This window comes from Lotus japonicus, chromosome 3, assembly GCF_012489685.1.
Source record: "Lotus japonicus ecotype B-129 chromosome 3, LjGifu_v1.2".
NCBI lineage: Eukaryota > Viridiplantae > Streptophyta > Magnoliopsida > Fabales > Fabaceae > Lotus > Lotus japonicus.
In genome coordinates this window covers 70,621,252-70,684,213 of record NC_080043.1, presented here as the reverse complement: position 1 = coordinate 70,684,213, position 62,962 = coordinate 70,621,252, and the positions used below count along the sequence as shown (strand labels likewise).

Genomic DNA, 62,962 nt, shown 5'->3' with positions numbered 1-62,962 from the left:
CGATAAAAATCCACTTGTCAAACCCAACTCCTTTCAGGAACGAAGCACCAGATTTGGGCACGGGCTGCATAAAAAAAAATATTGAATATGGATTAGAAGACATAAATATCACAAATTCATATATAGCAAAGATAATCATAAAGAAACTTACAACTTCATTAAAAGAAAAAAACTCTGAAGTGATTTGTGTGTCAAATTCACATTCAAATAACACTTCATGAACAACATTTTGTTCAGAAACATCAACTTGCATGGGACCTTCTTGAATAGAACTCTACTCATCGTCAGACAAAATAGGAGGCTCAGAAGGAGTAGGAGGGTTATACGAAGGACTCCCATTCGGATCAACTTCACCTGAAAAGCTAAGATCATGATCCATTATAACCGAATAAAATATGATATGGGAAATCCAAACTAAAGAACGGAAGACTTTATAGAGGGGAAGAATTAAAAGACATGATGGTTGGAGTTCCATGCAAAATGAGATGTTTACACGTGTTCCACTTTTTAAACCACCTTTGAAATTAAAATCAAGGAGAAGGAGAAAAAAGCATTCATGGAAGATTCAATGAGATATGAAGCATTCGTTGAATAGACATTGATATCTGGTCATGTAAGTTGATGTAACAGGTGCAGTTGAAGACGGAAAGGTGGTAAAAAGAAGCAATGATGAAAAAAAAATCGCATTGGTCCCGTGCTGGTTCGTTGGTTCTTTCATTATACTAGTTTAAAAAATCCGCGTGCTGGTCCGGTGTTCGAGTTCATGTCTCAATTTTTTTCCTTCATTTGCTTTCTTGTTTTATGATTATTGTGTTAAATTATTAGACTTATACCTATTAAATCGAACAGATCACAAAAGTCGATAACTGTCAAAGTGGTTAATGCCACACCAATTTAGCTATGGGTCCAAGGTTCAAATCCAAACTTTAGCAGTTTTTTTTATAATTTTTTTTGATAAGCTAACTTTTGCAGTTTTTTAAGTAGGTGACTTAAGGTTGATCTTATAAAAAAAAAGTTAAATTAGGATTCGAACGCTCTTACTATATCGTTGTGTGATCCATGCACGAGGGTGAGCGAGCCGATTTGGATAGCTTGGTGTGAGCCACTATATCGCGGGAAGCGTACATCATCTAACATAACCTAAGAAGCATTGATTCGTCGTTTGGTGGGACTAATCGTGTTAGGCCAATGAACCGTAAAGCTAACCCTAATAAGTGTTACGCATGACTCGCACTATATCGTTGTGTGAGCCATGCACGAGGGTGAGCGAGCGATTTGGATAGCTTGGTGTGAGCCACTATATCGCGGGAAGCCTACATCATCTAACATAACCTAAGAAGCATTGATTCGTCGTTTGGTGGGACTAATGGTGTTAGGCCAATGAACCGTAAAGCTAACCCTAATAAGTGTTACGCATGACTCGCACTATATCGTTGTGTGAGCCATGCACGAGGATGAGCGAGCGATTTGGATAGCTTGGTGTGAGCCACTATATCGCGGGAACCCTACATCATCTAACATAACCTACGAAGCATTGATTTGTCGTTCGGTGGGACTAATGGTGTTAGGCCAATGAACCGTAACGCTAACCCTAATATGTGATACGCATGACTCGTACTATATCGTTGTGTGAGCCATGCACGAGGGTGAGCGAGCGATTTGGATAGCTTGGTGTGAGCCACTATATCGCGGGAACCCTACATCATCTGACATAACCTACGAAGCATTGATTCGTCGTTCGGTGGGACTAATGGTGTTAGGCCAATGAACCGCAATGCTAACCCTAATATGTGTTACGCATGACTCGTACTATATCGTTGTGTGAGCCATGCACGAGTGTGAGCGAGCGATTTGGATAGCTTGGTGTTTTGAATAACTTGGAACCATGAAAATAGTTTAAAGGCGTCATTCTAAAAAGAATTGAATTTGCAAAAAAAAAAAAAAAAAAAATATATATATATATATAAAATAGGTCCTATGTAGGAGTTGAACCCTTTACATGTTATAAATTTTATAAAAATTTGGCCACTGAACCAAGACAATTGTTTGAGTAGAAATTGAATTGAAAATATATATATCTAAGTAAATGGTCTTACTAGCTGTTAAACACAAATTCTCTACCATCTCCATTACGCGCCAGAAGATAGTTTCTTCCTTCCCTAGTTTATCAGCGTTTTCCTACTACAAATCATGACCCAACTAATCCCACTTTTAATAAATGTCAGGGTCAGACATAATGATTCCGGCATTGGGAAAGAAGAATTTTGCACAGTATTCAAAGGCTGCAGATTGAATCTACACACACGCCTAAAACTCTACTGGCCATTGTGAGGAATTGAAAACGCCATATAAATACCTCAGAGATCATTTTTATGGGTTTTTCACTCTTTCCTCATCCAACCATCGGGATTTCAAAGGCAGAGATTACGAAATTGAGGTTAGCCCCTTTTGGCATTTGATAGGGTTTCTGCATTTTTTTCTCACGAATTTCTCATCCAACCATCAAGGACTCTTGTTCCTGTTTTGACTCTTGTTTTGACTTATTTATTTTTTAATTAGGTTTTCAGGTTCAAATTTCCCCCAAATTTTCCTGCATATGCTTGATTTGATTTGTAGTTTATCTGATTTCATGACTAAGTAACCATATTGTGCCTTTGTTAAAGCTTTGCTCATCCTCTATTTTCGGCTTTGATACTTATTTGCCTATTTACAATGTTGCTCTCAACTGCCTTATACACTCATTGCATGCAGTTACTTGAATCAAGTTGCAGTTTATTTTTATGGAATGATGTGGCGCACACACACACACACACACACACACACACACCGTAACTTGGTTGCAAACCGTTTGGTAACTTCCCCCGTTTTGGCCTATATATAGTGATGTAGTGGTGTATATTCCCTCACGTATTCTATTAACCGAGTGTAAAGGTGCAATTTTCAACTTTTAATAACTGAGTGTTCAAGATAAATATGCATTGTTTGAATTCTGTATCATCTTCGAATTCAACATGCAATCTGTTTCTTTCTAAGATGCGTGTTTCTTGTTGTAGCATAGATATTGCCTTTTTTGTTTAGACCATAATTGCTGATGCTATTCCCTTAAATTATTTCAAACATACTTTTTGTTGGTGACATACTTTAAGTTTATTGTTAAACTGAACAAACAAACCCCTTTTGTTCAAACCCGATTTTGCTTTCTGATGTATACATTGTCTACATTATGATTTGTTTGCAGAAATTATTACTGCCATATTTCACAAGATGCCTCCAAGAGCTATCTGTCCACACATGTGCTATGATCCAGGGGACTTGTCTCTTTGGAAACTTCCTGATGCTGATTTGATCACACTTTCATCACTGGATGCAATCAACACTGCTGCCTATGGCCATATTTACCCAGAAATTGTACAGGAATTTTGGGGGACCGCAAAATTGACTGAAACTGATGGACTGTTAGGGGAGTTTTTTGACTATGCCCTTAACTACAACATGAAGACAATATCAGAAGTGCTACAGGTTCCCAGTGAAGGAGTACACTACAAAAGAGGGTGGAGGGTTGAGTCTGATGATGATGATATCAGAAGCACTGTTTTTGAAAATGGTAAACTCTCTGCCTCTGAAGCCACGAAGGCAACCAATCTGACACAGGCTGCAAAATTGATTCATGTGTTGATCACACATGTGTACTGCCCGAGGCTCAACTTCCATGACTACGTATATGACAAGGACATTTTCATAATGTACCATATGCTGAAGGGTGTCCGAATAGATCCTGTGCACTTAGTTTATGATCACCTTATAAGTGTGTATGCCAACACTGCACATGCAATTCCATACGGCTATCTCATCACACGGTCTCTGAATGCAATGATGTCTCACCCCTTTCCAGGTTGGAGCCACTTCAATCCCCTGAGAACTGAGGTTATGAACAAGGATATCTTTCTGTGGAACGGTATCACAGTTCCTGATGATGACAATGAAGATGATGAAGATGCTGGTATGGATTCAGAGGATGGGGACGAGTAGGGTTGATGCTGATCTGTTCTGTTGTTGTTTTTAGTATAATTTTAAATTCTGGTCTGTAACTTAACAAGTGTTTGGACAAATTTATGTTTCATTTTCCTCTGGTGAGGCAATAGTCAACCAGATGGAAGCTAGCATTGCATGCCCTCAACAATGGTTTTATGTTAGGTTTCAATTTATGATTCTGTTTTGTGTGCTAAATTTCTTAATCATTTTGACTATGGTTTTATGATTTTACTTTCATTATAAGTGGTGGTTGTGGTTGTTATAAATTGATTTTTGCAGATAGTGGTTGGGTACTTGGAACTTAGAAGCAAAGTTACAGTTGGCTAAATTGATTTGATGATTTTTCCTAGTTTGATTATACATACTTAAGTACTGGTTCGTTGGTTGTTCTGTTTAGTTAACCCTATATCCATCCTTGCCTGGGTTCGATTCCATGTTTCTGTTTTTTTTTTCGTTTTTATGACAAAAAAAAAGAAAAAAAGCTTTGGACATCAGGACATGAGTTGAACCCAAGACTGTATAGTGTATAGATTTGGGTTACAAGAGTTTCCATTGAACTATAATATCCTATTCTATAATATACGTTTTACTATATTTATAAATGAACCATAACATGAGCATTTATAATATACGTTTTATGCAAAAAAGGATGATGAAATAATACTATATATAACAAAATGTGTATGGAATTAAACAATATTCTACACTGGTTCAGTGGTTGGGAACAACGCACATGTTGTTAAGGGCTAAGGTTCGAATCTAGCCTCAATCCTTTTTTACATTCTTTTCATTTTTAACAGCTAGCCTTAGTTAACTTGCACAAATATTAAAACTTATAGGGTTCCAAACTTATAAAAGGAAGTTATTTAAAGGTAAAATATATATCCATAAACCAAAAATTGAAAAGAAAAAGTAAATTTTCAAGATTATTAACCTAAATTATAATAAATTTTCAACAACAATATTATCTGAACTATTTTTTTCATAGTTTATATATTGCAATCTTCTTTTAGATCCCTCAAATTTTTTCTTCAAGTTCCGCCACTGATGGTGAGGCATTTTTAATTCATTACAAGGTAGAAAAATAAAATATGATTAATATTATTAAAAAAATGTTCAGTTAGGATTTGAACCTTCTACCTTAAACTACAAACAAAATCACTTGGCCACTTAGACAACGCATGATCATTGTCTTCTTCCTCAACAGAATTCAATATAATAAATATTAATTGTTACACGGTGTTGTAACACACAATTCATCAAGCTCCTCCCCTTCGCGGCTCACAAACAATGACTGCATCTTCGTTTCCTTCCTTCAATAGAAATCCTACCTAAATAGACCCTAATAAATATGTCACCATCCAAAAAGGAAAAAGTTGCACTTTGTTCAAAGGCTGCGAATTAAATCCCACACCCACGTCTGTTCTGCAAGCCCTAGGGTTCGATGCCTAAATGACTCTCTTTCTTCTTCCTTCTTTCCAGACGCATGCACTGTAGTGGTGTCGATTATTCTCTTCAACACATTCCTAATGGGCATCACATATCCAAAGAGATATAAAATGCTGATTTTAGGGTTTCGTTTGAAACTTTTTTCCCCCAAATTTCCCTCCTACCATCAAACCTCGAACACCAATCTGAATGAGTCATGGCTCGCAAGGGAAAGAACCCTCGACGAAATCATCTCAGAAAGCGTCCATGGGGAATTGACGACAGTCAATCCGTGTCCGGTCCTTTGTTCGGTCCTAGGGTTGAAAGAGCCCTTCGAGCCAATGTGGCAAAAAGGAGAAGCCTCCGTCTTTAATAATACTATCCTCAAGGTATTTGTTATGTAATCGATAATGCGGTGCAAAAAAGGTTTATGATCTGATTAGTTTAGTTGTTCACATTTTTTGCAATACAAGTTCTGCTCAATGTTTTTTCAATTTAACATTTGAAATCCAAAATTTTTCAATCTTTTAATGTTTACAAGAAACCCACCTCACCAAAATTGTCTTTTATTTCCAGTAACCAAGAAACCGAGCTCCATACCAAACAAGTAGATGTATTATGCGATGAGTCTCCTACCATGAAAGACTGTCAAGAGAAGGATGCCAATGTGAATCAAGAAGATAAGGTCGAACAAGTTGCCTTTTTTGATTCTGTTTCTTTTGTTTATTGTTATCACGATACCATGTTTTGTTCAGTACAAAACAATAATTTTGTTTTTCTTCATGTCTTAATTCACAGTTCTCTGCTTTAGATGAAAAATTGGAAAAGGTTATTCTAGCAGTAGGCATGCTTAGCCAGGCCCTTCATAGCCCTCAACAATATACTCAGTTGGCTTCATCATCTCCGTTGCCCCTTTGTGTTACTTCACCAAACAATTGCACAGTGTTTGAAAAAATGATTGCTACTGAAACGATCCTGAAAAAGTTTATGCAACCTGATGAAGAAGCTCCGAATGACAATGAAGAACGTGTAAGGGCCAAGGCAAAGGGATTGGTGAAGAAGCTTTTTAACCGACCTGCAATGGATGAAGACAATAACTTTGTACGTGGACATCGACCTATAGTATGCACCCCTCCTGCATCACCATTCTCGGTTCCAGATGTAAGTATTAATTCATCTGAATATTGTCATGAATTGATACATTTAAATTTTGCCTGATGAAGAATCTTAAGGTCCCTGCAATGAGATGTTTCCTTTTGCATTTCTACGATATATTGTGTGCTTAGCTTACATATCTTTTATAGCTTTAATTCAACAAAACAACATTAGTTTCCCTAAACCCTAAAATGACAGTCATAATAAGTCCTCTATAACCTTTCCAAATATTTATGGAGATTAAATTAAGGAATTTTAAAAATAACTCAAATTGGCTGATTGATTATGAGGTTTCTTAAAAATTAATTTTTAATTTTCCAGTGATCAAAAACCAATATGCTCTTGAAGCACTACTGGTAGAAATAATTAAGATACTATGATGACAAAAATGAAATTAAAAGGATGAAGGGGAAAATCAATGATGATTAATGAATATAGTTTGAAGTTTTAGGCTAGTTTGCATAAGTTAAGTTCTTTCAGGTTATGTCTTAGTTGCATGACTTTGTTGTCATTTTTATTGTGAAATATAATATTACTGCTTCATGTTACTGCTATATTTTGTTAGAGTCATTTTTTTTCTAACATGAACATTGTCATTAATTGATACACTTAAATCAGTTCATTAATTTACATTGTCATTCAACATTTTTTTATTAGTGGCTGCCTACCATGTTTGGGAATACAAATGTGATGCATTTGAATCATCTTGAGGTTGCTGTTGCAAATTACATCTTCAACCCAAAACATAAAACAGGGGCTCCACTGTAAGTTTAATACTATGTGGTTTGTGGTTGTATTTAGACCAACAACATTTGCATGCCCTTAATTATAGACTTTATATTTTTTCAAGGGAAGAAGAGATTGTGAAACTTGAATGCAGGGATGCTTATGCCCTTCGAAAGGATATGTTATGTCTTCAACCAAGAGGGAAGCTTCAGGATGAGGTGAGTTATAATCTAAAGATTATAAATGGTGATAAATTAGTTTAATCTGATTATATAGTTTGTCCAGATATTGACCTTACATGCCAACATACTTACACTGAAAGAGCGAGCAATGACCTTCTACCCATCTATATGGTTCATGCCTACTGCATTTGCCATGAGTTTTTTTCATATATATGAAGAACCGATATTAGGTTTTGTTTATAGTGATTCATAACTAAAATTTGACATATTATTTGCACTGTTATCATGTCAGCAATTTGTCCAGTCCTGGACCGTAGAATCAGCTGACATGATCGAGTTTTACCAGAAGGATTTTATGGGAAAAATCAACTATGTTACCAAGGTACAATGATGTTGTATGAAATTAATTAACAAAAATATCCATTACATGTAGTCTCAATGTTTGTTTTACTCTTGTAGATATACATCCCTATGAATAACATTGGCTGCCACTGGTATTTACTTGTTGTTGACTTTGTCAACAAGAACTTGGTGCTGCTTGACTCCTGCCCAGATCCACACAGGCTTGATTTTAGAGTGTTGGACATAAAGTACATGGTTAGTAAATAACTATCAACTACATTGTATTAGATACCAACATATTGTTAATATATTTACCTCTTTATATCACTCAATCATTGTCTCAGGCTCTTTTTATCGAAAAAATGTTAATGGATCAATCATTCTATGCAATGGGAATGGCAAGGCCTAAGGTATCGGAATTTAAGATTGTTATTCCAGAAGGGCTGAGCATGCAGAAGGATAAAACGTAAGTTAGATTTCAAGTGCTCCATCTCTGATTATAAATGTTTACTTAGCTATAAAACTAACTTCTTGTTGTGCCTGTAGGAATGATTGTGGAATCTTTGTGGCTAAATGGATGTCACACCATGGATTCATTCACTACAAGATTGAGGTAAATAAGAATTTCATACTTAAATATTTTATAAATTACTTGCTTCAAATTTTTAATTATTTATCGGTATTTACGCAGGTTGATGAAGGTTCCAGGTTGAGACTAGCTCTGGACTTGACAATGAATCAATTTAACAACAAGTATGATGTCCTTACCAAAAAAGCTTTGACCTGCATGGACATATGCAAGGATGCAGCTGTGTCAACAACTTGAGATTTTTCATTACTTTCTGGGCACCTACTTTCTGTCATTTAACTGCTTGATCGTGTGTTGAATCTTGTCCTGTTTCTGTTCTTGATCATTTTCGACTTTTTATCCCGGTTATTTTGTTTGGACAACTAAATATTGTGACTGCTGGTGGTTAAATGACTATAATTTTGCTATGTAGTCTTTTTATATCTACTATTTCCTGTGAATGGTTGAACTAAATATTGCTATGCGTTATTGTCGAACCTTTCATTCATTTTAGAAAAAAAAAATTTGAGTATCAAAATGTTTTCAAAGGAATTTAGGTGTCAGGTTATATTACTATTTCAGTCACAAAAAAAACCTGTACTGTATCAAATAATTTTCCCGAAAGCATTCATCATATAGTTCGCAAAATTAATTTTTTCCTCAAAATGTTCCCTTATTTTTTCCAAACAATTCATATTTCAAGTATGAAAATACAATGTTAGCGTATAATTTTTCTATAACGTATTTCCTTATAAATTTTCCATATATTTTCCACATTAACAATTGATATATCAATTATATTGTTGCATCAATTTTAATTTTAGCGTTTTATTTTACTATCAAGTATTTCCTCATAGTTTTTCCATATATTTTTCACATTACTAATTGATAGGAAAATTTGTCAGATTAAAATTTTTGAGGAAACGCCAAAATAAAATTTTAGCGTTTGAAATTAAAATTTTAGCGTTTACTACTTTTCCTATTGAATATTTCCCCAAAATATTCCGTTTATTTCTCAAATTAACAATTGATTTATTATTAATTATGCAGTTCAAATTATAGCATAAATTAATTGACTTTTAGCATAAATTTTTTGCATAATTAAATTTTTAAAACGAAACAAGCATACATTACTTTTTTTTCTAACTAAATTAATTAATAAAAAATTAAAGCGATTATTTTATTATTTTTCCAAACATGCTTATTTTTTATTTTATGAAAATCAAAAAATATTATTCTCCTCACTAACAAAATACACACACTCACAAATTGGTCCTCTGGTATTGGGAAATCAAAAACCAAACCTAGCCCCTTTCTTCCCAAAACGCATCAGCCACCCTAATCATCACTGCATTGGAAACCATCAAGGTATTCAATTTTCTCTTAAGCACTCTGCCAAATGGCTGCTGACACGAGAATTGAAACCATACTCGAGCATCTCAATGCCTTACCCCTTGAATATATGAAGAGATTTCCACAACCACTGCAAAGGTTTTTCGACACCTGCGGAATTTCAAGGTACACACCATTTTTTTCCATTTTTTTTCTCAAATTAGAAGTTAGGGTTTTAATTTTCTTCATCTATCATCATGTCGATTGCTTTCTTTGTGGTTTCGGTTAGAATCTTGTAAGCGTTTTGTCAATTACTCAATTTAGAAATTAGGGCTTTATTTCTCGTTCTCTATCATGAAGTATAATGCTTTCTGTGTGATTTGGATTACAAACGATTATGGGTATTGTCAATTGTTCTTATACTCTATTTATAATAGATTAGGGCTATAATCTTCAAAACTGCTTCATCTTCGAGTTCAACCTGTTTAATGTTTTATGAGTTTGATGGTTTCGTTTATTTAACATTGTTATTATTAACATGTTTGAGTAGTTTGTAATGAGGAAACCTGTTTTATGTGTGTTATATTCACAAAAACCAGTATATGTATGTTTTTCAATGTTTACCCCTTTTCAGAGTTTTTTTCCCAAATAAATCATAATTGCTTCCTATTAATGCTTCTAATATATGAATATAGATGGCGGTTTTTTGTGAATTATCTACATTTTCTGATCCCTTGTAAATTCTCACATTTCTGATTCCAGGCTCAAATGGCAAATAGACCCATCTGCAAGCCATATTTTATTAACACTCATGACTTATTGGAGTGGAACATACCAGGCGCCAAACGTATTCATTCTAGTTCGCTTATGCACATAAATTATGCTGCTGCTGAGGAAACCATCTTTCCAGAGCTTGTGAGAGAATTCTGGGGCGGTGCCCGGTTCGGTGAAACAGGGACTTTGAAAGGGCAGGTTCTGGACTATGATTTGTCATTTGACATTGACAGAATCTCCGATCTTCTTCAAATCCCAACTGGAGGGGAAATATATGATAAGGACTGGAAACGTGGGAAGGACATGGATGATATTCGCCAAACTGTGTATGGCGCTCAGGAAATCTCCAATGCAAATGCCACCCGCGTCATATATCTGACCCCTGCTGCCAGCCTTGTTTTCCTTTTGGCTGTCAACGTCTTCTGTCCAAGGGTATCTCAACATAACTATATCACAGATCTGGATGTGTTCATCATTTATCACATCTTGAAGAAAATTAAGTTAGACCCTGTTAATCTCGTCCACCAACATTTAAGGCGTGTCCAAGCAAATAACTCCATGGGCATTCCTTATGGATTTCTGATAACTCTATACCTGCGGTATATGGAACCGATGCGCTTTGCTGGGTGGAACCAATTTGCTCGACAAGAAGCACGGCAGATGTCATCTGCCTTTCTTGAATGCAGAGGTGTTGGCACTGAGGAGCGCCCAGAGTCTGAAAGGGATGCAGATGATGATGATGATGATGATGATGATGATGATGATTTTGCATTGGATGCTGCTGCTGCACATGCTGAAGATGATCATGATGGTGCTGGAGATGCTGAAGATGAACATGTTAATCCAGATGATAACAGTGGGGACAATGAAAGCACATCCAGCGTTGTTAATTTATCTGACACTACTTCAACCTCTGGTAGTCCTTCTTCATGTCTCAGTACAAGGAAGAGGAAGAGAATTTTTCCTGGATCACCTTCTCAACCAAATTAAGTTTATTTCTGTTGTTATCATTATGACTATGACAATTTTATGGCTACTTATGCCATGGTTTGTAATTTTTGGGCATTGCTGACAATCTTTTTGGGCCTTTATGACAAATTTCGGTTTGATTTGCATTTTGTTAAGATTGGAAAATGTTTTAATGGCTGATTTTACATCTTTAAGTTCTTTACTTGTGAAATGCTTATCCTTATTGATATGTATGGGGTCATACAGATACAACTCACCACATGCTATTGTCCTATAAAAACAAAGCAAAGGTTAGGATTTTTTTGAAGTTTTTGGGTAGACTCGCTCACTCATAGACATAGGAAATGGGCCTGGCCCAAGTTCTTTTTTTTTTGGTTTAGTTTTCATTCCACTTCATTTCACTGCATCCAAGTTTTCTGTTTAAGATTCAAGATTAACTGTGGAGATAAGATAAATCTTTTTCCATGAAGCTTGTGAAAAATTGTACCATGTTTTCATTCATTGCTGAAGATGAATAACCTTTCCATGAAGTTTCATTTACATCTAGGGCTAACAATGATAAACATATTACTTTAGCAATGTACTTAACTTATAACCACCAAAATGTACTTAAGCACCAAAATGCTAAAATTTAGCATAATCCACACTTAGTCTAATACAAGAATTCGAAGACAATAAACATAACAATTACAACTTCAAAATAACAAGCAATAACGTAATTAGGACCACCACAAGAATTCCAAAAACTACGGTCAACAACATTTGGTCCCTGGACTTCATTCCATCCACCAGTTTTTTAATTTTGGCATCTTCATTCTCATGGTCACTATTCTCTTCTTCTTCAGCTACTGGATTAACAAAACATGTACTCGCTTGATTCCTTGGTTGTCTACTAGTTCGTTGTTGGATGCGTCGAGGAGGATCAACCCAGACAAAATAGTCACACTTCTGTAAAAATGAAGAAAGAAAAGAAAAAATATGTGATTCAAACAACTTGAATCAAGAATTCGTGTTAGCAACCAGAAACGATGATTACCATTGCAGGACAATTATAGAAACGACGTCCATAGTTAAAATCTGTCCAGGATGTCCTAAACGAAGCTAACAGACCACATTTGCATAACCTTTCATAATCAACATGACTACAAGATCCTGGGGAGCTATGTGATTGGGATGTCATGATCTTCATGTAACACCTACTAAAAATAGGATACCACACATAAGTTATAGCATGCCAATAATATGCCTTTTCAGATTAAAATTTTAGAATTTAAAAATCCAAAACACCCAATTCGATAAATTATAAACCCTAATTTCCCAATTTCGCAAATCTGGGTACAATCAGCCCCAATTTGTACGCATTCGACAAATTATGACTTATGCTTTACCAATAACGATCCAATTCAACCCTACCGTCTCTAATTTTTCATCTCAACAAATTAGGGTTCCATTAAATCCCAAATGTTCCCCAATTGACAAATTGGGGTTTCGGATAACAGTAAAATCAGCCCCAATTTGTACGCATTGGACAAATCGTGACTTATGCTTTACCAATAACGATCCAATTCAACCCTACCATTTCTAATTTGTCATCTAAAAAAATTAGGGTTCCAATAAATCCCAAATGTTCCCCAACCGACAAATTAGGGTTTCGGAAAACAGTAAAATTAGGGTTCAAATGTCTCTAAAAATGACAATCAACACCAACATAATATGGAAGCTATTACTAAACAAATTAATCGTTAATTTAGGGGAGCTAGATCCAAAATTTTCAAACGGAGACGAACGAGACATCTCACATATACTAACTAACAACACTCAAACTGTCTAACAAAGAAAACAAAAGTAATCTTACCTTAACTCAGCGAACGAATGAGGAGGAAATAAGATGAAGAAGAGAACAGAAGTGGAGGATCGAGTCAGCTCGCTAATGGTTCACAGCCATGTTCATCTTCTCCGTGCTCGCGAGTTGATTCCAGAAGCAAATTGTGAAAATGATTTTAACTGAGGCAACCTCAATTTTACTAGGGTCATGTATTAAATAGTAAAATTAAATTGGGGCTATTTCACAATTAATAAAAGTATAAGGATATATTAAAACACTATGTAAGTTCAGATTATGTGCTTAAATACTAGTGGTCAGTTAAATTCCTGTACCTACTCATGTTGAAAAATGCGGGCACCAAATATTTTTGGTTCCATTAAATGCTGGTGGTATAACATACAATCATAAATGATAAATCAATAATTGTTCAAAGCATGAGCAAGGACACCTATAAAATAAAAACCCACGCGGCAAGTCCTTGCCTCACGAGGGCCATCGTCGTTTAGTTTTCCTCCTTAAAATAAAGCAAAAGCAAGTTCCACGAGAATGAATTTAAAATTGCTTTTTTTCATTTCTAATTCCACGAGATCCACTGCTTATAATATGTTTGTACGTATCTGCTTGTTTTCTAATTAATTATTCATACATTACCTGGGAACATGAAATAAGAAATGAATGATATAATATGTGATATGAAAAAACAATGAAGAGAACATAAAAGTAGTGAAATGAGATGAAAATGAATTGTAAAATGTGGTACTTATATAGGATGAAAAAATATCACACCTCGCTTGTATTTGAGTTTTAATACTTATACTATACATTATCTTTCATCTCATTTTTACTTATTTTCCGCCGACACCAGTCAAGTCAACTACTCAAGTGTTATTATATAAAGAAAGAAACACATGCAACCCTGTTATTAATTTCCAAAATTTCAATATGGCCAATTTCACTCTCCACACAGAAACCGTTCAAGCATGGCTCCCTCTAAGCAGACTCCACATTCTTATACACTCAGTGTTCGTCATCCTTCTCCTCTACTACCGCACAACGCGTCTCATCCACGCGCCGACCGCGCCGTGGATCCTGATGACCGTTGCGGAGGCTCTCCTCGCCGTGCTTTGGCTCTTCAACCAGGCCTTCCGGTGGCGACCGGTGAGCCGCTCCGTGAAGACAGAGAAGCTGCCGCGCGACGAGAATCTCCCCGGGCTGGACATATTTGTGTGCACGATTGATCCTGAGAAGGAGCCAACGGCAGGGGTGATGGACACGGTTGTTTCCGCCGTGGCGATGGATTACCCGCCGGATAAGCTATCCGTGTATCTTTCTGATGATGGTGGTTGCGCCGTGACGGAGTATGGGATTAGAGAGGCTTGTGAGTTTGCCAAGGTGTGGGTTCCTTTTTGTAGAAAGTATGGGATCAAGTCGAGGTGTCCAAAAGTTTTCTTCTCTCCGATGGGGGAAGATGAAGAGATTCTAAGGACAGATGAGTTCAGAGCAGAGCAAGAGAAGATCAAGGTATAGATATATGATTGTGTTGTGTGTGTTTGTGTTACTAATCAGAGCTACCTAACTCACAAGTTTTTGGATCACACAGATTTTTGATAAGTTTTTACTTTGAGGAATAGTAACAATTGCTAACATTTCGTTTTTACTTTTTGTTACTCTAAACTAGTTAAGTGACGTAAAGTTGACCAGAAATACTAGTTAAGTTAGTGTGAAGTTGACCAATAGTGGGTTAGGTTATATTTCAGAGACTTCATGATCAAGTAGTCTCAAAATGAATAGTTTTTTTTGAACGATCAAAATGAATAGTTATTACCCTTTAAAATGAATAGTTATTACCCTTTTTATCTTGAAAGAATTAGATTTAAGCATTATTAAACGTAAGTAAATTGAATTTCATATTTTTATTTTCATCATAAATATAAATTGTACTCGTTAGAAATCGATTTCTGGACAAGTCAGTCTCATACTATTAACTAAGGACTATAAACTTATGCTAGAGATCATAATAAAATAAAATAAATATAATACAATATGGATCATTTAGACCACCATTGAAGTGTGTTAATAATTAAACATTCATTTCAGCCACCATGCTTTTCTAGCCGAGCAAGCATATCCATATGATTTATTTTATTGAAAATGACATAATTAATCAAGAAGACGAAATAGACAGCATAGAAATTAAATGCTAGCAATTTGCTCTAACATACTAAAATAAATACTGTAATTTTTTAAATATTCGACACATTTTTAAGAAGACAAAGACATGTGTTAGAGTTTTCAAAATGCAAATCAATCACAATAAATATGTTAGAACATGTTCGTAAAAACAGTTTTATGTGCTAACACTCCTAAACCATATTAATTGAGAAGGAATTTGTGGTTATATAATATAATAAATATAAATTTAACATTTCATTTAATATCTATTTCGATGAGCTAATATATAAAGAGTAAATTACGCTCCACTACTTTAAGGTTTTCCTATATGACATTAAACTTTAAACTTACTCAAATATTATGCTTCATTTTTTGTTAGGGAATATTGTTAAAAAAATTGTCACCTACTTGAGTGGATTGTAATATTTTAATAACTTTGGAGTTTAGTTCATATAAGGAAACCTCAAGGTAATTGAGTCTAATTTACTCTAAAAATTATATATAATATTATCATGGATTTTACAATAGTTATTATAGAAAATAAGTAAGAATTAATCAAAACATAAAAAATTTAATTAAAAACTTGATAAATATCATAAATTAATTTTTTAATAATTATTATAAATTAAATTAAAAAATAAGAAAATTAGTATCAATATTTAATTTAAATAATAAATTTTAAACTTTAGTACTTTAGTATATTTTAAAAATTAAATCATATAAAAGGAATTTAATTTAGTATTAAAATAATATGAATGATTATAATAAAAATGTAAAATATTTTACATTTGATTTCAATTTAAAAGATAAATTTTAATCTTAAAATTTAAAAAGTATTTGAAAAAAATATTTTTACTTAAAAAAATCCCACATATCATATGTAGTTTGAGAAACTCACTTTACCTACACATATTTGTGCTCTATAATTATTTGATATATGCTTATTGCATGTTTATCATAAACATTCGAGTATAAATTGATTATTTTGAGTTTACTAAAAAACTACTCCTATGAAACGTTATAAAACACTGAATATCACATTGAAATATTGATATAACTTTAAGAAAAAAAAATACAAGTCCCGAAGTAATTCCTAGAATTTAAGTAAATAATATTAACTTATATGTATGCAATGTTTATATGCACATTGGTAATTTTATTAGTACTTGGTTAGACATTTATTTTATTTTATTACATAATTTTAGGTACTATTGATATTTTTGTGCTGATCGACGTGGTGTTTTTTCCAATTTTACAGGCCCAATACGAGACTATGCAGAAAAACATCGAGAAATTTGGTTCAGACCCCAAAAATTGTCGTATTGTCACTGACAGACCCTCTAAGATCGAGGTACCACAGAATTTACTAATTCACAAGTCAAGTTTACAGTTTTCTTGTTTTGTTCTTCAAACGGGCTAAGGTCCAAAGGAAAAATGATAAGTAAAGTTATTACTTTTTTTTTACAAGAGGAAGGTGTCAAGTTATTACTTTAGATCTGAGTGAGTAGATGTGGAATATTGAATAAACTTTTTAAAAACTAATACATTACATATTTTCTTAACTAACATCATCGTTTCAATGGATCCAGGATCTTATAAAGGGAGTAACAAAGTGTGATTATATTGTATCATGAGCAATAAAGTGTGTCTCATTATTATTTGTTTCTAGATTATAAATGAGCAATCAGAAATCCCACGTGTTGTGTACGTCTCTCGTGAAAGAAGGCCATCACTTCCTCACAAGTTCAAAGGAGGAGCTCTCAACACATTGGTGTGTAAAATGCTCTATGAATTTGATTTCTAATATGTATTCATTCTCTTTTCACATTGCTTACTTCATCAATTGTGATATATGCAGCTCAGAGTGTCAGGTCTAATCAGCAATGGACCTTATGTGCTTGCAGTGGATTGTGATATGTATTGCAATGATCCATCCTCTGCCAAGCAAGCAATGTGCTTCTTCCTTGATCCAGAAACATCTAAATACATTGCATTTGTCCAATTCCCTCAAATGTTTCACAACCTTAGTAAGAAAGACATCTATGATAATCAATCTAGGACTGCTTTTAAGGTAATTAACTCAACAAATTAATTAATTTATGCTTGTTTATATGGTTGATTAGTTTAATCATATATCTGATGAGATATAGTAATTTCTGTTAGACAATGTGGCAAGGCATGGATGGACTCAGTGGTCCAGGTCTTTCTGGCAGTGGTAACTACTTGAGTAGAAGTGCATTGCTATTTGGAAGTCCAAACCAAAAAGGTACATAAAATATATGGCATCATTATAATGTTTTTATTGTTTTAAAAAAGGTAAACGCTGTGGTACCCTGAATTTTTTTTGGGTATAGTGCCCGGATTGAGTAATTTAATAGATTATTATCATATTATTCAAGGTAAATACTACATTTTTAGATTTTACTTCACTTGTCAATTGACTATATCTCATGAAATTCATTTTTTAATGAAAAATGGACGAATGGTGGAAACGAATGATGATCTTGGAGATGCGCGTAAAATGATCATGGTTAATGGATGAACAAAGCTCATAAAACACAACTCGCATATCTCATGTCCCTAAGAATGGAACACTGCATTACTATGATATAACAAAATCAAAATTTTAATCGATACATGTGTCTTTATTATTGAACCAACTCATTTTGGGTACCACACCCTAATCTGTCTTAAGGTATCACAGCAAGCACCTTTAAAAAAACACAAATCTACTCCTACAACATTCCGCTACACACCAGGTTTAGGGAGGAATCGGATCCACTTTGTAAATTTAATGTAGACTACCTTACCTAGCAACATTATCGTTGCGGCTAGGCTCGCGCTCAATTTTCTTTTTGTATATAAGTAACTATTGATAGACGTCAGTATAGTGCAGATATCCAACCGACATTCAAAGTAAGAAAAGAAGAGAAGAGAGATTAGTAATGTTGTGATGTAAGATGAATGTAATAAGAAGAGAAATATAGAGAGAGAAAATGAGTGCCTCTGAGGTGTGTGAAATACCTGCATTGTTTGGATGTCTAAGTATCAATATATAATCATAAAAAAAAGTATCAATGCATCATTATTGATATTACATAGCATTAACCTGTTGGGCTTCCCACTAGATAACTCAATTTCTAGGATTTATATTTTATCTATGATTATAGATGACTATCTGCTTGATGCTCAAAACTACTTTGGCGAGTCTCCCTTGTACATTGAATCATTGAAGGCCATCCGTGGACAACAAACTACCAAAAAGAATATCTCAAGAGACGAAAGTTTACTAGAAGCTAAAGTGGTGGCCTCTGCTTCCTACGAGACAAACACAGAATGGGGCTCAGAGGCAAGTGTTTATATATAACCATTACAACATACATAGTTCACGTTTGAATACACGATAGAAACAACGGTGATGCCAAAATTACCATAGACAATCACAAAAACTAAGGAAAATTACTTCTGTTCACTGTGATTTTTGGCTCACGGTTGTGTGTCCAAACAGGCACAAACACATTTGTATGTGTTATTCAATTGATCATAAATTAGATCCCTATGGACAGTTGATGATTTATGAAATGTAAATTTGGTTGTGACCCACAGGTTGGATTCTCATATGGCATCTTACTGGAGAGTACTATTACTGGTTACCTTTTGCACTGCAGAGGATGGAAATCAGCTTATCTTTACCCAAAAACACCATGTTTCTTAGGGTGTGCCCCCACTGACATTAAAGAAGGCATGCTTCAGTTGGTGAAGTGGTTGTCTGAGCTTTGCTTGTTTGCTGTCTCTAAGTACAGCCCTTTTACATATGGGTTTTCAAGATTGCCCATTATGCCTACCTTCACTTATTGTTTCCTGGCAGCTTCATCCCTATATGCTATTGTCTTCATCCTTTATGGCATTGTACCTCAAGTGTGCTTCTTGAAAGGAATCCCTGTGTTTCCAAAGGTACAATATTTCTTACTATTCATATCCCACAATCTATTTTTGTTACTGTCATTTTGTCAACGAAAGCCTTATCTCACTCAGTGAGGTCGGCTATATGGATCACTAGATCCATATTAAAGATACGGCTAGTTTAACGTTGGTTGCTGCTGGCCTAACACAATCTTCCTGTATAGCAGATAAAATTTTCTAATGACTTGGATTTAACATGTTTTGATTTATTTATGTTACAGGCCACAGACCCTTGGTTTGCAGTGTTTGCAGTATTGTATGTAGCCACCCAGATTCAACATTTGATTGAAGTCCTTTCTGGCAATGGCTCGGTCTCGATGTGGTGGGATGAACAAAGAATTTGGATTCTGAAGTCAGTTACTAGCGTATTTGCAATGATAGAGGGAATCAAGAAATGGTTAGGATTGAACAAGAAAAAATTCAACCTGTCAAACAAAGCGGTTGACAAGGAGAAGGTCAAGAAATATGAGCAAGGTAGGTTTGATTTCCAAGGAGCAGCTCTGTACATGTCTCCAATGGTTGTGTTGCTCCTAGTGAACATTGTTTGCTTCTTTGGCGGTTTATGGAGACTGTTTAAGGAGAAAGATTTTGCAGATATGTTTGGTCAACTTTTCCTACTCAGCTATGTGATGGCTCTCAGTTATCCCATTCTTGAGGGGATAGTAACTATGAAAATGAAGAGTGGGTAGTGAAATTCGGTAATTGTAAATTAGGCTCACTCAAGAGTCTAATACTACACAAATAAGACAAATTGGCACAACTCCATTCTTGGGTTTAGATGAAACTAATAGTTTCTTTACATTGAAGCAGTCTCTCCTCTTAATTGTTTTACTACAACATGTCTTTTTGCCCGAATTTATTTGGAAATCAAGGGTTCCTTACTATAATTGATTCGAAAGTCAAAATCAATTCGTGAAGAAGCTCACGTGAGTAGCTTGTGGGTGTTAGAACTTAGAATTGATTATGAGAAAAGAGAAGCTAATGCAAACATGTTAGTTATACAAGATTGGTTATGTTCTCATAGGATGAAAATGGCCTGTTTTCTCGACTTTTACATGATGAACTTCCAATGATTTAAGTATGGAGGGACATGCCCTGAGTGTGTTTAGTGCATGTTTGGATATACGGTAGATTTTCACATTAGAAGAAGAATTGATTATGGGAGAAGCTACTTTAGTAGCTTTAGTGAAATCAGAATTGTTCTGGAATATTGGAATGTAAATCCAATCATGCTATTAGTTTGAATGCCTTGGAGGTTTTCAATCAGAAGTGAGTTCAGTTTGTTATTAGTTTTGAATCAAAGATCAACTAGTAGTTTCTTTACATTGAATGATTGAAGCAATCTCTCCTCTTAATTGTTTTACTACAATACATCTTTTTCCCCGAATTTATTTGGAAATCAAGGGTTTCTTACTATAATTGATTCGAAAGTCAAAATCAATTCGTGAAGAAGCTTACGTGAGTAGCTTCTGGGTGTTTGAATTGATTCTGAGGAAAGAGAAGTTGATGCGAACATGCTAGTAAGATTGGTTATGTTCTCATAGGATGGTAAGGAAGATTGGTTATGTTAGCATGTGAGTCCAATCATGCTATTCTTGGAGGTTTTAAATAAGAATTCAGAAGTGAGGTCAGTTTGCTAGTGATTGTGAGTTGTGTCTGTTTCGGTTCTATGTCTGTTTGAGTCCAATCATGCTATTCTATGCTGTTATGTGATGAGTGTGTGGGTGCATATATGGTGCTGAGGGGGACCAAAAAGAGTAAACCATTCTCATAAAGGTGCTTACCTGATTCCAAGGCTTTTTGAAAAGAGTCCCTGCAGAGAAAAATTTCCGTAAGGTTGTCATTTTTACTTTGTGGTACCCAAAAGCAAATGTGCCATTGGTTTCAGTCTTCTTGCAGCAGTTTGATGATGGTTCCAAAATTATTGCTCTGTTGGAGGCAGGGCTATAATGGAACACAATGAAACAGATTTTAAAAACCATGGGCTTTGCCCCGCCATGTTACCAAAAAGGAAGTTTAAAAACCATTGTAGGAACAATGCTAAAACATAAAAGATCAAATTTAATCATTTAAAAACCATGATCAATGTTTCCCTCACTCAAACCATAAAAATGCACTTTTATTTAACTAAATCATGACACAATTACACAAAAGTTTCAAACATATAAAAAGGTCAAAGAGACTTAAATCTTGTACGTCTTTCATGCCATTTCTATGTTATGCTATGTTTAAATCATGATTCATGAAACTTCCATCTTATAAAATATTCCAGAATTGATTGAAGGGATAAAACAGAGTTCTAAATAGGTAAAACAGAAATTAAAGTGATCAATATTCGCCATAATTCAAACAAAATACATAACTATACCAAATTCTTTTGGAATGAACAACATACCACCATCCCTACCTAAAGGGCTTAAAGATAGAGGAACATTTAGCAGAAAACCATTGGATTCTAACTTTAAACTTCACTCACCTCCACAATTCTACATATAGCATGTAAAGTTTGCATATGAAGCTTGTACTACTCTTAGTTAACTAGCTTGTACAACTCTTAGTTAACTAGTTTTATCATAGTTAGCATAATAGTTCGACAGTTACGGTTAGTCAAATATATAGTTAGTAAGATGTTAGTTTTCTGTTGAGAGCTTGAGGTACTACTAACAGCTCGTGTACACAATTTCCAACTCAATGAACTCAGTTCCTTCGTTTCTGTTAATCTTCTTCTTCATATTATAGATTTCTCACACTTTTATGCTTGTCTGTCTTCTATAAAATGTTTCTGCCAAGCTAGTACTTCGCAAAGGATTATAAGCATCAAGATCATGTTATGAGGTTCTTTATAGGTCTTAATGAACACTTTGGTGTAGTTAAGTCCCAAATCCTTTTGATGAATCCACTACCTACTCCGACAAAGGTCTTTTCTATGGTTCTTCAACATGAGAGACAATGTACAGTTTTGGAAGACTCTCAGGTCAGTGTAAATTATGTTGAAGGGAAGAGAAATTTTGGATATTTTGGAAGAGGAAAGAACAATGGGGTATGTAGAAATGAGATTGTTCGGTTCTCCTTATCTCCGGTGGTCGTGTGTGGTCTTGATTGGCTTAACTTGTGCGACGGAATTTTGTTGACATGACATGAAGTGTACCTGTAGAATAGAAGATATATCAACACTCAAGTTAATGAGAGAGCAAAAAGATAATTTAGGAAATTACAACTCATACACATGCTAGACATTATATACTTATAGTAAGATGGGTCCCCAACGCTCTCCTAGGGTTTGGGTTTTTTGGGTCAAGACAAGCGCCGCCACCTAAAAAAAAAATTATGTGCAGTCCTTGTCTTTTGTCGGTTTGTCGGCGGTAGCAGTCTTTGCTGGTCCTTTTTGCTCACCTACGTGTGTAGCTCTCTTTGGTTTCTTCTCAAATTTTGGTCTTTCTTGCTCCCGCTCACGGATCACCATTTCTTTCCCTTACGGTGTTGTCGTGGACACTGGGTTTTGCCATAGACTGAGTGCTTTTTTGACCGTATTCTGTGTGATTCTTCCATCTGTTTCTTCGACAACTTGTTTCTTTGTGGGTTGCTATTTCTGCTCCGCAAGCCAGCGCCATGAAGTCGCAACCGTGGGATTTTGATTTTGACTTGGAGGGTGAGGAAGCTGTGGTACTGAAAGTAGGAAAATTAGCCAAGGTTCCGGTGGAAGATTCCAACGTGTGGCTTGTCGGCAGGGTTCTGATCAACCATTATGTGGGCATACAAACCTTCAAGGACGTTATGCTCAACCTGTGGACATCCCGTGGCTGTACCGAGATCAGAAACGCAGGGAGAAATCTTTTCACTTTCAAGTTTGCGACCCAGAAAGATAGGGATCTCATTCTTGAGTCCGGACCATGGTTTTTTGACAGGCATATGATCGCCTTGGGTGCCTATGACGGGAGGAGTTACCCTTCCTCGGTGGAGCTTTCTAAAGTTCCTTTCTGGATTCAGGTCCACCGCTTGCCGATGGAGGGACGCACTGAGGTTGTGGCTCGTTCGATCGGCGAGGGGTTTGCTGGTTTTATAGCTCGGGATCGCTCTGAGGCCAGTTTGTATGGAGGCTATATGCGAGTGAGGGCTTGGGTCAACGTGGACTCGCCGCTGCGCCGTGGACAGATGATAGCTTCGGAGGACGGCAACCCTTTTAAGGTGTTTTTTAAATACGAAAAATTGCATAATTTTTGCTACCAATGTGGCTTTTTTGACCATGTTGCTGGAAATTGTGTGCTGGAGTTGCGTGATCCACCTCCGGTTGGGAGCTGGTTGAGGGCCGAGGATGGCCGTGTTCGCCCTCGGGTGAGAAACGATAACTGCAACCATAGGAATGAGAGGGCCGAGGGTGATAGGAGGCACCATGCCACTGATGTTGGTGATGAGGAGACTAGCCAGATGAGTGCTACGGACCCTCCACCTGCTGGTCGTGATGAGAAACTTAAGGTAAAAGAGGGGCCATCAAAATCCCCTAGCCGTAAGGACAGTAGTGTGAGGGGAGACCAAGACGGCAAGCATCTTTCGCTTCATAGTCATCATTCTCGCAGGGAGGATCATGGCAATCATTCGCCGCGGAGGTTTGTTGCTCGTAAACGCCCAAGTGCTTCTTCTTCAGCCATGGGTAGTGAGAGCTCAGGGTTTTCACCCCCTTGGAAGAAGACAAATTCTGATATTGGATTGGGATTGGCGGAGACTACTGAGCAGTCCCGCCCACCTCAATGAGGATTCTATCTTGGAACTGTCGGGGGCGTGGGAACCGACCGACAGTTCGAGTTCTGCAAGAACTCATTCATTCCAAAGGTCCTGAGGTGGTGTTTTTGTCAGAAACTAAACTCTATTCTTCAGAAATGTTGAGTCACAGAGGGATTGGTGGTATCTCAAACATTTTTCCTGTTCATTGTGCCGGTCGGGGGAAATCCCGATCTGGCGGACTTTGCCTTCTCTGGAATAGAGATGTCACAATCGAGGTTGAGAACTCTTCTCTTAATCATATTTTGTTTACTATTACTCACCCTGATCATGGTTTACCAATGCAGGTTCTGTAACACCCCGATTTCGGTGGCGTCACTTTAGTAACCAACAATAAACTTAATGCGGAAAAACGTGAATAATTTTTTTTCGATAATAACTAAGACAAGACTGAATTAAATAAAACCCCAATGCGAAAGGTAATAAAACTAATATACAATATATAAACAGCCCCCGCTGTAAGTAACAACCTCGTCACGAGTAACCTCCAGTGACGGAAACAAAAGTGTAGCGCCCGGAGGCAATATGTACAGACTGAAAGTAAAGGTGAAGTGTCCGCAACACCATCCCTCAAAACTGAGAATAAGCTGGCCCATCGGCCTGAAACAAGACCTCCTAAGTCCAACCAACTCTCTGTGATTCCTGTAAAGAAACCACACAAAAAGCTATAGGTGGGAAACTACCCTGTCCCCAAAGAAAACAAATGATGTTCAGAGCTAAGACTCTACTCCTACACTAATCCCATTTCGAGGAGCTCACACCAGCACTAAAACCTACATGCTAGCATGATCGTCGTCCGAATCTGAATTCAGAACGACCTAGTCTAAGTACACCATCCATCCTCCTCTCGCTACCGCGATGCGCTCCTGTTCCAGTATCTCAACTCTAGTTCCCCCCGAAGGGTGAACCATCATGATCTAGTCCGCCGTGGACATCTGACAAAGGGCGTTTGTCCGCCAAAGCACACACAGAAGACGCGAGGGTCAACTCCAAAGAATTATGTAAATAATAACATCGATAGATACAGATAATAGAATAGCCACTTAGGCTTATAGCTAGGGATAACACCCTAGGGTTACATATTCCATAACGAACATAAATGACAATAAAAACACTTAACATGTTCCAAATAGGATTAACAAATAACAATCACATTCGACAACTAAGTCAGTATGCATGTTGCATGAAATGATATGCAGGTTAACCCAGTCAACCAATATGCAATCCGGAACGGATGGACATCAACGGATCAGCCCTAGCACCAGCCACGGTGGGACCATTTCGGCCCGCGTGCCTCTTACTCCAACATCAGCGGTAGTCAGATCAGCCGTAACCCGTAGGTCTGCCATTTCGGTCTGCTACAAGAGACGTCTACAGACGCTCTTACACGGAAATCCGGGTCTTATGACCATTTTGGAATCCGACGAGGTCCAGAGTACGTCCTGTGTTAATACCTCATTAATGTTGCATGAATGCAGGATGACTAGACAAACAACGTCTCCGAATCTCACTCGACACGTCGCCACGTGTTCTAGGTAAATTCAAGTCTCTAAAAGCTTACCCTAAGGTAAAGTCGATTCTGCGACAAAAGACACTTCTCAACAACAACACATAACCCACGATGATCTCCAAATCATCCGACTCATCTCAATCCGATGGTCGCAACTGCTCAACGAGCACAGAGTATCACACTCTCGGAAACTAACGGTTTCCCGGACTTATCCCCAGGATAGCCCAACAACATAGCTGCTCCAACAGCACAACAACAAACGCTGCTCCAACAGCACAACAACAACAGCTGCTCCAACAGCACAAGAACATCAACATCCTCAACACTTGGATCCGACGACACTTCCCGTTTTCCAAAAACTAAGATTTGACTTCCACGCCTTCCTTTCGAGTTTATTATCATTAATTAAAGATTTAGAGGTTGTTTAATGTCTTATGAGTTTTCTTTACAAAATACTATCCTTTTAGTCTTATCGCAAATCTTATAAGTTCTCGGGATCTCCAAATCCCCAAATGACTCCAGAGAATGTCTCGATCCATAAACATCATAACAAGGCCCGAATCTCATTCGTCCTATCAAGCTTTCTCCAAAACTCTCAAAATAAAATCGGCATGACCTGCCCGCTATCCTCACCATTCAGAATCTCAGTTTCCAGTGCAAAGCATATTTAAATCATCACAATCAACAACATGTCATATATCAATAAATCTCATCATAAACACTTAACACTTAGCATATAAAGCATGCACCACACATCCTAGATTACCCACATAGCACATAGCATGTAAGTCAATCTCAAAAACATTCAGTAGATGAATCATCTACATTGTCAGCCGAAGCCTCAGAAAACATTTTCCAATCACACACAATCCAGTGCATAAACAGTAAACAATGTCGAAAGCATCGACCCTAAGCATTAACTAGAGATTCAGTGAGAAGCCCTCACCTGCAGATTCTCCAGGATGAACTTCCAACTCTTCCTCACAATCAAAGCGTTGTTCCTCAGGAAATTCCTCAAAAGTTCCTTTAAAACAAAATCACAGAAATACTATCAGAATCTATCGAAAACTAAGCTATCGATACTTACTAAGGTTACTCGAAGTAATCTATACTCTAAGGTACGATAATCTAGCGCGAAAGATAAGTTTTCGGAAAAGGAAATTTTCCTCCTCCCCCTTAATAGGTTCGGCCACTTTTCACAATTAGGAGACTCGATTTTTCTTCGATCAAACTTGGTTCCTATGCTTTCATTAGCCGTAACTAAGGGTATTCTGAACTCGGAAAAATTATCGGATCAAAAACTGTCGCAGGGGTATTTTGGTCATGATTTTTAACTTAGGATTTTCAAAACTGAAATCCCAAAAAACCAAATTTGACAGGGACGTCACCAACGACGTTTATGACAACTAATCCTACTAGCACTAAGCTAAGGCGATAGTTTTTAGCCTAAAGGTTGAAGCTTTACTCCAAAAACTCCAAAAATGGGTATTTAAGACTAAAATTGATTCCGGCGGAATTCCGGCGACATAACGGAAAATCTAACCCGGCAGAAGTGATCTTGGGCACATAAGGAAGAGGTTTAGAATCAGAAATGAAATATTCAGGATAGTTTTGCAAAAACCTCAAAACTATCAGCTCAGAAAAGTCTACAGAAAAGCTATGGAAAAAGCGATCAGAGGTAAGGATTAGCGACTATACCTCGAAACCTTGAAGCAGCAACTGATTGATCGACGATCAAGCAAGTAATGAAGAAAAGCTCTTCTTCCTCTTCCTTCTATGGAGCTCGCGGCCTTGGAGAGAAAATGGAGGAGTTTTTGTAATTTTTCTCACCTTTCTTGCTATATATAGAGGTTGGCAAAATGCGGTAAAATGAAAGTTTCGCGAATCTGATTTTTTCCGGCTTCATTCTCCATGAATTCTACGATAGGTTTTTGCGGAAGAATTCCAAAACTAAAATGAGGTCTCCTTGTATTTTTGGCAACTAATGCATAGTCGGTGTAAAACTATTTTACCCGATAAGTTGCTTTTTGCATCAAATGTCGGAATGGAAAACTTCCTTCTGAAGAAAGATTGAAATCATCAAGAGAAATGGGTGTACGCGTGTAGAATCTTCATTTGAAGCTCTGAATAGAAAAAGTCTTCATTGTCGGTTGATTCTAGGGTTTTGAAATACCAGGGATTCGGTTTCGGCAAACTTCCGATGATTGGAATCGGACGTTCGTAGATCCTAGAGTTTCGCCTCGAAACGATTTTGATATATGGAAAAAGAGAAGTTCTAAAATTTCTCTGAAGATTTTTGGACTAAAATCCTACAGTGTTCCAAGGGTGGAACATAGTGTTATTTCCTAAGATTCTTGTCTTAGGTTTTTAAAGCGAATATTAGTCGTGCTATAACTTAAATCGACTTCGATACAATCCTCAGACTTTCCCTGAACTTTCTCCTTCATATATTTGTTTCATTTGGTAAACTCTAGTTCAGGCTTCCCTTCACGATACATCAACCCTAATCGTGAATAAGACTTTATTCACTTAGCATAAGCTTAAAAACTTGGGTCTTACAGGTTCTTGCGGTATATGGCTTCCCTGATGATCGGAATAAACACCGTACTTGGGGATTGATCAGACGTTTTCGGCCAGGAGATGACATCCCTTGGCTGTGTATTGGCGACTTTAATGATATTTTGTCCCCAGCTGATAAGCTTGGTGGTGATTTGCCCGATATGGGCCGCATGCAGGTGGCAACATGTGCATGCAGTGACTGTGCTTTACATGTTGTTGATTTTACAGGTAGAAGATTTACATGGACTAATAATCGACCAAAGCCTGGTACTGTAGAGGAACGATTGGATTATGCATTAGTTAATGATGCGTGGGAATCGCTTTGGCCTTCTAATAAGGTGTGTCATGTCCATAGACATTGCTCCGATCATAGCCCGATCCTTCTTATGTGCGCTGATCGCAGAAAGAGGAAACAATCTAAGAGGGAGTATATGTTCAGGTTTGAGGAATTATGGCTCCAGAAAAATGAAGAGTGCAAAGAGGTGATTGCAGAAACTTGGGGTCGATCTCTCACAGAAGTTCCTGACAGGTTATCTGATGTGAGTGGCTTGCTGGGGAGATGGGGGAAGGAACAATTTGGTGACCTACCCAGGAAAATTTCAGATGGCCAAGCTCTCTTACAAGAATTGCAACGGAAAGATCAAACCAAGGAGGTGCTTATGGCGATTAATGTGGCGGAAAGAGATCTAGATTCCTTGTTGGAACAATAGGAGGTATGGTGGAAGCAGCGGTCCAGAGCCTCTTGGCTCAAACATGGTGACAAAAACACTAGGTTTTTCCACCAGAAGGCGAATCAGAGGAGGAAACGGAATCTCATTGAGGTTCTAAAGGATGATAATGGGAGGGAGGTGGAGGATGATGCAGATATTGCTCGGGTTCTTGGTGATTATTTTGGAGGTTTGTTCACATCTTCAAATCCTGAGGGGATTGAGGAGACAACAAACCTGGTGGCTGGAAGAGTTTCAGAAACCCATTTGACAGTGTTGGGGGAGCCGTTTACTAGGGAAGAGGTGGAAGAGGCTCTCTTCCAGATGCATCCTACTAAGGCTCCGGGTTTGGATGGTTTTCCGACTTTGTTTTATCAGAAATATTGGGATATCATAGGTGATGATGTTTCAGCTTTCTGCCTTCAGGTGCTCCAGGGAGTAATCCCGCCAGGTATGATTAATCAAACTTTACTTGTTTTAATTCCTAAGATTATGAAGCCTGAGCATGCGACCCAGTTTCGCCCAATTAGTCTTTGTAATGTGCTTTTCAAGATTATTACTAAAACAATTGCAAATAGATTGAAAATTATTCTGCCTGATATTATATGTCAAACTCAAAGTGCTTTTGTGCCAGGTAGATTAATTATTGATAATGCGCTGGTCGTTTATGAGTGTTTCCATTTTATGAAAAAGAGAATTTCTGGCCGTAATGGCATGATGACTCTGAAACTTGATATGTCCAAAGCATACGACAGAGTCGAATGGTCTTTCTTGCAGGGTGTTCTTCAGAAGATGGGGTTTCCCCCCTCATGGGTTTCTTTGATTATGAGTTGTGTCACCTCTGTTAGGTTTTCCATTATGCTTAACGGAAATCCCCAGCCGAGTTTTGCTCCTTTTAGAGGCCTACGTCAGGGTGATCCTCTTTCGCCTTATCTTTTTATCCTATGTGGAGAGGTGTTCTCAGCTCTTATTGAGAAGCGTGTGGCTTCTAATGTTGCATGGCATTAAAGTGGCTAACAGAGCACCTGTGATTTCTCACCTTCTTTTTGCAGATAATAGTATCATTTTTGCACGAGCCAATACTCAGGAGGCGGAGTGTGTTCTTAACATTCTGTCCACCTATGAGCGGGCTTCTGGTCAGGTCATTAACCTGGATAAGTCTCAGCTCTCTGTGAGCCGCAATGTACCTCAGAATGGTTTTAATGAGCTAAAGCAGCTATTGAATGTGAATGCAGTTGAGAGTTTTGACAAGTATCTTGGTTTACCCACCATGATTGGTAAGTTTAAGACTAGAATTTTTAACTTTGTTAAAGACCGTGTCTGGAAGAAGCTCAAAGGGTGGAAGGAGTCCACCCTTTCCAGAGCAGGTAGAGAGGTTTTGATTAAGTCTGTGGTGCAAGCGATACCTTCTTATGTTATGTCATGTTTTATTTTACCTGACTCTCTTTGTGCAGATATTGAAAGGATGGTGTCCAGATTTTACTGGGGTGGTGATGTTGATAAGAGGGGCCTCCAATGGGCTAGCTGGAAAAAGTTAACTCGCTCAAAATTTGATGGTGGTCTAGGCTTTCGTGACTTTAAGTCTTTTAATATTGCCCTTGTGGCTAAGAACTGGTGGAGAATTTATACCCAACCTGAAACTTTGCTTGCTCAAGTTTTCAAGGGGGTGTACTTTGCGCAAGGTGATCTATTGGGGGCCAAACGTGGCTATCGTCCAAGCTATGCTTGGTCTAGTATCTTACAGTCCAGCTGGATTTTTCAGGAGGGTGGTCGGTGGAAAATTGGTGATGGTAGTCAGGTTGATATTCTTCATGATCAGTGGCTACCTCAGGGGGTACCTGTTATAGGTAGTCAAGATTTAATGGCTGAATTTGGAGTGTCCAAGGTCTCTCATTTAATTGATCATGCAGCCAAATCTTGGAAGTATGCTTTGGTGGATTTTATTTTCCACCCAGCCACTGTATCTCATATTTTAAAAATTCATTTGCCTTTGAATGGTAGTGTTGATACTCTCATGTGGCCAGAAACTGTTGATGGCAATTATTGTTCCAAATCTGGTTATATTTTTGTTCGCAAGAATTTCCTTGGTGCTTGTTCGTCAACCTATTCCCAGCCATCGCTTCCAGCTCCTTTGTGGAAGAAGTTTTGGCGTACCAGTGCCCAGCCCCGTTGCAAGGAGGTGGCGTGGCGTGTGGTTTCATCTTTACTGCCAATCCGTGCAGCGCTTCGTCGGAGAGGCATGGATGTTGACCCTTTGTGCCCGGTGTGTGCTAATGAGGAGGAGACCGTGTTTCACTTGTTCGTGTCTTGTCCTGTGGCCCAGAATTTTTGGTTTGGCTCTCCCCTATCCCTTCGTGTGCACGGATTTAGCTCCATGGAGGACTTCTTGGCGGACTTTTTCCGAGCAGCTGATGATGATGCACTCGCACTATGGCAGGCTGGAGTGTACGCTCTTTGGGAGATGCGCAACCGTGTGGTTTTCCGAGATGGTGAGATTCCTGTGCCCGTAGCAGCCATGATCCAGCGATGTTCCATGCTAGCTGCTGCGCCAGTGTCAGAGATGACGGTGGTGCCTAGACCAGCCCCGTTGTTGCAGGCAACTTGGGCCCGGCCACCTTATGGTATCTACAAGCTGAATTTTGATGCAGCTGTGGCTACCACGGGAGAGGTGGGTTTTGGTTTGATTGTGAGGAATATGTTGGGTGAGGTCCTTGCTTCTGCAGCACAATATCTTCTCCATGCAGCTTCAGCGATTCTTGGGGAGGCTTTAGTCTTTCGCTGGTCTATGCAGCTTACCATTCAGATGGAGTTTCGTCGGGTTCTTTTTGAAACAGATTGTTTGCAGCTGTTCCAGCTTTGGAAGAAACCTCCAGATGGTCGATCGTATTTATCTAGTATTGTTGGTGATTGCTTTATGTTATCTCGTTTTTTTGATTATGTTGACTTGTCTTTTGTTCGTCGTAGGGGCAATTCTGTTGCTGATTTCTTAGCTGGTACCGCTTCCAAGTATACTGATATGGTTTGGTTGGAAGAGGTACCTAGGGAGGTCATAACTTTGATTCATAAGGATGTAATGGCTTCTATGCCTGCTTTTGATTAATGAATTTCCAGTTTCCTTTCAAAAAAAAAAACTCATACACATGCTATTCAAATTTGGAAGACCTAGGCTTCGTTTGGATTGAGGGAGGGGGATGGAGTGGAGCGGAAGGGAAGGGAGGGAGGAAAGGGCCCATTGTTTGGTTTATTTAAAATTAGATGGAGTGGAGTGGAACCCAGTGGTACACATTCCATCATATACCACTACTTTCCCTCATTTTTCCTCCCCTCAAATTTGGGAGGAATGGGATGGAGCAAAATTTGTTGAAGTATTTAAAATTATAAAATTACCTCTTCACCCTCATGTTATTATCAATCTCTAGCCCCTTTTGAAAGTGCTTCCCTTAAATTGATTTTCTCTCCACTCTGTTCTATGCTCACTGATTTGTCTATTTTTTTCATATTAATGCCCGACTCATGTTCAACAAATTAGTGGAAAACAATTGATATTAAAATCATTATACCTAAATGATCTTCCAATGAATTGCAGAGTTCCAATTTCCTCTCGTGTCATCGCAATCCCTCATTTTGATAACACGTAAAATCGAACTCTATCATACCTCAATTCCTTGATTATTTATTCCAGTAATTTTTTCTCCTTAAAATCATGCTATTGAATTGGCATAAGAATAATCTATTTAGTCATAATTTGTGGCCTTGATTTTCACGCATTTATTGGTTTAATCCACTATAAGTTTCAGTTTCGTTTTTCATTTAGTAAGTTGATGATTAAATTTTCTCTTTTGTAGTTGATGATCAGTGTGAATGGCTATTAAGTTAATTTATTTACTGAAATGATTATATGAAGTATACGAAGCAGAAGCCTCTATTTATTTTTGTACACTAATTAGTATTACTATTGTTTGACCTGATATTACTCATAAAATGTAATTATTTGGTTAAAATAGTTATGGTATATGATATGAGAATTATATTTGAGAAATCATATCATGAAAAAAAAATGAATTATATATGAAAAGGATAATATAGGAAAAAAAAGTTATAATTCATTCCGTTCCGTCCATTATCCAAACAATGAAGTGGTAGCTTTGTTCCGCTCCGTCATAAAATACTCAAACAATGGAATGAAATTTTTAATCCATTCCGTTCCGCTCCATTCCGTTCCGCTCCGTTAAGTTCCATCCATCCAAACATAGCCCTAATAAACCTGAAACTAGCTCAAGAGTTGATGATTGTTTTCCATATACAAGGGCTATATTAGCCATATCCTTAGTCAATGTGAGATTTTTCAACAATCAACATATTAGAATATAGAGGTCAAACTCAACTCAAAAGCTATCTCGAGAGTTGAGGATTGTCTTCCCATATATAAAGGTTATCTTAGTCGTATCACTGTGAACTTCTCAACACATGTCAGAATATTATTTGACCATCTAACATTACAGTAATTTTAATCACCGGTAGTTTTTTTTGTACATCAGAAAGATAAATTGCACCCATCAGGGATTGATCTCTAGTCCTCCCACACCCAACCTACATGTCTCGTTGCTCTTATCACTTGAGCTATCATTCGGGGACAACCACCAGTAGTTTAAACAACCTCGTTATTTTATGTTAACATGAAAATAGAAACATTTTCCTTAAAATCGATATTTTTTGTTTGAGGGTAAAATAGGAAGGGGCCTGAAATCTACAAGCACACGCCCTGGAGAGGCAAAGTATTAGGTCCCGTTTGGGAAAACAACTTAATTAAGCGCTTATGGTCATAAACGCTTATGATATAAGTGCTTATTCAAAGTTATTTTAAAAAAAATTATTGAAATAAATTGAAAATAAGCTCAAAACAGCTTATGATAGGTCATAAACTGTTTGTATAAGCTTTCTGAAACACCGGCATAAGCGTTTATACTATCAGATAAGTTCAAATAAGTTTTTCTAAATGGGTCCTTAATTTGGTTCGCCGCTTCACCCCTATTTGGCCATTTCGATTGCAATATTACCACTCCCAAGGCAAATTCAGACTGTTTGTACTCAATTTCTTAGTAGCCGAGCCAAGTTTGAATGGCATTTGCTGTGTTGGCAGCAGAGAAGACGCCCAGATAGTAATTGCATTCATGTGAGCTTGTCTTGGAAGGAAAAAAAAATAATTAATTCTCTGTTTGGATATTAAAATTGAGCAGTTGAAATATAAAAGGATAAAATATAATAAAAAAGAAAAATAGTGAAGGATTGTTTTGTCATATAAAAAAAACTATTTTTACAATATCTTTAATATGAAAGTTCTTAACACACTCATCACTTTTAAAATTACCAAACATTTTGTAACATGAGATTTCCATCCTTGGGAGCCTTATATATGGCTAGTTTCCACTTAATAGATTTAGAATAAGCTCAGACACCAAATAAATAATTGTCTCAAAAACTTACAAGCCATGTATACCCCCACAGTTATTCAGATTTCAGACCCTGATAAATTTGTAAAATCCAAAAAAACCCTTTATAAATTTTTTTCACTCACACTTTGAAAGTCTGTCACTATAGCACTTTGAAAGTGCGATAGTCACACACTTTCAAAGTGCGAGCGCAACACAAATATTTCTTTTTTTCCCTGTTTAATTTCCGGAAGGAATTTTGGACTGTCACTTATTAGTTAAGGTAATAGGATCATTCTAAGTTCAAATATGCAGTTAGAATCTTCAAATTCCTACACCTTCTAGTAGTCTCACGATTTTTAAAAATCATCTAATATTAGTTATGTACAAATTTGCAGCAAAACACACTTTAAAAGTGCGTTTACTTCGCACGTTAATAGTGCGTTAACTACGCACTTCTAAAGTACGTTTATTTGCAGAAAAGAAAAACGACAGAAACAACTCCCTAAAGTTGGATATTTTTAAAAATGACAGAAGATGGAGGTTGTGGTGGTGGTGGTGGTGGCAGCGGCGGTGGTGGCGGCAGTGGTGGCGGCTGCGGCGATGGTGGCGGTGGGTGGTGGTGGGTGGTGTTGGGTGGTTGGGGTGGAAAAAAGAGGAAAGAGGTAAGGAGAGAGGAGAGAGAAAGAATGTGAAGAGAGTGAAGATTTTTTTATATTTTTTTTCATTAAGGGCATTTAGGACTTTTCATACATTAATGAGGGGTCAGAATAGCTGTGGAGGGTCTAAATAACAATTCCCTTATTATTATTTCTAACTTTCATTTTTAAGTTATTTTGCACTAGGATTCAACCATAAGTTTTGGAAGAGTGACTACTTTTGGTTTCCATTGATATTGTTTGCCTCTGTGTTAAATTTATTTGCTTTTCATTTCAATTGCCATTTGATTTTGATCTTGTGTAATTTGAGCCTAAAAGTGTCATTTGAAAAAGTTTCACAAGTTTCTTCTCATGATGTTAATATAAATTTCAATTAATTTGGGGTGCAAGAATAATGCTTGAGTTGAATTTTGGGATTGTGACTTGTGTGAAATGGCATGTGGCTTTAAGTTGATATGGATCATGCGTTTTTTAAGCTAACAAATTGTGATTAAAATTTTTTATAGGTCCAAAATAGTGTTTGACATGCTTCATAATAGATGGTAAGTAAGGCTGGTAAAATTTGCAAATTGAAAAAAAATGAAGGTTCCCCTATTTTTGCCTAGAAATATCTCCACAATTATATATCTCCACAATTTTTCTTCTTCTTTATCTGTATCTTTCTGTGTTGGGTTGAAGTACCCCTTGTACTTCATTTCAATATATTCATTTGGCTTACCAAAAAAAAAAAATATATATATATATATATATATATATATGGAGTCAGACATGACTAAACATGCAACTCTCACTTAACGAAACACATTTGAATATTTTTTATAAGCAAAAATTGTATTAAGAGGGAGTACAAGAGGTACTCCAAACCCATAAAACACATTTGAATGTGCTGAGAAAAATAAAGAAATGATTTGAAAGAAAACATGAAAAATATGAAAAGAAGTTGAATGTTCTTAAAAAGATAAAGATCACAATGGTATTAAAAGTAAGCATGATCATAGTTTCCTCACAAAACACTCACTATACATAGCTTAAGCACAGCTCTGCATGTGTCACAAAGCATGACCGTGCTCTAACTAAGCACAATCATGCTTCATGTCGCAGCCCACTTATTCAAAGCTCATTTAGGGATAACATGGAGCCTTTTTCCTTAATCAGAAATCATATATGATTTTTCACATAACCTACTTTAATGGAGTAGCTTATCAGTTTTAGTTAGTGGTCTAAATTTGAAAATACAAGTTCTACAGATTTTAAGAGATGCAATGGTAATAAATAATTTATTACCCCACGATTGCATACTATGTATTAATTTCACTGACTGCTCTTTTAATGTGACAAAAATAGCGCATTTGACTCTTCCTTCTGCAAATGCAACAAACATGGCAAACGTTGCTACGTGAAGTACTTACATATATTATCCACTTGTCTCCAAAGACACAACTACAGATAAAAAAATTCTAAAACTTATTTTTCCACTAAAATTATAATATATATGCTACATTTTACATTTTGGTAAGATCAGCTTAGTACTGAAGGTTAAAACCGCGATGTCCCGGTGATGGTGAAAGTTGGTCATGGTTGTGGTGGAGCCAGTGATGATGTTGGAGGCTGTGTTGGTGGCGAAAGTGGCAACAGTGGTGGTGGTAGAGATGGTGAAGACGATGGTAGTGGTAGCGGCAAGCCGGCAATAGTGGTGCCAAGGGCAGGGCTACAAAGACAATAGTGGCATTGACGACGGTGACAATGAAAATAAAAACAGAAAAACAAAGCAAACTTGTTTTCTAAATTATTAATTTTATGATAATGGAAAATGTACGTTTTCCAAAGCAGAAACAAAATGGAACATCAAAATAAAATGTATTTTCAAACCAAATAAGCCCTAACACTCTGTTTGGTAGAGAAGAGAGAGATAGAGAAGAGATAGTAGAGAAGAGAGAAGTTGAGTAGAGAGAAATAGGTGGGAAATTAAAGAGAAGAGAGAGACCTCAAACATAGTGTAAATCAAGCCTTCACCCATCTCTCTTCAATCTCTCTTCAATTTGGAGAGACCAAAAAAGTGGTGGGACCCACCACTTTTTCTCCCCTCTATCTCCCTCCTCTCACCTACCAAACACACATACTTCCCCCTAACTCTCTCTTTTCCATCTCTCTCTATCCAAACCTCCCTCTACCAAACAAAGTGTAAGATTTAAACTTGTTCAATGTCTTACCAAAATACACTCATTTTACTATTTATTATTTGTCTTATTTATAAAATTTTGAGTAAACAATAAAAGGAAACTCCCAAGCGAAAAACAATTACTATTTGAATTGAATAGGAAGTGGTACTATACATGGTGGAAGTACTGAAAAACTCAATCAAAACATAATGAGATAGAGATTTATCAAGAAGGAAACAGTACAAATGAGAGAGATTGAAGAAGGATAATAGTAAATATTTGAAATATCCTAGACATATGTTGGGTTCTTCAATAATTACTGCAAGATAGAGAACAGATGGAAACATTTATTGCTTTTCAACTACCCCAATACCATGCATCTTCTATTTAACCTTTCCATCTGTGTTTCAAAAACCATGTATTCAAACAACAAAAACAACAAGCTTTGGTTTCAGCAACCCCATATCCACATTTTGATGGCTAAAATTAGTGTATTGTCTCCATTCTTAGTGCTTTTCATGGTGCTGATGAGTAGTGCACCAGTGACTGGCCAAGATGGAAGTAGGAGGCAAATGGTGCCTGCCATGTTCATATTTGGCGACTCTCTTATTGACAATGGAAACAACAATAACATTCCTTCCTTTGCTAAAGCCAACTATCTCCCATATGGCATTGACTTCAATGGAGGCCCTACTGGTCGCTTCTCAAATGGTTACACCATGGTTGATGAAATTGGTAACACACTCTTCCCTCTTATCATTTATTTTTCTTTTTACCAGTTGCTAATAGCATTGCAACTTCACAAGAATAAAACATTCTGAAGCCAAGCTTGATTGAACTTGCAAAGTAACATTCTTAATTCTTCTTTTATGTAATGTGACTAGTTTATTAGAATTTGTAAGGCCTAAATCTACCCTAAAAGTAAGGTCAAGAGATGAGGATTGTTTTCTCACTTATAACTATAAACACTTCATTAGTCATATCACTCGCTGATAGGAAACTTAATATAGTTAGAACAACATTCAGAGTCCGCCCTTAAGTACTGATTGTCTTGACAGATTCTGAAATAAGAAAGTAAAGTTGTTAAATAGTTCATTTTTTCTTCCAAATGTTGCTTTTGGGCTCAAAAGTGTCTTGGAAGGACATGGAGCTATTTTTATCACATTCCCCATGTACTTCATATATAGGAAAGCTCACCAAGGGTGCCATCAATAAGGTAGATGTAGGTAAACTCCTGCTACACCTAACTCGTGCTACGTACACGCTACTATCTGGAGTAATTACTGAGCAAATTTATCTTTTCTGCTCCAATGGCAATATATGTATGACAGTTTGAGTAATTGGTGCATATATATGACAACAAAGGTAGAGAAATCTCTCTCATTCTTGCAGTAAATGATGGGTTAAAGAGGATATATAGGCCCTCCTGTATTTTACTACACAACCCTTACATCAGAGAAACACATAAAACTCTGCCTATCCATGTTGGGGAGACTGAACTAATAAAAAACTAATTATGATTTTTAAACCCTTAACATTACCTGTACCTCTAATATACCTCACTTTTTTTCAATCTTTCTTCCTCTTGTGTCACATCACATCTATCATATATGATGTATCACATTTCTCACTCAGTCGAACTATGGTGGTGTCTACACCCAACAAAGGTGTCCAGCAACCCTTTTTTCGATAAGAAAACATTATAATAGTAATGATAGTTAGACATCCAAACAATGTAAACACTCCACATACACCTTATTTTTCTCCATATCTCTCTTTTCTTGTCCCATCAATCATACATTGCATTCATCACTTATCTAGTTTCTCTTCTTTTCTCACTTTGGGTGTCTGTTGCCCTATGTAGATGTCTACGAAACATTTTCCTTAAATAATTGTCGCACATGATAAGTTATCCACTGTTAATCAATTTATCATTCTAGCTAAGCACCTAGTTTGTGTAGACAAAATCTACACACAACACCACTAATTAATTTAGTCTAGCTAAGCACCTAGTCTTAACTTCTCTCCAATTAATGTCATAAAGATTGTTCATGTTGAGACCAAACTTTCAATGTGGGGTCTGTTTCAGTGTCCATAAATTTATCTTAACATTATTGATTTCAATTACACATCACTTCCCATGAACTGAAACTGATATGTGAACTTATTAATGCAGCTGGACTGCTTGGACTTCCCTTAATCCCTGCATACAATGAAGCCTCAGTGAATCAAGTGTTTCATGGAGCAAATTATGCCTCAGCTGCTGCAGGAATCCTTGACGCCACTGGCAGAAACTTTGTGTGTAACATCATTTATCATTTTAAAATTAGACTTGTTCAGTTTATTATTTAATAGGAAACATTCTGTTGCTGTTCTGTATCCTGAAGAAACATCAAAAACACAATTTATCACTTGGTTTCTATGTCAAACTCAGTGATTAGTATACAAATGATGGGGTTAATCATAATTTGTTCTCTTATGAGCAGGTTGGCCGCATACCATTTAATCAGCAAATTAGGAACTTTGAGAACACATTGAATCAAATTAAGGGCAATCTTGGAGCAGAAAATGCGGCAACAGTGATTTCGCGGTGCATGTTCTTTGTTGGAATGGGCAGCAATGACTACCTAAACAACTACCTTATGCCTAATTATGCCACTAGATTTCAGTACAATGGACCACAGTATGCTGATCTCTTGACTCAAACATATAGCCAACAACTCACTGTAAGATTTCTTAGTTTCTCCTAAGTCCTACCTCACTCTAAATTGCACCTTTACCAAAATGTGCATTTTTTTGTAATATTGTGAATATGAGTTTGGTGTCCAACATTTGTCAATAATGGGGGAGATGAAATAATATAAGAGATGTGACCGACATACCCAATGTCTTAAGATTTTGGGTAAAGATGTGGTGTCTGATTCTCTTAGTATTTTGTTTTGTTCAAACCCGATCTCCCCAACAATGACATGACCTCATGTCCCAATTTTGTGTTTATGGTCATGGGTTTTAGAAAATCCTACAATTTGTCAAGATTAATTTTCAAGGTAAAGTTATTGGTTCATGATGTGCTTGTTACAGAGGCTTTACAATCTTGGAGCAAGGAAATTTGTGATTGCTGGACTTGGGCAAATGGGATGTATTCCAAGCATATTGGCTCAAAGTGCCAGTGGAGGCTGCTCTAAAGAAGTGAACTTGCTTGTGAAACCCTTCAATGAAAATGTGAAGAACATGGTGAACAATTTAAATGCTAATCTACCTGGAGCCAGATTCATATTCTTTGATTCTTCCCGTATGTTCCAGGACATCCTTCAGAATGGTAGATCTTATGGTATGAGTCAAAATACTACTTAGTCTTTATTATAGTAATAATTAAGTATTGCACGTTCCTTAAGAAATATAGTTAATGTAGTAACTTGCATTAAATTTGTGACTGATAATTTATTTTCTTTCTTGTATAGGCTTCAGTGTTGTGAATAGAGGGTGCTGTGGCATTGGAAGAAACAGAGGCCAAATTACATGTCTTCCATACCAAATGCCATGCCCTGATAGAAACCAATATGTTTTCTGGGATGCATTCCACCCAACAGCAGCAGTGAACGTTCTGATGGGAAGGATAGCATTTAGTGGGAACCCAGATTTTGTTTATCCTGTGAACATTAAGCAACTTGCTGAACTATAAGTTGAGCTCACTGAGTGAGATTCTTGCTGTGTCAATGTCACTTTCATGTTGAACTAGTTTACATTTAGTATGAGAAAGTATGTGGTAGTGGAGCAACAAATTTAGTGCAGGGAATCTATTAATAGTCAGAGACAGTTGTGGTGTACTGCTGCTACATTTACAATTACTACTGTCATATGAATTTGGTGCTGTCATTTTCTTTTCTTTTAGTATTTCTTCTAATATAATTGCACTAAGCACTTAGAAGTAGAGGTGATATTTTGTAATTAAAAGTGAAAACAGAAAATGAAAACAGATAATGTTTTCAGAAATTGACCTAAGGTACCATGAATCATGGAAAATGTAGGTAGAGCTAAAAATGAAGCACCTTTATTGCATTGTCCTTCTTACACAATAGAAATCAAATAGTTTGAACAAGAGCACCACATGCATACTACAACACAAGATCATGAATAACATGATCAATCAACAATAATAAACACCATACAAACAAACAAACAAATCAAACTAAACTTCTTTCACAGCATTGCCAATTGTTGAATATTAATGGGATAAGTGTATGATTGTGAACTGTAGGTTGCCTTGGCTAGTAAAATGTTGGCCAGCTCAGTGGGGTGAAAAGCATCCCAGAACAAGTACTTCTCACGATTTTCGCATGGTTGTTGCAGAGGAAGACAAGTAATCTGACCATTGTTTCTTCCAACCCCACAGCATCCCTTGTCTACCACTTCAAACCCTGTGTGATTATTAAAAAAGAGTCCAAAATCAGCTTTTACCAGCATGAGCTTTATCATAATTCAGTGCTGAGAAGTCTCACATTAACTAGAGATATAACTAAAATAATCCTTGTAAATGTTAAATAGCTTTTAGGGTAGAGTTAGGCCTATCCCAAATTTTATACAGCACAATTCTAACAAAAAGAGAATTAATTACCAAATGATGTTCCATTTGTTGATAAATCTTGACTGCTTTTATAAAAATCCAGATAAACAAACTTTGCTCCTGGAAGCTGCCCTCCATTGAAGTTCTGAACCATTTTCTTGAGACCTGTGTTGAAATACTGGATGACATTGTTGATTTTTTCATTGCATTTGGTGTTGTTGGCACGAGTTCGGGCTAGTTGATATGGAATGCAACCAATTTGACCAACTGCTGTAACCATCACTTTCCGAGCCCCTAGTGAGTATAATTGCTTGAAATTTTCAAGTGAACAAATCAGCAAAATTTCTATCAATAAGGACTTATTCGTTTACTTAATTGCGAAGTTTACTGGAAAAAGCTTATAGACTTACACCTAGCTGACGAGCATAATCTTGAAGGAGGACGGTTGCATAAGCACTAGCTGTATAATCTGAGCTAGTAGAATAAAAATCTGGCATGAAATAGTTATTCAAGTAATCATTGCTTCCCATCCCTGAAAAGAACATGCATTTGCTTAGGTAGCTACTAAGCGAGTCATTGTCTCCTCTGAAGTATCTCCTCAACTGTTGCACTGTGTTTCCAAAGTTAGCAACTTGTGCATTCATTGATGTATGAGCCCCCTGCATATAACAAAATCAGAGGACTTAGCCCAGGAATTATTGTGCCTCACATTGTTGTAACGGTTTTGTCTAACATGGACTAAGAAAAATCTGGTTTGTAAATTAGTTAAACAGGCTTCCTTGTAAATTGATTTTAACATGGTCCATAATAGAATGGTCGTTTAACATGTGTTTTATCAAAAGCCTTCTATAAATACATGCAATTGCATATGTATACCAGGTTATCGCCTGTTTCCTGTCTGATGCCTGCTGCACCAGATGCATAGTTGACTCCTCTTAGTAGCTCCAAACCCCTTGCTCTTGAAGATGGAGGAATATAAGTTCGGAAACCCATAAGCTGAGCTGCAATTGTCAAGATTGAAGTTGTAGTTAATAATATCCACAAAAAAGTTTCATGTTTTCCATAGGGACTAAGCATTACTGTTTTTTTGTTTTTGTTTAAAAAGCCATATACATACTCGTGCCAATTTTGTTCGGGTAAGAAACATTTACATCTTGATAAAGCTAGCTCTCCCTAAAAAGGTAAGCAAATGCATATCACATATAGATGTTGCATTTTCTTTTTACCACTTCTATTAGAATTCCTCAAAATGTATATATATTTTTAAGCTATGTTTTTTTTATAGGCAAATGTTAGTTGTTAGTAAATTAGTACAAATTATCCCTCCTCAGGGTTCGAACCATGTCTCTTCACCTGCAATTACCTTTAGATCAACAATGTGAGCTACCCACCTCACCCGACCGACTTTTAAGCTATGTAACTTGACTACCAATAAGTACCACCCCTTAGCACTCACATTCAATCCTAGTGAAGGATCATTATTTTTCAGATCTAATTGCACTTTTCACCCCTAATTTCAGACTATGTGTGATTTCAATCCCCAATAATCTTTTTAAGCAAATTTGGTCCCCTAACTATTTTTAATTGTTACAATTAAATCCCTCAATCACTATTATCCTATTTAAAACTTACAAATTCTTATATACTATTAAAAATCTTCACAGATTTAACCATTGTTTAAAAACTCACTAATCAAAATATTAAATTTCAACTAAAAAATAAAAATCATAAATTACCCCTTTTAAACCCTGATTACGCATCCTACAAAATCCTTTGAAACTTGTTGAATTTTAACTGTATCATATATTTAATACATCTAGTTCAAAAAAAAAAATTTAATACATCACGAAACCTAAAATATTTGAAAAGAAAATAAGGATTTTATGATTTTATGAATATAAAAATTAAGACAATGTCCAAGTTTGCTTAATTTTAAGAGTAAATTCACTTGACTAGTTAAAAAAAATAAAAAATAAAAACTATCGACCAAAATCACTCATTGTCCAAACTAAGCGGACTAAAAATGAAATTAAGTTTATTTATAATTTTCTAAATGATGGTTTTTATTGGCCCATGGTCTCAGTTTTCTTCACTAGCTTAAGCATGTAATAAAGAATTGAAAGAAAAAAAAACATGTAATACAGCAAGCATAGAATTAAACAATGAATATACAATTGTATTACCTAATGCATCTACATAAGTTCGACCATTGGTGAAGCGGCCAGTGGGACCAAGTGGGAAGTCAATGCCATAAGGCCTGTAATTGGCCCTAGCAAGGGTCAGAATTCCATTGTTGTTCCCATTATCAACCAATGAGTCACCAAATATGAAGAAGCATGGGACTTGTTGCCCTTGAGGTGGCCTTGGCTGCACCTGAGAGAAGCACCTGGGACTTAGGCTCAGCCAGATGGACATGAATGTCAAAACCAAGTCTCTAAATTGGTACTTCATCTTTGGAGGATTAATTGAATTTTTGGGTCACAATAAATCGTAAATGGACATGCATTCTTATACCCTGTTGGGATAATTTGGATGGTCTTATTTATGGCATTCATGTGATAAGTCTAAGCTTGTTTGGTAATTGGTTGGGCAAGTGTTGTGGTAATGGAAAAAGAAGCTTTCTGGTAAAGTGTTTATGGGTTCTTATCAATTTACATGAGACTTGCTTTATAATCGGTGGTGGAAGGCTCCATCTCGTGACCAAAAACTGGATCCCCTCCACACACTTAGGGAAATATGCTAGATAACTTTCCACTGTTGTATGGGTTAAAGTTAACAAAATATTGCAACTTGCAAGATGATATATAATTTTGGCAAGCCAATAATTAATGAACAGATATTACTATGAAATTAGAAAAAAAAAAATTGCAATAACTGTATTGAATATAAAATTGATACAATTAATAGGATCCGAGTAAATTGAATAAAATTTTGTATCCGAGTAAATTGAATAAAATTTTGTATGTATTTAAAGTTGACATTGTGCATGAGAAGAAATGTGTCTACTACAAGTTTATAGACCTTTATATATTCTTATGCCGTGCTCTCCTCGAATATAGAAAAGGAAAATATTATGTTAACCCCAAATTAATTCACACCTAAAGTAAGATAAAAAAAAATAATAATATAAAATAAGCGATATGATATTTAATTAATAGATAGGAAAAGAAAGTGAGTGAAAATGAGATAGAATGGGAAGTGAGATGTGAATTTGTAAATATTGAACACCATATAAAAACCCATTAAGTGTAGAGAACCATCTCCTCTTCTAAAAAACATTGAAAGAATGAGTAGGTAATAAGAAAACGGAGTGAAAAGTGCAAGGCAAAATGAAACGGGAATGAATGAAGTTGAGAAGTGTAATATAAATCCCTACTACAAAACAACTCAACTCTAAGATCCTTCGCAATACGCATTACATTCCATAAGTGTTAGAAAATCGAGGCAAGTCTAAGATGGGAGCATTTGGAGGATAGCCAAACTGCCAAAGGGGCTAAAACCTTTGACAATCCTCTTCAAGAAATTTGCCAAAGCATGAAAGCTCATACCCAAATCCTAGGCTTACGTACTGACTATTGGTGAATAAGCACAACCTTTGCACTACATATTCAATGTCTATAAAGCCTCTTCATAAAGACAACAAAAAGTATCAACTTAGTATGAAGCTTATGTCCCTTTAAGATTAATTTTTTTCTCAATGTCCCTATGCAATTACTACAAGACTACGAATAAACGTGGAATTAATATAAAATGCAGCGATGTTGCTGTATTGAGATAGAAATGCATTGAGTTTGTTGCCTCCAGCCTCCATCTTCTTGTCCTGGAGTTCAGATCAAGGGTCTATGGTGACAGACGAAGGGGATGTGGGAACCCGAGGTCGAATTGCTCAAATGACTCGAGGCACATGAAAATGTAGTAGGAGGCAGAGGCCTAATCATGTTCCTCTGAGAGCAATCAACACATCTTGAGGGCTCGGATTGGAGATCCCAACGCTGCCATGATGACACAATCCAAGAGTTCATGGTTGCACCAATTAAAATCGAGGAGGTTGCACTAGAGAGGAGGCCATCAAGGAGGTCGTAGTCAAAGAAGGGGTGATGGTTGTGGATAGTCGGTTGGGATGGGGCAAGGGAGAGTGGAAGCCAATTGTCCATATTAGTCCCTAGGTGCACCAGTAGACCAAAAGCTTAAAGGTAAACACTTATTACGAAAATTCAACAAATCAAGTGTGAAAGTTCTAATATGATTAATGCATTGCAGAAGTCCAGTTCAAACAAACCTCACTCAAGCTCATAACGAATTTATCAAGGGACAAGGTGGGCCCAAGTATACTAGTCAAACCTATCAACAAATTCTGTATCATGCAAAACTCCTACCGAAAAAAGAACAGTGTAAGTACTATATGTGCCCACAACTCAGCTTACCAAGTAATTAATACAAATGACAATCCTCACTAAGAAAACTTCAATTAAGATACAATTTCAAGTGACATAAACACAATTAGCCTTCATAATCTCCCTGCGCAAATTTATTCTCCGAATAGAAGACAGCTATTACTTGATTCCCGCCAAATTTGCGTCCATTCAGTCCTGCACGGGCTTTTGTAGCACCATCAACATCAACATACTCCAAAAACACCTGCAAGTACAAAAAAGTATTTTAAACAATACATAGCATGTACGAAATATTGCTACCCAAAAGCAAAACACCTTTTTAAGCAGATTATGCTTGGAGGACAAGGGGAAAAAACTTCCAGAATAAGGTCAAAAGAACAAACCTTTCCAACTCCAGGCAACTGTTCACCATCGGGTGGTGGGCGAGGGATCACCACATTCACCAAAGTACCTGCAGATTGTGTTAGAACAAATACACCGATATATCATACATGCACACAAATTTTCAAAAGCATGCAATGAAAACAAGTATGTGTGAACAAAGAGTGAAGGTTATGGAGGCTTCAGTCTGTAAGTTAGGCCTGATTCTTTATGGGAGAATGTGGGACTACAAATGGCTGTAAAACAAATAAAAAATAACACAGAAAAATTAATATGAATGTATTATAGTTTGCAGTGAAAGACAAGCAAACTAAATCAGAAATTACCAAATTTGGAGCACTCCTGTCTCATATCATCAAGAATCTCTTCATAGTCCTCATCTTCTTTGAGCTCATCAGCAGAAACAGCATGAGTTAAACACACCACCTTTGTTGCCACTAATGCTGGCTGTAACATAAGTTTCTGCAGAATTCAGAAGTGTACATCAATTAGAAAATTAAATATGTGCATGAAGATATTTGTAACACAAAACATAAGTAACAAACCCATCAGACCTGTAGAGCAATCTGCTGCTGCGCATGCATTAAAATGCTCTCTTGCTCAGGCTTAGGCTGCTGAGGGTTTGCACCTTGATTAGCTCGTCTAACTGTAAGTGTCTTATCTCCCATTTTTATTCCATTGAGAGCTGCACAGGCAATGTCCGTAACTGCAAGATCTTGGTAAACACAAAATGCATAACCTTTTGAATTCCCAGTTTCTCTATCTTTCACTAGATCAAAACCCCGAAGAGGACCAAAAGTCTCTAAAAGCTCTCTGATCTGTGTTTCAGTGAAGTAGTAAGGAAGTCCTCCCACAAAAATTCGATCAGGTCCATCAAGTCCACCGGCAGATCCAGGTGTTAAACCAACAGCACCCAGATTAAGGTTTGGGTTAGGTTGGCTTGGGCCTAGGGTAGCAGCCAGAGAAGGATTGTAATCAGTAGGTCTCCTGACCTTAACAGGTGCCCCCTGAATTAAAAATGAAAATTGGATTATGACAAATGATTTACAAAACCAAAACAGAAACCCAAGATTCAGTTAGGAAAGAAAAAAATACCTCAAAAATAATCCCATCTAAAGCCATAGCATTGCTAGCTTCTTCAACAGACCTCATCTCCACAAAAGCGAACTTTTTGTCATGGTTAATGTAAACATTGACCACCGCATCACCTGCACAAATAAAACTGAATCAAATGGAAAGCCCGTAGAGTCACCAAAATGGCAAAATTCATTTAAGATCATAATGTACCTGGACCAGCAGTGTTTCCCCCAATCTTGGCCATAACTTGACTAAAGAAAGTTGCAACTGACTGCAATGTATCAAAGTTAGAAGCAAAAAAAAACCCAAAAGTTTCAGGAAAAAAAACAAGCCAAAAAATATATATTATCCATCTTGTTTTCCACTGTGGTCAAGTCCTACCAGCATTGCTTCCTCAACCCGAGGAACTCACAAGTATCAGAAGCATGCAGTAAAAAATGCAAGCTAGATCACTTGATAAACACAAAAAACTATTTGGCAAGTACCTAATTTAGCAGATAATCTACTTATTCTAATTGAGAAACCAATCATGAAAGATCATTCTGAACTACTATATATTACCTGCTCATTGGCTGTAGGAGGAAGGCCCCCAACATACACTCGCCTAGCATGCCTTGTAGCCTGTACATTCAGAACATCAAACAAAGGCCATAATGGGAAATAATGCTAAAAGAGAAAGGAAGAAAATCTCATCACCAGAAAAATCCATTTACCTGTTGAGTCATAGCCTGAACTGGCATGACAGGAAGAGCACTAAATGGCTGCATCTATAAAAAGACAAGAGAAAACGGTGAAATTCAATAAAAAGTCATCCTGCATAACGAGTTAAGAATATTTGGAAACATATAGCAGGATTTGTACCTGACTTGTAGCCAATGGAAACATATTTGGAAACATTCCAGGAATTGCAGGATTTGCACCGGGGATCTGACCTGCAAATAAAGGTATGAGCATCTCAGAATAAATTCATTATTCAAATCTTTTGCAATACAATTATATGAGTATCAAATGACTCCTGCTACAATTGGCATCAGCTGAAGCATAATTTAACCTCATTGCATATAGTATATCAATAAGATTAAAAGAGCACTTTATTAAGAAGCTTTAGAAATAATATTTGCAAGTCTACCAAAGTAGCTAACGGTTTCCAGTTGAAGACGAACAAGACCCACCAAAAACAGGTGCATTGATTCCTCCGTGGACATAAAAGCTACAGAAGTCGGCTCACGCCCATTGTCAGCACAGTGGGGCTAGTAGCCCGACATTGCCTTCTTAGAACATATGACAAGACATAGAAACAAAACAAACAAACACCAAAAACAAGACAAAAAAACCAAAACACCTTTTAGTTCCAGAATTATATCACTAAGTAAAAAGAAAGACAAAACTACACACCATGGAAACCAGTTGTGAAAGTTATATACTGATAGTGACTGAACTTGGCTTACCAAGTTACACCATGCAATTTGATAATTTTCCATACTAGGACCAAAAAAAGAAAGAAAGCAGTTAAGGTTAAAAATGTTTGTTTTTCCAATGCAGCAAAAAAAAAAAAAGGTTAAAAATGTTTGTAATATATACATGAGTAGATGTACATGTACCTGTAACAGCAGAAGCACCAGCCAACATTGCAGAAGCAGGGGGGGCCATATCAAAACCACTAGTCCTTTTGCTGTAAGTAAATATGTTTAGAAACAGAGAGAACATAGTTGATAGAAATATTTTAAATGAAGATGGTTACAATAATTGAAAAGAATACAAGTGAATACTCTTATATAGTCTTTACAACTGAACAGAATCTGGAAACAGAATTCTAACTACGATTACAAACAGCCTAACTATAGTTATACAACAGAAACTTAACTATAGGTAAGATAGTAAACTAACTAAGAACTAAATCACTAAGTATAATACATGCTGGACTATATATACCTCAATAAAATAAAATTGAAAAGAATACAAGTGGATACTCTTATATAGTCTTTACAACTGAACAGAATCTGGAAACAGAATTCTAACTACGATTACAAACAGCTTAACTATAGTTATACCAACAGAAACTTATATACCTCAATAAAATTAAATTAGTTTCCACAAATGCAAGTAAATTTTCAAGCCATATTAAATGTAAAATTTAGTTGTATCAGATATTATCTAGAACAGATTAATATATATAAATCATTAAACAGCAAGGAGCCCTTCAGCGACTGATAAAAATTGAAATAGGGATAGATGCCCTTATCATTTGGCTATACTTCAGGTGATGTTGTGTTCCCTTAAGTTGAAAGGTTAAGTTACTTTACACCTCTGCCTTTAATTTTATCAAAGGTTTAATTAAGTTCCTATAGTTCAGAAACTTTTAGTTAAGTCAGTATAGCTCTAAAATTTGTAAGACCTGAAGGCCAACAGGGTTAAAATTCCGTTAACTGTTATTATCATGACATGGATGAATTTCAGGCTTTGGTGAAATTGAGAGAAAAGACTTGTGCAAGTTATAATGCGGAAGGAGAAGACTAACACAAGGACGTATGATTATGAATGATTGCCAGATAAAAAATGTCAAGTCAACATGTCTTATCAAGGTTAAAAATTTGGTGAAACAATAAGGAACTAGAGAGTGATTCTAACAAACTAAAATTATTAAGGATGTAACAGAAATAAAAACTGACATAAAATGGCTTTAGAACCAACTATGAAAATCATTAGTTATAGCTGTCTTCCAAGCATTGACAACACCATACCAGTTCCACTTTGCACATCTAACTATTTTATATTTTACAAAACAGAACTTAGAATTTCCCAAACACCAGATGCATGCATCATATAGCACAACTGCACATCTGCATACTAAATCTTAAGGATCTTTCAAAGACATACCTTTTTGAGCGTGAACGTGACCTTGATCTATGCTCGGAACGACCCACTGACTTTGATCTAGATCGAGAACGAGACTTGCGCTTATGCCTATCCTCTCTATCATAATCCCTTCGTCTGTACCATAAAACAATTTAAGATAAAAATTGAAAAAAGAATATGAATGGAAAAACTAATGAAAATAATTGCTAATGTTTTGGATATAAATTTGTGAATTCTTATAGTATAAGACAATGGATTGCATGCAATAAGAACTTCACAGTAAAGTAGAAGCTGATTAAATTTCTCAAGCTCCAAGTCCAAATAAACTTTTACCTATCGCTGTCCCGGCTTCTGTAAAAATCATCATCATCTCTATCTCTCCCTCTTTCCCTTCTCTCACTACGATCCCTATGTCTGTCTCTATGATGGTGGTCCCTTTCCTTCTCCCCATCCCGATCACCACGTTCCCTATCTTTGCTTCTCTCCCTATCTCTGTCCCTATCCCTGCTCCTCTCACTATCCCTGTCCCTGTCCCTGCTTCTCTCATGATCCCTATCCCTGTCCCTGCTTTTTTCCCGATCCCTGTCCCTCCCTTTTTCCCTCTTTCTATCCTTTTCCCTTCCTTTGTCTCGCTCCTTTTCTCTGCTTCTTGATGATTCTCTGTCGTAATCACGAGATCCATGCTGCCAAAACACAATCAATTAATCAAAAAGTATACAAATTAACCTAGCATCCAAATTCCAAACTATGGTGAATAATATGCATAGCAGGAGCAGAATTAGAGATTCGCATACAAGAACCAACCAATAGCCAATAGGTAAATTCAAGACACAACCAAATTTAACATATACTACAGATAACAAAACAGCAAAGAACAAATTGCATACAACTCTAATTACAAAATTGAATTACAAACAAAACCTAATCCGAGATCTCAACAAAACCTACACCTACTAGTTGCGTTTCGATTCAAAATAGCGAAAAACAGAAAAACCCTAATCGAAACCCTAGAGAAAAAGATGCATGGAAAACCCTAATTGAGTGCGAAACTGAAACGGCGTAGGAAGAGAGAGTACATGAGATTTGGAGTCGGTGAGATCGTCGTTGGCGGCGTCGGCGGCCGGTGGTTGCGGAGAGGAATCGGCGTGAGCATGAGAGTTGATGTGAACCTCTTCTTCGTATCGCTCTTCGTATTCAGCCATGTCTCTCTCTCTCTTGCTCTCTGTTTCTCTCTAGAGTCTGTGCTTTGTTTTTCTCCTCTTTCGCGAGTGATATCGAATTTTTCTTATTCATAAACCCTCTTTCTTCATCTCGCTGTTATTTATTTTTGTCTCTTAACGGGCCTAGCGAGCTAGGTTATAGGCCCAACAAAGCATCCACTTGGATTTGATAAGCTTTGATGGCAAAAATGTGATTTAAACGAGTGATTTCAGTTCATGTACTTTAGAGTTTAGAGATCAGCATTTTAGACTGTTCTTCTGTTAGTGTGCTGTCTAAAAAGTGACATAAGTGGGTGATGTGGCATTCTTTAAATAATCTGACACCCAGCAAATAGATCCACATAAATAATTGATAACTATTTTACAAATCACATTTATATTTTACAAAGGGACTCACTTTGCTCCACTAGGGTTAGATAGGTTATTACTATGCTTTGAATACGCGACGACGACTTTGATCATGGTAATTTGGCGGTAACTAATCTCACTAAAAATTATTTACCACCAAACTACCGATGTCATGGGTCATCGGTAACATATTTTTTTAAAATATGGTACAGTCAGGCTCTCTCTCTCTCTCTCTCTCTCTCTCTCTCTCTCTCTCTCTCTCTCTCTCTCTTAATGAAGGCAGATCTGTTTGGTCAACAGACAGACGGAACCAAATGAGAATAGACGGAAGGGCATTGTTATCACGTTTTAGATACATGAGGGAGCTTGACCGCACGTTTGAAACATGGGGGTGCAGACCGCACATTTGTGAAACATCAGAAACCTAAACTGGAATTAAGCCTTTTAAATACTATTAAATTCAAAATCAATTATGAGCTAGCAAAATGAAGGTATATGATTGAATGATTGTGTACACCGTCGATGCATATAAATTAATCTCTAACTTATATATAGTAATTTTTTTGGTTAAGCATCATATAGTCCCTGTTTTTGTGTCGCCGTCTAATCTAGGTCCCTCCCCGAAAAAATTATTGTAAATGGTCCTCATGTTTGAAAACTATTTGGAGCGGAATGGCATGCTGACTGGATTAATAAGGTCTACATGGAATAAAAAAATTAAAAATTAAAAAAATTACAAGTCATATTATTAAACTAAATTAATCTATTCCTAATTATAACCCTAATCTAATCAACTAAATTAAATTCCTCCCCTAAATTTATCCCTATTCACCCCAATTAACCAAAATCCCTAACTCAGAGTACCAGAATCATCATCATCATCTTCTACCATCAACCCTCACCCACCTGCAACCTCACCCTCACCAACCTCCAAGCTCATCCTCACCCCCAAACCCAAAGCCTCACCCACCTGCAACCTCACCCTCACCCACACCCACACCCACACCCACCTGCAACCTCACCCTCACCCTCACCCTCACCCTCACCCCCAAACCCCAACCCGCAACCCCAACAAGTCAACAGAGGGTCCAGATCGAGAGAAAGAAAAGGAGAGGAAGTCTGAATCGGCGACGAAGAGAAGTGAATAGGCGAGGCCTTCTCGCGTGTGGCGCGTTTGGAGGGTGTGGAAGTGGAATTGGAGGCGTTGGCTTTCCTTTTGTTGCCTCTGGCGCGACGGCGAGATGTAGGGGTTCCGATGCTGGTGAGTCGGTGGAGGGTGGAGGTTGAGACGCGGTGTCGAGGCGTTTCTCCTCCATTGAGAGTAGGAGAAGAAGGAAAGGAGTTGTGTTGTGAAGGGAAAACAAAATGGTTCTTGTTGTTGTTCAGATTTAGATTAGGAAAATTATTGTTCACATTTAGAAAACAAAAAGGGTTTGAAATTGGGGGGTGTTCAGATTTAGAATTTTGGGTTAATTGGGAGGATTTTGAGTTAATTTGGGGGGAACTTATTTTGTTAATTAGATTAGGGTTATATAGATAATTTAGTTTAATTTTAGTTAATTGGATTTATAAAACTGGTGTGTAATTTTTTTAAATTTTTTATAATCCACATAAGCATTTTTATCCCGTCAGCGATCCAAATCAGCGCTCGCCGGAGCTCAGGCGATGATCTACTCCAAATAATTTTCAAACATGAGGACCATTTACAATAATTTTTTCAGGGAGGGACCTATATCAGACGGCGACACAAAGATTGGGACTAATATGATGCTTAACCCTAATTTTTTAATTTTTAAAAACATGAATTTATTTGACGCGGTAAAATTCAAGCAAGATGGCACACGTTAATACACTTATGTTGGATGAAAAAAAGTATTGGTAACAAAATGGACAGTTTGCTTATCCCCTAAACAAGTATTAGAAAAGTTTTTTTTATAGACAAATGTTAGTTGTCAGTAAATTAGTCTTCCTCAAGGTTCGAACCTAGACCCTTCACCCTTCATCTCACCCAACCCTTATGTCTCTACTCTTGACAAATTGTCATGGTACTATGTATATGTATAAATATATTTAAACGTGAAATTTTAGATCTAAAGAGAAAGTAGCCTAATGGTAAACAATATTGTTTATAACTTAGGTGTCGAAGTTTCAAGCATTGACGAACAAATAGTAATGTGATTAATTAGGTTATAAATCACAAAAAGTAACTCAAGATGGTTCGAACAAAATTTCACTTTTTTTTATAGACAAATGTTAGTTGTCAGTAAATTAGTCTCCTCAAGGTTCGAACCTAGGCCCTTCACCCTTCATCTCACCCAACCCTTATGTCTCTAGCTCTTGACAAATTGTCATGGTACTATGTATATGTATAAATATATTTAAACGTGAAATTTTAGATCTAAAGAGAAAGTAGCCTAATGGTAAACAATATTGTTTATAACTTAGGTGTCGAAGTTTCAAGCCTTGACGAAAAAATAGTAATGTGATTAATTAGGTTATAAATCACAAAAAGTAACTCAAGATAGTTCGAACAACAGACCAGTTGCTTCTTGGGATAATCTGTATCCACTATGCCAACTAATGCAATAAGTTATTAGCTTATATATAATTAATAACTATAGTATTGGCAAAGAAATTGGGAAAAGTGAGAGGGGCCGTGGCTGGTGGGATTATCAGAACCAATTGTGCTTAGTTGTGGTAGTGGTTAGTTGGTTGGGATGAGGCAAGGAGGGAGAGTGGGAGCTGATTGTCCAAAATAGTCTTGTGTGCACCGGCGGACAAACCTAGCCCACAAAACCTTAGGGTTAAACACCCATTATGCGCAAAAGTCAATAAATCACGAGTGAACAAGCGAACCTCACTCAAATCCACGGTACCTTAGTGTGGTGTTGAGGAACAATATCGGACCACAAATAAATGTGAAAAAAACAATTCAAAAACTCTAAAAGAATGTGTGGCTGACCACACATATTTTTAAAGTTTTTAAATTTTTTTTCACATTTATTTGTGGTCGGAAATTATTCCTCAGCACTTGTGCACACAATATGAAGCACTAAGGTACTGTAGATTTTTCCCAAGGAACAAGATGAATCCATGTAGTAGACTAACAAATAAAGTATCATGGATGACTCCTAGGTAAACAGCACAGTGTAAGTACTATATGTGCCCACAACTCAACTTTCAAGTAATTAACTCATGACATAGAACACTATTAGCCTTCATAATCTCCCTGCCCAAATTTGTTCTTTGGATAAAAGACAACTATTACTTGATTTCCGACAAATTCGCATCCATTCAGTCCTGCAATGGCTTTTGTAGCACCATTAACCTCAACATACTCCAAAAACACCTGCAAGTACAAACGAGTTTCTTTTAGCCACAATTCATAGCATGTACCATAAAAAATAGCCAGTAAGTCCTAAAAGTCTCTAAAAGCTCTCTGATCTGTGTTTCAGTGAAGTAGTCAGGAAGTCCTCCCACAAAAATCCGATCAGGACCATCATGTCCACTGGCCGATCCAGGTGTTAAGCTACAGCACCCAGATTAAGGCTTGAGTTAAGCTGCTGTGGGTTCGCATCTTGATTAGCACGTCTAACTGTAAGTGTCCTATCTCCCATATTTATTCCATTGAGAACTTCACAGACAATATCCGTAACTGCAAGGTCTTGGTAAACGCAAACTGCATAAGCTTCTGAATTCCCAGTTTCTCTATCTTTCACTAGATCAAAACCCCGAAGAGGACCAAAGTTCTCTAAAAGCTCTCTGATTTGCGTTTCAGTGGAGTAATAAGGAAGTCCTCCCACAAAAATACGATCAGGACCATCAAGTCCACCGGCAGATCCAAGTGTTAAGTCAATAGCGGCCAGATTAAGGTTTGGGTTAGGCTGCTGAGGGTTTGCACCTTGATTAGCTCGTCTAACTGTAAGTGTCTTATCTCCCATTTTTATTCCATTGAGAGCTGCACAGGCAATGTCCGTAACTGCAAGATCTTGGTAAACACAAAATGCATAACCTTTTGAATTCCCAGTTTCTCTATCTTTCACTAGATCAAAACCCCGAAGAGGACCAAAAGACTCTAAAAGCTCTCTGATCTGTGTTTCAGTGAAGTAGTAAGGAAGTCCTCCCACAAAAATTCGATCAGGTCCTCCAAGTCCACCGGCAGATCCAGGTGTTAAACCAACAGCACCCAGATTAAGGTTTGGGTTAGGTTGGCTTGGGCCTAGGGTAGCAGCCAGAGAAGGATTGTAATCAGTAGGTCTCCTGACCTTAACAGGTGCCCCCTGAATTAAAAATTGAAGTTGGATTAAGATTTAAGTCAAGACAATGATATACTAACATTCTCACAAAATAAAAAGGAAACCCAAGATTCAGTTAGGAAAAAAAAAAGATACCTCAAAAATAATCCCATCTAAAGCCATAGCATTGCTAGCTTCCTCAACAGACCTCATCTCCACGAAAGCGAAATTCATGTCATGGTTAATGCAAACATTGACTACAGCATCACCTGCACAAATAAAACTAATTCAATTGGAAAGCTTGTAGAAGAAGAAAAAAGCCGAAATTCATTTAAGATCATAATGTACCTGGGCCAGCAGTGTTTCCCCCAATATTGGCCATAACTTGACTAAAGAAAGTTGCAACTGACTGCAATGTATCAAAATTAGAAGCAAGAAAACCCAAAAGTATCAGAAAAAGCAAGCTAAAAAATATATATTATCCATCTTGTTCCACTTTGGTCAACCCGTAGAACTCACAAGTATCAGAAGCATGCAGTAAAAAACTCAAGCTTGATCATTTGATGAACATTAAAAATTAATTGGCAAACAACTAATTTAGCAGATGATCTACTTACCTAAGGTTATTCTAATTGAGAAACCAATAATGAAATAACATTCTGAACTAGTATGTATTACCTGCTCATTGGCTGTAGGAGGAAGGTCCTCAACATTCACCCGCCTAGCATGCCGTGTAGCCTGTACATACCGAATGTCAAACAAAGGCTTAATAGAGAGATTTCATCAAGTTAAAAAACACCAATAACACAAACGTTTTACCAAAATACAATTGAAAAACAAGATGAGCATCAAATTAGGCACACAAAACTAATACTTCAAACAACTCTTTTTACCTAAAGCAAAACTTATAAAACTCTAATTACAATGCGAAAAACACGAATAAGACAAACGTTTTGGAAGTAGCAAAGTACACAATTATCCAAAATAAAAGCCTAATCACAACCTATACAACTCTAATTACAAAGTCAAATTATAAACAAAACCTAAGCCGAGATATCAACGTAACCTAACGTTCTTGATGTGCTTCGATTCAAATAGGGAAATACAAGAAACAATCAAATGTAACATACTTCAGATAACAAAACAGCAAAGAACACATTGCATTGATACAACTCTAATTACAAAATTGAATTATAAACAAAACGTAACCCGAGATATCAACATAACCTAACGTTCTTAATGTGTTTGAATTCAAATAGGGAAAACAGAAAAACCCTAATCGGAAACCCTAGAGCAAAGATGCAAGGAAAACCCTAATTGAGTACGAAACTAAAACAGCGTAGAATATGGAGAAATAGAGAAGAAAGAGAGTACATGAGAATTGGCGTCGGTGGCAGGTGGAGGAGGAGAGGAATCGGCGTGTGGATGAGAATTGTGAACCTCTTCTTCGTGTTCAGCCATCTGAATCTCTCTCTGCTCAGGAATCTTGTGTTTTCGTTTCTTTCGCCGGAGATTTCTATTTCTATTTGCCTCTCTGTTTCTCTCTCGCTTTCACTGATATGAAAGAGATAACAATTTCTTTCATTTTTGTTAGGCGGTTTATTCGCTGGGGTGTGTTTGTTTCAACATTTATTACGGAAAAATCGCTTTTTTAATCAAACATCACTAAAAAATATATATATATATATATATATATATATGTTTAGTTCAGCTTTTTAAAATATTAGTAGTATTATTTAAAAACCAAACTAAAATCAAGATTAGTTGGAAAAACTACTTTGATTACTTCTCACAGAAATCTATTATGATAAATGAGAGACAATATAGAAAAATATGATTTTACTTTTATTTAGTTTTAATCTTGGTACATTGTAAAAATAAATAATACCTCCAAGAAGGAGGGGGAATTAGATTTCTCACCCCTCATTTAGAATTGCCACCCCATTTAAAAGTGGGGAAAAACCAAAATTGTCCCTTCGTGTTTTACTCGAGAGGTTGAACATTCGGACTCATCCGAATGTTCAACTTTCGAACTCTGTTAATATTAGAACAGAAATCTCTCAATTTAGATTCACTTTTAGAACAAAACAAAACATCAACACTCGGAGCTCTCAAGACGTGCGACCCAGAAGCGACCTAGAAGCGACAAAAGCGACCCAAAAGTGACCAAGAATTGTCCGTGTTTCAAAAGCGACACTGAGGTAATTCGATTTCCTTTTGAGACAGTATCTGGTTTGAGAGGTCCGAGTCTTGAAGTTTCATATTAATCCAATTCAACAACTCTCGGACGTCTTAAAAAGGGGGGTGGCAAATTTAATTATCAACCAGTCCGAACCTTATAGTCCTTGAGAGATCCGAACCTTATAGTCCTGGATCTTTCCACATCTACAATAAAGCATTTGAATCTTTTCACACATGTGTTCTCAATATCAATTATTCATTTATGTTAATATACAGGTATTTCCAAAGGACAGTGCACCTCCACCTGGAAGCTTCACAAACATAACAAAAGATTAATATTAGTTCTTTACTAATTCTATATTAAGGACTACTTGTGTAACTTTTGAAATGCTTAGCTTAGATTATGTATTGTTATTTTGCTTCACTTTTCAAATGCTTAACTTTGATTATGTATTGTAATTTTGTTTAAATTGGATTATGTAACTTTTCAATTTTAAAGTCATGTTATTTTTGCTGTAATTGGACTAAAGTCATGTTATTTTAACTGTAAGTAAAGCATCCGAACGTATAACTCTCGGACGGGGTCCAAAACATCAATAACTGTACTGGTGTAGAGGTTTAAGTCCCGGAGGGTAGTCCAGGCATTTTTTTAAAAAGGTTGGGGTGGCAATTCTAAATGAGGGGTGGAAAATCTAATTCCACTCCAAGAATTATTCCCTAGACCTCCCACCGCCAACCCAAATGTCCCCAACTTTTACTATTCTTCCACAACATATTTACTTAGTTTAACCAAATACAAATCAACTTTTTTTTTTAATTTCTAAGAAATAATATCTTCTTTTTAGATAGCAGAAAATCATTATTTTTAATATGAAAATAAATTAGCCCTAATTAATGTCACCAATTCTCAGTACATAATTTTTCAAAATACCCTTAAGATTTTTTTTTACAATAAAATACCCTTAAGATTAAATGTTCAGGAGTTTAGTTTGCGGAACATAAAAGTTGCCATTATGTTTCTTAAAATTTGTGTCTAGAACTGTGGAAACCAAAAGAACAATTGATTCAAAACATTGTCATTGGTGATGATGGAGGTGGTGGCGGCGGCAGTTGCAGTGGCAATGGCGGGTGGGGACGATAGAGTGGTGGTGGTGGTAGTTTTGTAGGGCGGTGGTGATGGCAAAAGCAATGGCGATGGTGAAAGGTGCTGGTGGCGACAACAATTGTGGTAGTGGCGAAGGTGGTGGATGTGGTGTTAGGGCGGTAGCGGCAGTGGTAGTGGTGGGTGGTGTCGGTAGGGTGGTGGTGAAATGTGATGAGGTGGTAGTGGAGTTGGTTGTGGTTGTGGCACTGATAGTATTTGAATGCTCACTTGGATTAGTGGGGGATGTGCTAGATAGACATTATCGAATAGCACCCTTTGATGAGAGATATGAACAAGAGGCTTCTAGAAAACTTGTGTTTTTGGAATTATATCAAGCGATGGTGGCAGCAATGTTGTACGATGGTGGTGGCGGTGGGTGATGGTGGCGGGTGGTGGTGATGATGACGGTGGAATTGTTAATGGAAGTGGTGGTGACAATGGGGCAGTGGTGGTGGTGACAGTGGTGGTGATGGCGATGACAATGAAGACAGTGGCAGTGGTGACAATGGTGAAGGATGGTGGTTGTGGTTATGATAGTGAATTAAATAATTCCAAGTAGCTTACGTCACAATCTTATCAAACCATATCCATCATCTATATGATGATTGAATAATTCATCAATTTAGTATATAATACAATGTTAGCATCAAACAATGAATACATTCATAATGCATTATATAAGTTTATATTATGTTTGACATGTCACTTCAGCTAGTTTATAACTTATTTGACTAGCTTAAAGCTTATCGGACTAAGTTAAAAGCTCTATAAAAGTGTTTGGTGAATGAGATTATTTTAGTAGCTTAAAGCTTTAAGCTATCAGATATCTCAGGTAGATTAAAGCTTATAGCTTCTTAAATATATTCTCATTTTTATCCTAATTATTTTATTAAAATTCCACCTTTAGCCTTATATGTTTTTTACTAAACATATTTACTTATCAGTTATCAGACTTGTCTCATATGCACATTGTTCTCATACACAAATAATTACTACTTTGGAATAAAACAAATAACTTTATATTACAAATTACAAATTAATTTTTTTCTATTTAATTTAATAAAAATATAGAAAATTAAATAAGTAAAATTTAATATTATATATTTAAGATGATAAATAACCTGAGTGAAATTAAAATATTTATAATAATTTTAATATTAATATCATATAGGTATTAATACGAAAATAAAGTAATGTTAAATATAAAAAGAATTATACAAGTATGTCCTTTTATGTCATTTTACAATTTCAGCTTGTTCAACAACTAGTTTTACCAAACACTTTTGTTCGAATTACGTAGTTTTTTAGCTTTTAGCTAGCTTATCAACTTTTAGATTTTATCTAGATTTTAAGCTATCAGCTAGCTTTTCAGCTTTCAGCTAGTTTATCAGTTAGGCATGTCAAACATAGCCATAATACGACCTACCATACGATCTCGTAATCTTGCTGTGATTTCTCGCTCCCCTCATTTCCATATTTGCTCCTAAGAGATCTATCTTTCAATAGAGTTCTTTTAACACTCAAAAGTCAAAATACACCCCACCTAGATATATATGAAGAAAAACAACAAATAAATAAGAGGTGATGTGATAGAAATATAAGTGACAAATACCAAAACAAATAAATGAAAATGAGATGAGAGGAAAAATAAATTGTGAATAAATCATAATCTTTATCTCGCCTTATCATAACTATAATATTTGCTTCATCTAAAGAGTATCAATGACTTGGGAATCAGAATCAATTCCAAAAAATAATCAAAAAATAAAAGTAAAAATAACATAGAACCAGATACATGAGAAGAAGAACGCCGGTAAACTAGTTTCCTCCATAGTCTATAAAAATTGATGATTTCAAACTTCCGAAAGTAGAGCAAGCAAGAAAATCATGCTTCTCAACTCATATGACAAAAGGGTCTCCCCAAACGAGTCATATGGCCTGGAATCACAAAGTGCCTGATCCTCCCTTCTTGTTCCCTCAAATACCCTTCACAAAGAAACACCTTCGAGAATTCATCTTCCACCTTCCTATCCACATCATGAACAAACACATCAGTCTCCTTATGCTCTCTGTTCCTCGCCATCAACCCCGCAATGTAAATGCGCTCATCCTCCTCGGAGCACCGTCAAAGTACCTCGTCGGTGCATCCACCATGATCACATCCCAGTCCACATCGTAAACATCAATTGGAAACCCCTCGTGCGCTAATTTGCACTGGGAGAATCTCGGGTCAGACACAATTTTGCAATCATGTTCTTCCATTCCAGTGTTCATGAGCTCGTCAACATAGCATATGAATCCTCAAGACCCCTAATAGTCTATCCTGCTTTTATTCTATCCCGCATTTATCCAACTATCTATCATATCCTACTTTTATTATATCCTGACCACCAAACGAGCCCAAAGAATATAACAAGAGTGGAGATGATACCCTCTTTACCATATACGCTCCGTACCAACAACTCTTAAGAAGTTAACTTCATATAAAAAGAAGCTAAATGAATAATTCATTCAACTCAAGATTTATTCATTTGAATATTTTTAAAAAATGTATGATAATCAAAAAGAAAATTTTTAATTTTAATTTTGAAAGTTTAAGATATCTTATAAATATTTTTACTATATATTATTTGAAAATATTTTCTTAAAAAGTAGACAGAAAATAACATTTAAACACGACATTCTTCATATAGTAAGAACATGCTATTAAATTTATAAATAGATTAAAATACTAAGGATCTGTTTGTTTCCTGTTTTCAAAACAGTTTTCAGTTTTTAAAAAGTAAAAACCTGTTTGGAATGATCTCTTTTCAAAAACTATTTTTGAAAACAGTTCTAATTTTCAGTTTTTACAACTAAAAAACCAAAACAGCTAAAATATGTTTTTAGTTTCTGTTTTTAGTTTTCAGATATCAGTTTTCAAATGTTTGAAAACATGTCATTCAACCTGTTTTCTTATTCTTAAAACTGTATTTGAAAATTGTTTCTGAAAATTATTTTTAAAAACTGAAAAAAAAAAACTGCAACCAAACAAGCCCTAAATATTTAATTCCTACTATTTATCTAGTGAATTTAAATTATTTATTTAAAGTTTATCAAAGGATGTGTCAATGTCATAATTTAAAATTACCATAGGTTATTTATTTTTATACTTATTTTCGAAATATATATATATATATCTCATAATTAAAATACTAAATATTAAATTTAAAATAATTAATTCATATTATTTATTTAAAGTTTATCAAAGGATGTGTCAATGTCATAATTTAAAATTACCATAGGTTATTTATTT

The 62,962-nt window shown here is 36.5% G+C and overlaps 6 protein-coding genes across 10 annotated transcripts; 2 read left to right on the top strand and 4 right to left on the bottom strand.

Moving 5' to 3' along the window:
* Nucleotides 1–11,931: 11,931 nt before the first annotated feature.
* LOC130742466 (uncharacterized) lies at nt 11,932–13,497 on the bottom strand. Of its 2 annotated transcripts, XR_009021158.1 has the most exons (3): nt 13,364–13,497; nt 12,545–12,707; nt 11,932–12,456 (listed from the first exon to the last, which is right to left on the bottom strand). XR_009021158.1 is itself a non-coding variant. In XM_057594571.1 (2 exons), exons 1-2 carry the CDS (start codon nt 12,695–12,697, stop codon nt 12,196–12,198), a joined length of 414 nt encoding a protein of 137 aa, XP_057450554.1. In that variant the 5' UTR covers nt 12,698–12,868; the 3' UTR covers nt 11,932–12,195. The 2 variants fall into 2 exon arrangements, 1 of the variants encoding a protein (XP_057450554.1); XM_057594571.1 differs by lacking the exon at nt 13,364–13,497 and having other exon boundaries at nt 12,545–12,868.
* Nucleotides 13,498–14,127: 630 nt separating this feature from the next.
* LOC130745599 (cellulose synthase-like protein G1) lies at nt 14,128–20,267 on the top strand. Its single transcript, XM_057597940.1, has 8 exons — nt 14,128–14,854; nt 16,764–16,856; nt 17,175–17,276; nt 17,364–17,576; nt 17,669–17,771; nt 18,676–18,854; nt 19,112–19,459; nt 19,690–20,267. Exons 1-8 carry the CDS (start codon nt 14,276–14,278, stop codon nt 20,155–20,157), a joined length of 2,085 nt encoding a protein of 694 aa, XP_057453923.1. The 5' UTR covers nt 14,128–14,275; the 3' UTR covers nt 20,158–20,267.
* Nucleotides 20,268–37,693: 17,426 nt separating this feature from the next.
* Nucleotides 37,694–41,136, top strand: LOC130745598 (GDSL esterase/lipase At1g71691). The gene is made up of 5 exons (XM_057597939.1): nt 37,694–38,002; nt 39,444–39,565; nt 39,754–39,993; nt 40,349–40,598; nt 40,729–41,136. The coding sequence occupies exons 1-5, from the start codon at nt 37,744–37,746 to the stop codon at nt 40,947–40,949; spliced, it is 1,092 nt and encodes a 363-aa protein (XP_057453922.1). The 5' UTR covers nt 37,694–37,743; the 3' UTR covers nt 40,950–41,136.
* Nucleotides 41,137–41,296: 160 nt separating this feature from the next.
* On the bottom strand, nt 41,297–44,436 carry LOC130745597 (GDSL esterase/lipase At1g33811). The gene is made up of 5 exons (XM_057597938.1): nt 44,015–44,436; nt 42,708–42,832; nt 42,242–42,490; nt 41,883–42,141; nt 41,297–41,685 (listed from the first exon to the last, which is right to left on the bottom strand). Exons 1-5 carry the CDS (start codon nt 44,280–44,282, stop codon nt 41,468–41,470), a joined length of 1,119 nt encoding a protein of 372 aa, XP_057453921.1. The 5' UTR covers nt 44,283–44,436; the 3' UTR covers nt 41,297–41,467.
* A 1,622-nt stretch (nt 44,437–46,058) lies between these two features.
* Nucleotides 46,059–51,838, bottom strand: LOC130745596 (splicing factor U2af large subunit B-like). Of its 4 annotated transcripts, XM_057597934.1 has the most exons (13): nt 51,616–51,837; nt 50,873–51,222; nt 50,561–50,674; nt 49,285–49,355; nt 48,545–48,615; nt 48,397–48,450; nt 48,245–48,304; nt 47,894–47,954; nt 47,702–47,814; nt 47,161–47,613; nt 46,933–47,068; nt 46,609–46,676; nt 46,059–46,469 (listed from the first exon to the last, which is right to left on the bottom strand). In XM_057597934.1, exons 1-13 carry the CDS (start codon nt 51,739–51,741, stop codon nt 46,332–46,334), a joined length of 1,815 nt encoding a protein of 604 aa, XP_057453917.1. In that variant the 5' UTR covers nt 51,742–51,837; the 3' UTR covers nt 46,059–46,331. The 4 variants fall into 4 exon arrangements, with proteins under 4 accessions (XP_057453917.1, XP_057453919.1, XP_057453920.1 ...); XM_057597935.1 differs by lacking the exons at nt 46,059–46,469; nt 46,609–46,676 and adding an exon at nt 46,683–46,842 and having other exon boundaries at nt 51,616–51,838; XM_057597936.1 differs by lacking the exons at nt 49,285–49,355; nt 50,561–50,674; nt 50,873–51,222; nt 51,616–51,837 and adding an exon at nt 48,813–48,954.
* A 3,368-nt stretch (nt 51,839–55,206) lies between these two features.
* On the bottom strand, nt 55,207–57,933 carry LOC130745595 (splicing factor U2af large subunit A-like). The gene is made up of 5 exons (XM_057597933.1): nt 57,717–57,933; nt 57,021–57,080; nt 56,691–56,751; nt 56,499–56,611; nt 55,207–56,387 (listed from the first exon to the last, which is right to left on the bottom strand). Exons 1-5 carry the CDS (start codon nt 57,801–57,803, stop codon nt 55,632–55,634), a joined length of 1,077 nt encoding a protein of 358 aa, XP_057453916.1. The 5' UTR covers nt 57,804–57,933; the 3' UTR covers nt 55,207–55,631.
* Nucleotides 57,934–62,962: the final 5,029 nt, after the last annotated feature.

What these genes read in the sequence shown, in the direction of transcription:
- LOC130745599 (XM_057597940.1), top strand. Translation starts at nt 14,276, where the DNA reads ATGGCCAATTTCACTCTCCACACAGAAACCGTTCAAGCATGGCTCCCT. An exon ending in TGGAAGTCCAAACCAAAAAG is followed by an intron (nt 17,772 to 18,675) that starts GTACATAAAATA and finishes CTATGATTATAG; the next exon opens with ATGACTATCTGCTTGATGCT. An exon ending in ACACAGAATGGGGCTCAGAG is followed by an intron (nt 18,855 to 19,111) that starts GCAAGTGTTTAT and finishes TGTGACCCACAG; the next exon opens with GTTGGATTCTCATATGGCAT.
- LOC130742466 (XM_057594571.1), bottom strand. Translation starts at nt 12,697, where the DNA reads ATGAAGATCATGACATCCCAATCACATAGCTCCCCAGGATCTTGTAGT. An exon ending in TCTATAATTGTCCTGCAATG is followed by an intron (nt 12,457 to 12,544) that starts GTAATCATCGTT and finishes TCATTTTTACAG; the next exon opens with AAGTGTGACTATTTTGTCTG.
- LOC130745596 (XM_057597934.1), bottom strand. Translation starts at nt 51,741, where the DNA reads ATGGCTGAATACGAAGAGCGATACGAAGAAGAGGTTCACATCAACTCT. An exon ending in TGGTGCTTCTGCTGTTACAG is followed by an intron (nt 48,616 to 49,284) that starts GTACATGTACAT and finishes CTTTATTTGCAG; the next exon opens with GTCAGATCCCCGGTGCAAAT. An exon ending in TTCCATTGGCTACAAGTCAG is followed by an intron (nt 48,451 to 48,544) that starts GTACAAATCCTG and finishes GTCTTTTTATAG; the next exon opens with ATGCAGCCATTTAGTGCTCT.
- LOC130745595 (XM_057597933.1), bottom strand. Translation starts at nt 57,803, where the DNA reads ATGGCTGAACACGAAGAAGAGGTTCACAATTCTCATCCACACGCCGAT. An exon ending in CCACCGACGCCAATTCTCAT is followed by an intron (nt 57,081 to 57,716) that starts GTACTCTCTTTC and finishes CGGTATGTACAG; the next exon opens with GCTACACGGCATGCTAGGCG. An exon ending in CTCCTACAGCCAATGAGCAG is followed by an intron (nt 56,752 to 57,020) that starts GTAATACATACT and finishes GATACATTGCAG; the next exon opens with TCAGTTGCAACTTTCTTTAG.
- LOC130745598 (XM_057597939.1), top strand. Translation starts at nt 37,744, where the DNA reads ATGGCTAAAATTAGTGTATTGTCTCCATTCTTAGTGCTTTTCATGGTG. An exon ending in ACGCCACTGGCAGAAACTTT is followed by an intron (nt 39,566 to 39,753) that starts GTGTGTAACATC and finishes TCTTATGAGCAG; the next exon opens with GTTGGCCGCATACCATTTAA. An exon ending in TCAGAATGGTAGATCTTATG is followed by an intron (nt 40,599 to 40,728) that starts GTATGAGTCAAA and finishes TTTCTTGTATAG; the next exon opens with GCTTCAGTGTTGTGAATAGA.
- LOC130745597 (XM_057597938.1), bottom strand. Translation starts at nt 44,282, where the DNA reads ATGAAGTACCAATTTAGAGACTTGGTTTTGACATTCATGTCCATCTGG. An exon ending in AGGAAACAGGCGATAACCTG is followed by an intron (nt 42,491 to 42,707) that starts GTATACATATGC and finishes TGTTATATGCAG; the next exon opens with GGGGCTCATACATCAATGAA. An exon ending in ATTATGCTCGTCAGCTAGGT is followed by an intron (nt 42,142 to 42,241) that starts GTAAGTCTATAA and finishes GAAAATTTCAAG; the next exon opens with CAATTATACTCACTAGGGGC.